This window comes from Gossypium hirsutum, chromosome D03 (assembly GCF_007990345.1).
Source record: "Gossypium hirsutum isolate 1008001.06 chromosome D03, Gossypium_hirsutum_v2.1, whole genome shotgun sequence".
Classification (NCBI taxonomy): Eukaryota; Viridiplantae; Streptophyta; class Magnoliopsida; order Malvales; family Malvaceae; genus Gossypium; species Gossypium hirsutum.
In genome coordinates this window covers 19,995,900-20,067,988 of record NC_053439.1, presented here as the reverse complement: position 1 = coordinate 20,067,988, position 72,089 = coordinate 19,995,900, and the positions used below count along the sequence as shown (strand labels likewise).

At 35.0% G+C, this 72,089-nt stretch overlaps 1 protein-coding gene and 1 non-coding gene across 2 annotated transcripts; both read right to left on the bottom strand.

The window, feature by feature from the left end:
- Nucleotides 1–48,073: 48,073 nt before the first annotated feature.
- LOC121215663 (small nucleolar RNA R71) lies at nt 48,074–48,177 on the bottom strand. Its single transcript, XR_005911639.1, has one exon. It is a non-coding gene; the product is annotated as a small nucleolar RNA R71 (small nucleolar RNA).
- Nucleotides 48,178–60,986: 12,809 nt separating this feature from the next.
- LOC107950646 (phosphatidylinositol 4-phosphate 5-kinase 4) lies at nt 60,987–66,168 on the bottom strand. Its single transcript, XM_016885530.2, has 9 exons — nt 66,083–66,168; nt 64,706–65,983; nt 63,329–63,496; nt 62,918–63,083; nt 62,709–62,825; nt 62,334–62,527; nt 61,973–62,103; nt 61,799–61,859; nt 60,987–61,476 (listed from the first exon to the last, which is right to left on the bottom strand). Exons 2-9 carry the CDS (start codon nt 65,884–65,886, stop codon nt 61,188–61,190), a joined length of 2,307 nt encoding a protein of 768 aa, XP_016741019.1. The 5' UTR covers nt 65,887–65,983; nt 66,083–66,168; the 3' UTR covers nt 60,987–61,187.
- Between the last annotated feature and the right edge of the window lie 5,921 nt (nt 66,169–72,089).

Here is a 72,089-nt window from a genome sequence, read left to right as displayed (position 1 = left end):
GTACAAAAGAAACAATTTAAATACAAACCTGTTTCGAACAATAGCAGTTGGGCAACTTTGAAAAATCACCATAAATGGTGGAAAATGAATTGGAGGTTGAATAATATATGAAATTAAATCTGAGTGAGTATATTTTCATATGAAAGAAACAGAGGAAGTAAAAGAGTTGTATATTTGGGGATATTTGGATTTATTTGAGACAGGGCTGGATTGATTTTGGAATCTCCTGTTCCAACTTTGGAAAATAACCAAACATTGTATAAAAATAATTATGGCTTGAAATTTATATGTATGGATTCCTTAATGAGTCTATTTTTAATATAAATAAACGAGAACATTGTTTGAATTTTTTACAGGGAGTTAAGTAAATTTTAGTAAAGGGAGGTTAGAGCTGTCAGGCAGTGAAACAGGGGAAATTTTAAAGAATAAACTGTACTAATTGGCTAAACCAAAAATTCTGAAAATTTTATGGTAGAAAGGTATATGAGTTTAGTTTCGGGGAAAATTTACAGAATTCAATTTGGAGTCTTGTAGCTCCAGATAAAAATAAATTAGTGACTATGACGCAGAAAAATAGCTTGCTGGAAATTGAACAAACAATGAAATTTATTTGTGATTAAAATTATACTATGGTGTAACCTTGTGAGAAATTTATTTATCTATCATATGTTTACTTACTAAGCTGTATGCTTACTCGTTTTTATTTTCCCCTTGATTATAGTGACATCAATCAAATCGGAACTTGGGCGGAGTCAGATAATCATCTACACTATCATCAACGCTTGGGTATTTTGCAACTCATATTTTGGAAACATGGCATGTATAGACGACTTTATGTATTATGGCGTAAACAAATATATAGTATGTTTCGGTTTAAAATGTTGATGTTTATTATTAGACAAATTGAGTATGATCATACAACTGTTTTTGGTTGGATTATTGGATTTGTTTGAAAGTGTGATTGAAAACTTGCAGGGGGTTGTAGGTAAAAATAAGCAGAAATACTGTCAAAATTTTAAAAAAATAGTAATACCTCATACTCTGTTCCGTTAAGGAATACGGGTAAGGGGTGTTACAGTACATGTAGATGGAACTTGATTAATTTTTGAGCTCATCCACGATTATTGGTTCATATATGTATTTACATGGGTAATATGGTTGGTATATTTGTGCTTAGGCATTTGGCCAAAATGTGTTGGTATTATGCTTTGTTACTTACCTATTACTTGATTAAAAGGTAAGTTAAATTCTAAGTTATACGAATTTACTAAGCTTAAATGCTTACTCTGTGTTATTTTTTCGTGATTTACAGTGGATTGGAAGCTCGTTCGGGTTGGAAGCTTGTCGGAGCTATATACATTATCCATCAACTCTTTTGGTACTTTTGGATGTTTAATTTTTGTTATAATGTCATGTATAGTTATTTTGGGTAATTTTGGCCTATGTGTTTAATTGTTGAAATGGCCATTTGGTTTGGCTTGAGTTGTGGTATTTTGGTGTTCTAATGAACTTAGTTTGGCATGTAAATATTAGCCTTGAAATGGTTGATGATTTGCTTAATATGTTTGAAAGGTGAAATGGTAGTTGAATGTGCATATTGTATATATTTTATAACTTGATGTGAATTGGTACTTTGCTATGGAAAACATATAAGTATATTGAGGCTAGTAAATGAGTAGTATGTTTGGTATCATTTGGTAGTTAATTCAATGGTTTGTATTGAAGCAAATATAGTTGGAAATTAGTTGATCATTTGACCAAAATTAGTTTATGATTGTCCATGTTTTATAAGTTGTCATTTGAAGTGCCTAAGGGCATATTGGTTGGATGTGATTATACCATATGATTGAAGATGGATTGTGCATGATTTTGGTACTTTGTAATGGTTTGTGTATATGTGCATTGGTGTTTGTAGGTACATGTCAATATGGGTGAGAAAAATGGCTTAAAAATAACCTATTTTTTGTCCACACGGGTCGAGAAACGTGCATTTGTCTCACCCGTATGTGACACACGTCCAGGTTACAAGTCAAGCTGTTACATGGCCTAGCATACGACTTCGCACATGGGCGTGTAAGGTTACCTCGAAGGGTACACGGCCTGGCACACGAGCGTGTGGCTTGGCCGTGTGGCCCAAGTCAGTGAGTTACACGGGTACGAACACGAGTTAGGACACGGCTGTGTGTCCCTATTTCGAATACCCACACGGCCTGAGACATAGGCGTGTCTCTTGGCCGTGTGAGTCACATGGCCTGGCTACACAACTGTGTGACCCCTATAGTGTTGAAATTTTTACTATTTTTTGAAAAATTCTATAAGTTTTCAATTTAGTCCCGACTTGTTTCTAGCAAGTATTTAGGGCCTCGAAGGCTCGTTTAATGGGAAATATGTATGATATGACTTGGTTTTAATACTCTTTTTGGTATGTTATGATATGCTTGAATTTTTCTGTCCTTTTGATTTGTCAACTTTGGTAATGCTCTGTAACCCTGTTTTGGTGACGGATACAGGTTAAAGGTGTTACAGTAACGTTCAAGCTTCCAACCCGGAAGCAATTCAAAGTGCATCAGTTTTGTAATCTATTGGTGATGAAATGAAAAGTGTGTTTTTCGGAATGATGAATCAATGGTTCAGTGAGTTTAAATGAGTGAACCCTGTGACTCCACAACCTCCACCCCCTACTGTGCCTCCTCTGGTACCTCCATGTCCTCAAAACCTTGGGTCTACGATAGTCCCTCGCCTTTAGTAGTTAAAATTCAGATGTGTAGAGTGGAAGAATTTAAAGGTAAAGTTGATGATGATCCTGGAAAACCTGAGTTCTGGTTAGTAAATAGAAATAGAGTTTTCTCAAAATTGATGTGTACTCCGGAAGATTATTTAAGATGTGCAGTTTCATTGTTGAAAGATAAGGCATATTCATGGTGGTATACTTTAATTACAATGACATCAGTGATCGTATTAATTGGGACTTCTTTCAAAAAAATTTAGGAAGAAATATATTAGTCGATTGCACCTTGATAAGAAAATGAGAGAGTTTCTTGAGTTGAAATAGGGGAATCGATCTGTAGCTAAGTATGAACGGGAGTTTATACAATTAAGCAAGTATGCCTGCAATATTGTATCTAATGAAGAAAAGATGTGCGTTAGATTTGAAGATGGTTTGAATGATGAAATTCAGATGTCTATCGCATCATTGAAATCACATGAATTTGTAGAACTCTCAGAATGAGCTCAGACGATTGAAGAAATTTGCAAGAGTAAATGGTAATTTGATTTGAGATCTCGATATTTCAACAAATGAGGATCATCTAAATCAGCTCAGACTTTTCCATCAAAGAATTTCAAAAATGATGAAAATCAATCAACTACTCCTTCAAAGTTTACTGGTAGAGATAGACCAAGATAGAGTAACTTAAAATTTTTTAATTCACCAACTGCTAGTGCTGATAGCGTGAGAAATTTTGAGAAGACTATTTGTGAGGAATGTAGAAAAAAGTATTTCGACAAATGTCGATCTAAGTTAGGAACTTGTTTTTAGTGTTGATCTCCTGGTCATTTTCTCATGGACTGTCCAAAGGGTCATGATGATTTGGGAAATCAATCTAGTAATCCTGAAGCTACATCACAGAGAGGAAGTAGGTCGGGAAATGGTAGGAATGTAACTGTTGGTCTAGGAAAAATTGGAGATACAGTTGATCGATCTGAAGCTAGAGCACCTCAGCATACGCAATTGGAGCTCGAGAAGAAGCTTCATCTTAAGATGTTATTGTCGGTACTTTCTCTCTTTTTGATATTGATGTATATGCATTGATTGACCCTGGGTCAACACACTTTTATATATGCACTGCATTAGTAGACAAAAAGAAATTACGTGTTGTGTCAACTGAGTACACTATTAAAGTAACAAATCCACCTGGTCAGTGTGTTTTAGTTAATTAGATTTGCAAATTATGTCCATTAAAAGTTCGGGCTTATAACTTCACTGCTAATTTGATGATATTACCATTTGACGAATTTGATCTTATTTTGGGAATGGATTAGTTTTCTGAACATGATGCGATGGTGAGTCGTCAAAGAAAACAAGTTAGTTTGAAACATCTGAGTGGTAAATTTATTTGTGTTAAGATAGATGGGACCGATTGTGCGAAAACGTGATTTCAACAATTGCTCATAAGTTTATCAGAAAATGGCGTGAAGCATATTTAGCTTATATTTTCGATTCGAAAGTGGAAGAAAACCAAATCGATTAAGTATCAATAGTTAGAGAATATGTTGATGTTTTCCTTGAAGAATTTCTTGGGTTACCACCGCCTCAAGAAGTTGAATTTGTAATTGAACTTGTGTCAGGAACAACTCCAATTTCAATAGCCTTATACAGAATGACCTCTACAGAGTTGAAAGCAAAATTGCAAGAATTATTAGACTATGGATTTATTTGACCGAGTGTATCACCTTGGGGAGCTCCTATTCTATTTGTGAAAAATAAAGATGGGACAATGAAATTATGCATAGATTACCGGCAGTTGAATTGAATCACTATCAAGAGTAAATATTTTTTACATCGTATTGATGATCTGTTCGATTAGTTGAAGGGAGCTACAGTATTTTCAAAGATTGATTTGCAATCTGGATATTACCAGTTGCTAGTTAAGGGGCCTGATGTACTGAAATTCAGAACTCGATATGGTAATTACGAATTTTAAGTGATGCCATTTGGTTTGACTAACACCCTTGCAACTTTCATGGATTTGATGAATCGAGTATTTTAGTCGTATTTAGATCGACTTGTTGTAGTATTAATTGATGATATTATGATTTATTCGCTGAAAAAGTCAGATCATGTTGAGCATTTGAGAATTGTGTTGCAAACTCTGTGTGAAAAAAAACTTTATGCAAAATTTAGCAAATGTGCATTTTGGTTGCAAGAGGTTGAATTTCTAGGTCATGTTATCTCTGCTGATGGTATCCGTGTTGATCTGAATAAAACATCTACGATTGTTGATTGGAAAATTCTAAAGAATGTTTCTGAGGTTCGTAGTTTCTTGGGCTTAGCGGGATATTATTGGCGTTTTGTCAAAAACTTCTCCATTATAGCATCTCCAATGATTAAACTGTTACAAAAAGATGTTAATTATTCGATGACTAAACTGTTACAAAAGATGTTAATTTTCTCTGGACTGATAAATGTCAAAATAGTTTCGAGCAATTGAAGAATATGTTAATTGAAGCTCCAGTTTTGACTCAACCTGAAATCAGAAAAGAATTTATTTTTTATACTGATGCTTACCTTTATGGTTTAGGTTGTGTTCTGATGCAGAGCGGTTAAGTGATTACCTATGCCTCGAAGCAGATGAAACCTCACCCGACACAGGATTTGGAATTGACTGCAGTGGTTTTTGCTTTGAAAATCTGGCCACATTACTTATATGTGAGAAATGTCATATTTTTGCCGACCATAAGAGTTTGAAATATCTGATGACTCAGAAAGAATTGAATTCGCGTCAGCGTAGGTGGCTTGAAGTATTAAAAGATTATGATTTTGTAATTTATTATCACCCTAGGAAAGCTAATATTGTTGCAGATGCACTAAGTCAGAAATCTTTGTTTGCTCTAAGAGCTAGGAATGCAAATTTAACTTTGGAGCATGATGGTTATATATTGGCGGAGTTAATAGTAAAGCCATTGTTTTTATTAAAGATCAAGAACTTCAGAAAGTTGATTTAGAATTATTTTCGAGGCTCAATCTAGTGAAAAGTGGCTAGAAATCTTATTTTTATATCGGGAGTGATGAATGTTTATCTTTTTGAGATAGAATTTTTGTACCAAACAATTTCGAATTAAAGCAAGAATTGTTGAATGAAGCGCAAAGTAGTGTTTATTCGATTCACCTTGGGTTTTTGTTTGAATTTCAATACTGTTTTTCACCCGTAAACAAATGGCAAGTCTTAGTGAATAATACAAATTTTAGAAGATATGTTACGGTGTTGTGTTATTGAGTTTGAAGGCAGCTGGGGAAAGTATTTGTCATTAGTCAAGTTCACGAATAATAACAGTTATCTGTTGAGCATAGTGTATGAGGCTTTATACGGTTATAAATGTAGAAGTCCGTTATATTGGTCTAAATTAAATGAAAGAAAAATGATTGGGTTGGTTTAGTTAAGGAAACTGAGGAAAAAGTTTGAGTTATCCGAGATACTTAGAAAGCTGCATCTGGTAGTCAGAAATCTTATATTTCTTTGGAACGTAAAAGTATAGAATTTTCTGTCGGTGAGAAAGTGTTTCTAAAAGTCTCCCCTAGAAGAAAGTGTTATGTTTTGACAGAAAAGGAAAACTCAGTCCCAAATTTTTCGAACTGTACGAAGTGCTAGAAAGAATCGGATCTGTAGCGTATCGCTTAGCATTACCTTCAGAACTTGATAGAATTCATAATGTTTTTCACATTTCAATGCTTCAAGGTTACCGTTTGGATCCATCACATGTTTTGACTACAGATGAAATTCAGTTACAGCCTGATCTAACTTATGATGAGGAATCGATGAAGATTTTAACTCGGGAAATTAAAGAATTAAGAAATAAATCTGTGTCATTAGTTAAAGTTATTTGGAGATGACATGGAATAGAGAAAACTACGTGGGAGATAGAAGAAATTATGAAAAATCAAAATCCAAACCTTTTCTCTGGTAAGATACTCGAGGATGAAAATTTCTTTAGGAGGAGAGTTGTAATATCTCGTTTTTCAGTGATGTAAAAAATAGTGGTTTCGAGACCACAATTCCGATATGTGAGGTCGTGTTTATTGTTTAATTAATATTTTTGGAGTTACATTTAAGTCATATTAAATTTCTGGAAAAGAAATTTTAACATTTAGTTAGTAAATTGAAAAAAAGGACTAGCATGTAAACGACACAAAAGTTAGTAATTATCGAATTGAATTTATTTAATAGCTTAGTTATTAAAAGAAAAAGGACTTATGATGCGATTAGTCCATTAGAGATGTAAATGGACGGTTAGTAGCCTTTTTAAAATGACATTGTAAGATTATGATTGAAGGCAAATTGGTAATTTAGTAAATGAAAATTTAAGTAAAATAATAAAACAGCATGAATCATCATCTTCCACAAGTGGTTAGCTAAAATTGAAAATGTATAAACACCATTTTATGAAGCATCGGGTTCGGCCAAGCATTTGATGTATGCATGTGAGAAATTTTTATACGGTTTCTTGTAATTTTGATATTTTTATGATCATTACAACTAGGTCCAGCTAACTCGTACATCCGTTTTTGAAACTTTCAAAGATGTTAGATGTTACCATTGATGAGTTCTTGATGTTCATGATGTTAAATAATATATTTGATTTATTAGTTGTTGATTATGAGTATTTTATAAAGTGGTTTTTGTTAGTTTTTGAGTAAAAGGTTAAATTGATTAAATGTTAGAATGATAGGGAATTTTTGTGACTTTAGAATAAATGTGGGCTAAATATGGTAGGGTAAAAATTTGGCTAGCAAGTTATGTTATAATGTTTTTTTAATTTTGGTATTTTGAGGGTAGGGACTAAATTGTGAAGGATGTAAAAGTTTATGAAAAATTATGTAATTAATGAAAAATTGAAGGTCATGTGTATTAAATTAAGCATGAATTGTATATGAAATTAATATAGGATATTTAATTATTATTTTAGATCAAGACTTGACTAAAAAAAGACAATAATTGTGGAAAAGGAAAAATTGTGAAGTAGTCCTTGCTATGAAATCGGGAGTGACTGTAGGTAAGTTCATAGTATTTCAATATGAAAATGTATGTTTCTTGTGATAATTTATCATTTTTTAGTTATTAGTAGGTAACATTATGAATATTCAATAGATAGGGATATATGATTGCAATATACGATTAAATATGTATGGAAATATACGATTGATGGTGGCATTTTGATGATTTCATATTATGAATGTGTTTATAATAGAAATATCATATGTGTAAGAAAAATGATGAAGTGCCTCTGAATTGATATAAAAGAAATGAAACTTTGGTTACTGCCCGGTCAAACATAGTAATCGTGTAGGATACGATTGGCATGCCAATAGGGTTAGTATGCACACTAGTACAGGATTTGCACTTTGGTGCCTCTGTTTGCACCTCGGTGCCTCTGATCGCACATTTGTGCTCCTGCCTACACTTCGATGCTTCTGTTATTGATAAGTCTTGAAAAGATTTATATTTCATACGTTTAGACCTAGTTAATTACTTGTACTTGGGTACACTTAATGGAATTTTAGGATATTTTATTAGTATTTTTATCATTTGCATTTGGAGCTTGTACTATGTGTACATGCTAGACACCTTTAAACATGTGTGGAAGGGGAGTGTTTGGTTGGTTTGGTAGGTGTAGGATATGGAGAAAGAATTAAAGGAGTGAAGGTTTGTAGGTGCAAAAGCTTGGAAAACTTTCCATTTAGTATGCCATGGCAATTCAGGAAGATGATCGAGCCAACACTCATCGTAGAGCAGTTTTAGCCCAATTCTACTTGTACTAGAAAAATCTGCCTAAAAAAAGGAGAAGATATAGTCGGCTATTGGAGCTATTCTAGGAAGAAAAAAACCTATAAAAAGCTGAAGGAGGAAGCCCTAGGGGAGAGGAGATCTAGAGGCAACAATTGAAGGTAGTGACTGAGTAGAGACGAAAAGGGGAGACTGAAGGTAGTCCCTCTTAGCCATCACAGGACACGTGCTGTTGGATTGAGGACTGATTTGGCGATAGCCATCTTCCTAAGTCCTTCCATTATTTCTTATTCTGTTCTCCATGAATTAATTCTATCAAAACGATGTTGGGTGTTATTTCAAACTTGAATCTTAATCATTGACCCAAGAGCTAAATCTCATAGGGTTGGGATTACATGATGAACACTTTTATTTTCTTTAATATTTAAAACATATATTTGATTTAATCTATCATTTCATTCAATTGTTTTATTTCCTAAGTGTATGCATACATTCTCTAGACATAGATGAATGTGCAATATGCCCATAAAACTTAATCTAATTTTGAAAAGTTGAATTAGGTGGACCGTAATTAAGTGATATGAGTAAGTACTCGATAAATACTTGTAGCAGACTCTAAAAGTAGAGTAGCATTTGTATAGAATGAAGACAACACAAAGCAGGGTACCATGCTAAGGCCTATATACATAGGCCAGGTAACTTCTAAGCAGTAGATTTAGTATGATTTTGTTGAGGCATTACTGAAAGTAAGGGTAGATTCTTAGTAATCCCAACCTTCCAATCAACATCGTAGACCTTCAATCCATTGTCGTAACATCTTTTTCACAACATTCTTTGTTATTTATTTATTCGTTCTAATTTTATTCACATAATTACTCTCATAATTGCCACTGCATTTTTACTCTTTCTTTGTGTTAGTATTTTCCAATATTAGTTAGTATATATTTCACACTCACTTATTGTTTTAATTTATCAGTGTGTACTTAACTCAGCTTTGCCATAACATTAATCCTTATCATAACTTGACCATTTCTATACCTAATCTAATCCTTGTGGAGACGATCTCACTTATCACTTTATTACTTGATTCAACGTGTATACTTGCACAATTTGCATAACATATTCATACGTGACAGTTATGCATCTATGATGCCTCTGGTGTGGTGTAGTTACTTGAGCATCTTAGTCAAGTTACTTAGTTCATCGGGGTAAAATTTAATGGAATGTATGGTTAACCTATGAATTACTTGTTTAGATTATGGAATGTATGGTTGACCTATAAAATTTAATGGAATGTATGGTTGATCTATGTCAATGATACGTGGATTATGGAATTGGTAAGTTATTTGTGATAAGGGTTATTATGTTGTTTATTGATATGAGATCATGAGCTAATGTGAATGTGTATTTGGCTATTAGGAAATTGTATGTTATCTATTTATATTTTGATGTCAAATAAGGTTAGTTTAGTTTGATGTTTTAAACTATGAACTTACAAAGATTCTTAAGCTTACTTGTTTCATTTATGTTATTTTGTAGTTGTCTAAGTTGCAGACTAATTGGATGGATTAGAAGAAAGCTCACACTATCCAGCTATTTGGTAGCTTTTATATTTCATTTTGGGATATGGCATGTATATATATAGGTGTTTCGTTACAAACATGTAAATGTTATTCTATAAAAGTTATGAAGTGAAATGTTTCGTTCTTCTCAGTAACACTTCGTAACTCTAATTTGGTAATGGAGACAGGTTAGGGGTGTTACAGGTTTTGGGTGAAGTTGTTCACGGATGGGCAATACTAATTTTTGGTTAATTCCTACCTTGATGACTTCCTGGGGTTGCCAGGCCTAGGGTTTGTTTCACGTTCTTCCTTTCCCAAACAGTTGATCCGTTGAGTAACCCTACAAAATAGTTAATAGATCATACCTCCACTCACTAATCCCTTATAGAAGTATTAGTTCCTCATGGATTTCATAAACAATATGAAGCTGATGTAAAGAGAAAACATGATAAATGTAAAGTTTTAAAAAATGCCTGATTTGTATTAAAGATGGAAAACGAATCCACGGAGTTTGATGATCTCAACAAAATAGATCTCTTGACAAAAAAAAATTGAAAATAAACTCTAAAAGCCTAAGAAAGAAAGAAAACTAAACTAAGTTTAAAAGAGAGAATCTTGGCTAAGTGAATGATGTCTATAACATATGCCAAAGGAGCTTATTTAAAGAGTTCAGGCAGTCATCATCCTCAACCCTAGGAAGTTCTCGAGCTTTAAGTTTGATTGTGTAGACCAAAATGCCCCTATTTTGTACTTGATTTCCACCCCAGAGCCTATGTCACAACACACCATAACATGTGTCATGACATAGCATTCAATGTACTTCTCTTAGGATATATTTAGGGCTATATCGCGACATCCTGAGGCTATGTTATGACATTGAAGGCAGTCTTGAGGTTTCTCCATTCTACTCCCTATGTTGCATCATTAGTCCTCCCATGTTGCGATGTAGTGACCAGTATCAGTTTAATATGCCTTTTAAAGGTAACCTGTACACTTACAAAGTATGTTTAGCTCACTTTATGCCTCATTCGGCCCCTAAGTTAATAAAAGACTAAATTTTGCACATTTTATTTAACTTATTAAAACTTGAGAAAACATAATTAAAATCTACTTAAAATGCTTGTTTTCAAGCTCATAATGTGCGATAATTAGTTTAATTTGCTGCACTGAATTACGGTAGATCAAACTCCCCTAGACTTAAGTTATTGCTTGTCCTTAAGTAACATAAACATAAGTGATAAATAAAAGTGACGACCCTTGAGCAAATAGGATACAAGTATTGACTTCGGAGCACATGTACATGAATTGACAAATTACAGTTTAGTACACCTCGTGTGTACTACCTGCGTATCCAACGATATTCTAAATGGTTCAACGGGCATTGTTCTGTTACGAGATTACATGAGTTCGATACGAACTACCACAAGTATTTACATGAGATATATGAAAATGATTTGTAAATGATATATAGATACATGATTTTAAAATTATATGTACATGGAAATTTGATTATTGTTGAGCTCATACATGCTTCTGGATTTTTATATGAATTATATGGCTAACATGGTTGATGATTATGTGTTAGGCTCTTGGCCAAATTGAGTTGAGATATTCTTTAGTTTACTTACCTTAAATGTGATTAAAATGGTAAGTTAAATTCTCTATTATATGAGCTTACTAAGCTTAAAAGCTTACTCTGTTTTATTTTCCATGTTTTATAGTCATTCGGAAGCTCGTTCGAGTTGAAAGCTTGTCGAAGCTATATCACACAATCCATCGGCTCTTTTGGTACTTTCGATTATTTAATTTTGGTTATAATGACATGTTTAGGTTAATTTGGCCAATGTTGGCATATAAGTGTTTTGTTGAGATTAGCAACTTATATGGCTTGTGTTTGGTATATTTTGATGTGTATATATATGTGGTCTTATCATATTCGATGTGTGTTTGATATGGTAAAATTATGGAAAGTAAAATGTGGTTTGAATATGTATATAAGATATGTTATACACCTTAGAGTGATTTTGTGCTTTGTTATGGAAAACTTTATGTATATTGATGTTACTTAGAATGGTATATTTGGTACCATTTGGAAATATTAGTATGTTTTGGTAAGTAAGTTAAATGACATGAAATGATGCAAAATTATTTACCTTGTGAATTGGTATTTTGGATACCAACTAGGTGAGCTTGATAAGTGACCTACATGATAGGTTTTGGTACAATTATGCATATATGTATTTGGTCACTTAGCTAAATTTGGATACATGGTTGACATGTTTGCATATTGTCATTTGAGGTGCATAAGGGCATATTAGTTGTATGTAATGATTTTACATGTTTAAGGTTTGGTTTTTGCTTGTTTTGGATGCCTAATTATGACTTGTGTATATGCCTATTTTCATCCACACGGCAGAGACACGGGCGTGTGTCTCAACCGTGTGTGACACACGGCCATGTGTCCATTGTATCTTTTAAAAAACACAAGTCAATATGCTCACACGACTTAGCACACAAGGGTATGGCTTAGTCATGTCACACAAGTTAGTGATTTACATGGGCACAGACACTAGCTGGGACATGGCAGTGTGTCCCTATTTTGAATGCCCACATGGCCTAAGACACGGATGTGTCTCTTGGCCATGCGAGTCACATGGCCTGGCGACACAGCCGTGTGACCCTTGCAGTTATGAAAATTTTATAAGTTTTCGAAAAATTCTCTAAATTTTTTATTTAGTCTCAATTTGTTTCTAATGTGTATTTTGGGCCTCGAGGGCTCGTATTAAGGGCAATATGTATGATTGTGATTGGTTTCTGACATGAATGTTATATGTTATGAAATGTTTGAGTTTTTTTATCTATTTAAACTGTAAACTTCAATAATACTCCCTAACCCTGTTCCAGCGACAGATTCGGGTTAGGGCTGTTACATTTATTAGTATCAGAGCTATGGTTTAGGCGATTCTTAGACTGAACGTAGTGTATACGTGTCTAGCTATACATGCCATTATGTAACTTGTGATAGTGTGATATCTTCTGACCGTTTCTAAAACATGTTTTTATATAGCAGTGTCATCCAATTGAGCTGATTCCGATGAAGTAGAGAGTAACGCTCAATCCTCTGTTCATGGAGTAGCTTCGAGTGGTACGGGGCCCATATCTAAGGGATGTGGAGGAGAGGCTAAGGAAGCCTTCTTCCAGATAATGAATGAATGGTTCACCGAGTTTGTATGGATGAACCCAGCTGCTCGACAAACTCTACCCCTCTTGTTCCCCAATCGGTTCCCGTTATTCCTTAAGGTACGAAACCAATCCGAGTTACTAAGCCTCTTGTTCATAAGATTCATAAGTACATGGCTGAAGGATTCTGAGCTATTGCTGAAGGTGATCCTGAGAGAGATAAATTCTGGTTAGAGAATACCATCAAGGTTTTTGACAAGTTATCCTCCTGACCGATTGAATGTGTGAAGTGTGCAGTATCTCTACTAAAAGATTCAGCTTACCATTTGTGGAATACATTGACTTCTGTAGTGCCGAGAGAGAGGATCACTTGGGAATTCTTTCAAACTCAATTCTGCAAGAAATACATTAGTCGGAGGTTTCTCGATCAGAAACGTAAAGAATTTTTAGAGCTCAACCAGGGTCGTATGTCAGCGTCTGAATATGAATGGCAATTTTTTCGATTGAGCAAATATGCTCGAGAGTGTATTCCGACTGTGACTGCAATGTGCAATCGGTTTGAAGATGGATTAAACTAGGATATGAAGCTTTTAGTTAGGATCCTTGAGTTGAAAGAGTTTGTTGTACTAGTTGATCAGGCACATAAAGCTGAAGAGCTGAGCAAAGAGAAAAGACACATTGAATTTGAAGCTAGAGATTCGAGAAAGAGATTGACAAGAAAGTCATATCAGTTAGCATCGAAGAACTCTAAAGAACATCACTACCATTCTACTGCTTCTGTGGGATACTTCAGTAGAGACAGAGGTACCCGATGCTCCAGTCCTAAATCATAGGCTACATCTGCAGCGAGTGTGGGTAGTGATAAAAACACCAGACCTGAGTGCAAGAACTGTAATAGGCCACATTATGGGGAGTGTTGACTTAAGAGAGGAGCGTGTTTCAAATGTGGTTCTTTTGATCACTATCTTAGAGATTGCCTAGAGAAATCCAAGAAAGAGAAAGCTCAAACCACGAGGTCAAGCAATACTACTGCGAGAGGTAGACCACCTTGTAATCTTGGAAATGTAAGTGGTAGTTATGGTGTAACGAAAGACTATGTTGTGAGATCTGAGGCACAAGCACAAGCTAGGGCTTATGCTATTCGCACACGCGAAGATGCTTCTGCGCCAGATGTTATTATCGGTACTTTCTCTCTTTATGATACTAATGTAACTACTTTAATTAATCCCGAATTGACCCATTCATATGTTGGCACGAATTTAGTGTCTAGTAAGAATTTACTTGTTGAGTCCACTGAATTCGTGGTTAAAGTATCAAACCCCCTAGGCTAGTATGTGCTGGTAGATAAGGTTTTCAAGAACTATCTGTTGATGACTCGGGGTTACAGTTTTCTGACTAAGTTGATGTTATTACCGTTCGATGAATTCAATGTGATTTAGGGCATGGATTGGCTAACTCTACATGATGTTGTGGTAAATTGTAGACAAAAGCTTATCAAATTTAAATGTCAGAATGGTGAGATGTTTCGTATTGAATCAGATAATTTAAACGGGTTGCCTATTGTGATATTAGCTACGTCAGCACAAAAATATGTGAGAAAAGGTTGTAATGCTTACCTTGCTTATATATTGGATACTAAAGTGTCTGAGTTGAAGTTTGAATAAGTACCAGTGGTTTGCGAGTATCTCGATACATTTCTAGAGGAGTTACTTGGATTATTGCCGAATAGACAGGTAGAGTTTGCTATAGAACTTGTACCGAGAACATCACTGGCATCGATAACACCTTAGAGAATGGTTCTTATACAGTTAAAAGAGTTGAAAGCACAGTTGCAAGAATTGACAGACAAGGGTTTTGCTCAATGCAGTTTTTCACCTTGGGGTGCACTGGTTCTGTCTATTAAGAAAACGGACGGATTGATGAGATTACGCATTGATTACCCTCAGCTTCTAAATGTTACAATCCAGAACAAATATCCACTGCCTCGAATTTACGATTTGTTTAACCAGCTGAAAGGTGCCACAGTGTTCTCGAAGATTGATCTTTATTCTAGCTATTATCAATTACGAGTGAAAGATTTGGATGTGCCGAAAACTACATTAAGAAACAGGCACGGACACTATGAATTTCTTGTGATCCTGTTTGGATTAACTAATGCACCTCCAGTATTTATGGATTTGATGAACAGAATCTTCAAACCGTATTTAGACAGATTTGTTGTGGTATTTATTGATGATATTTTGATATATTCTTGAGATGAGACTGAACAATGCTCGATTTGGATGTGCTTAAAACTACATTTAGAACCAGATACGGACACTATGAATTTCTTGTGATGCTGTTTCGATTAACTAATGCACCTCCAGTATTTATGGATTTGATGAACAGAATCTTTAGACCGTATTTAGATAGATTTTTTTGTGGTATTTATTGATGATATTTTTATATATTCTTGAGATGAGACTGAACATGCCGAGCATTTGAGAATTGTTCTGCAAACCTTGCCGGATAAACAATTATTAGCTAAATTTAGCAAATATGAATATTGGCTTCGAGAAGTTGGTTTTCTAGGACACATAGTATCTGTTGAACGCATCAGAGTTGATCTGAGTAAAATTTCAGTGGCTCTTGACTAGAAACCACCGTGAAACATATCTGAAGTCAGAAGTTTTCTAGGATTAGCTGGTTATTACCAGAGATTTGTAAAAAGGTTCTCGATGATAGCTACACTGATGACGCAATTATTACTGAAAGATGTGAAGTTTGAATGGTCTGATAAATGTCAACAAAGTTTTAACCAGTTGAAAGCATTGTTGATTGAAGCACAAGTTCTGGTTTAGCCTAAATCACGTAAAGAATTTATGATTTTTAGGGATGCATCATTGAATGGGTTAGATTGCATTTTAATGCAAGAAGGAAAAGCAATAGTTTATGCTTCCAGAAGTTTGAATATGTACTAGTGGTTTGCGAGTATCTCGATACATTTCTAGAGGAGTTACTTGGATTATCGCCGAATAGACAGGTCGAGTTTGCTATAGAACTTGTACCGAGAACATCACTGAGATCGATAACACCTTAGAGAATGGCTCCTATACAGTTAAAAGAGTTGAAAGCACAGTTGCACGAATTGACTCACATGGGTTTTGCTCGACCTAGTTTTTCACCTTGGGGTCCACTGGTTCTGTCTATTAAGAAAATGGACGGATCGATGAGATTATGCATTGATTACCCTCAGCTTCAAAAAGTTACAATCAAGAACAAATATCCACTGCCTCGAATTTACGATTTGTTTGATCAGCTGAAAGGTGCCACTGTTTTCTCGAAGATTGATCTTTATTCTGGCTATTATCAGTTACGAGTGAAAGATTTGGATGTGCCGAAAACAACATTTATAACCAGGTACGGACACTATGAATTTCTTGTGATCCTATTTGGTTTAACTGAAGCACCTCCAGTATTTATGGATTTGATGAACAGAATCTTCAGACCGTATTGAGACAGATTTGTTGTGGTATTTATTGATGATATTTTGATATATTCTTGAGATGAGACTAAACAATGCTCAATTTGGATGTGCTTAAAACAACATTTAGAACCAGGTCCGGACACTATGAATTTCTTGTGATGCTGTTTGGTTTAACTAATGCACCTCCAATATTTATGGATTTGATGAACAGAATCTTCAGACCGTATTTAGATAGATTTTTTGTGGTATTTATTGATGATATTTTTGTATATTCTTGAGATGAGACTGAACATGCCGAGCATTTGAGAATTGTTCTGCAAACCTTGCTGGATAAACAATTATTAGCTAAATTTAGGAAATATGAGTATTGGCTTCGAGAAGTTGGTTTTCTAGGACACATAATATCGGCTGAAGGCATCAGAGTTTATCTGAGTAAAATTTCAGTGGCTGTTGACTAGAAACCATCGTGAAACATATCTGAAGTCAGAAGTTTTCTAGGATTAGCTGGTTATTTCCAGAGAATTGTAAAAAGGTTCTCGATGATAGCTACACTGATGACGCAATTATTACAGAAAGATGTGAAGTTTGAATGGTCTGATAAATGTCAACAAAGTTTTAACCAGTTGAAAGCATTGTTGATTGAAGCACCAGTTCTGGTTTAGCTTGAATCAGGTAAAGAATTTGTGATTTTTAGGGATGCATCATTGAATGGGTTAGATTTTGTTTTAATGCAAGAAGGAAAAGCGATAGCTTATGCTTCCAGAAGTTTGAATAAGTACCAATGGTTTGCGAGTATCTCGATACATTTCTAGAGGAGTTACTTGGATTATCGCCGAATAGACAGGTCGAGTTTGCTATAGAACTTGTACCGAGAACATCACTGACATCGATAACACCTTAGAGAATGGCTCCAATACAGTTAAAAGAGTTGAAAGCACAGTTGCAAGCATTGACAGACATGGGTTTTGCTCGACCTAGTTTTTCACCTTGGGGTGCATTGCTTCTGTCTATTAATAAAACGGACGGACCGATGAGATTATGCATTGATCACCCTCAGCTTGAAAAAGTTACAATCAAGAAAAAATATCCACTGGCTCGAATTTATGATTTGTTTGACCAGCTGAAAGGTGCCACAGTGTTCTCGAAGATTGATCTTTATTCTGGCTATTATCAATTACGAGTGAAAGATTTGGATGTGCTGAAAACTACATTTAGAACCAGGTACGGACACTTTGAAATTCTTGTGATCCTGTTTGGTTTAACTAAAGCACCTCCAGTATTTTATGGATTTGATGAACAAAATCTTCAGACTTTATTTAGACAGATTTGTTGTGGTATTACTGATGATATTTTGATATATTCTTGAGATGAGACTAAACAATGCTTGATTTGGATGTGCTTAAAACTACATTTAGAACCAGGTCCGGACACTATGAATTTCTTGTGATGCTGTTTGGTTTAACTAATGCACCTCTAGTATTTATGGATTTGATGAACAGAATCTTCAGACCGTAGTTAGATAGATTTTTTGTGGTATTTATTGATGATATTTTTATATATTCTTGAGATGAGACTGAACATGCCGAGCATTTGAGAATTGTTCGGCAAACCTTGCCAGATAAACAATTATTAGCTAAATTTAGCAAATATGAGTATTGGCTTCGAGAAGTTGGTTTTCTAGGACACATAATATCGGCTGAAGGCATCAGAGTTGATTTGAGTAAAATTTCAGTGGCAATTGACTAGAAACCACCGTGAAACATATCTGAAGTCAGAAGTTTTCTAGGATTAGCTGGTTATTACCAGATATTTGTAAAGGTTCTCGACGATAGCTACACTGATGACGCAATTATCACAGAAAGATGTGAAGTTTGAATGGTCTGATAAATGTCAACTAAGTTTTAACGAGTTGAAAGCATTGTTGATTGAAGCACTAGTTCTGGTTTAGCCTTAATCAGGTAAAGAATTTGTGATTTTTAGGAATGCATCATTGAATGGGTTAGATTGTGTTTTAATGCAAGAAGGAAAAACGATAACTTATGCTTCACGAGGTTTGAATAAGTACCAGTGGTTTGCGAGTATCTCGATACATTTCTAGAGGAGTTACTTGGATTATCGCCGAATAGACAGGTCGAGTTTGCTATAGAACTTGTACCGAGAACATCACCGAGATCGATAACACCTTGGAGAATGGCTCCTATAGAGTTAAAAGAGTTGAAAGCACAGTTGCAAGAATTGACAGACATGGGTTTTGCTCGACCTAGTTTTTGACCATGGGGTGCACTGGTTCTGTCTATTAACAAAACAGACGGATCGATGAGATTATGCATTGATTACCCTCAGCTTCAAAAAGTTACAATCAAGAATAAATATCCACTGCCTCGAATTTACGATTTGTTTGACCAGTTGAAAGGTGCCACAGTTTTCTCGAAGATTGATCTTTATTCTGGCTGTTATCAGTTACGAGTGAAAGATTTGGATGTGCCGAAAACTACATTTAGAACCAGGTACGGACACTATGAATTTCTTGTGATCCTGTTTGGTTTAACTGAAGCACCTACAGTATTTTATGGATTTGATGAACAGAATCTTCAGACCGTATTTAGACAGATTTGTTGTGGTATTTATTGATGATATTTTGATATATTCTTGAGATGAGACTAAACAATGCTCGATTTGGATGTGCTTAAAACTACATTGAGAACCAGGTCCGGACACTATGAATTTCTTGTGATGCTGTTTGGTTTAACTAATGCACCTCCAGTATTTATGGATTTGATGAACAGAATCTTCAGATCGTATTTAGATAGATTTTTTGTGGTATTTATTGATGATATTTTTATATATTCTTGAGATGAGACTGAACATGCCGAGCATTTGAGAATTGTTCTGCAAACCTTGCCGGATAAACAATTATTAGCTAAATTTAGCAAATATGAGTATTGGCTTCGAGAAGTTGGTTTTCTAGGACACATAATATCGACTGAAGGCATCAGAGTTGATCTGAGTAAAATTTCAGTGGCTGTTGACAAGAAACCACCGTGAAACATATCTGAAGTTAGGCGTTTTCTAGGATTAGCTGGTTATTACCAGATATTTGTAAAAAGGTTCTCGACGATAGCTACACTGATGACGCAAGTATCAGAGAAAGATGTGAAGTTTTAATGGTCTGATAAATGTCAACAAAGTTTTAACCAGTTGAAAGCATTGTTGATTGAAGCACTAGTTCTGGTTTAGCCTTAATCAGGTAAAGAATTTGTGATTTTTAGGAATGCATCATTGAATGGGTTAGATTGTGTTTTAATGCAAGAAGGAAAAATGATAACTTACGCTTCCAGAGGTTTGAATAAGTACCAGTGGTTTGCGAGTATCTCGATACATTTCTAGAGGAGTTACTTGGATTATCACCGAATAGACAGGTCGAGTTTGCTATAGAACTTGTACCGAGAACATCACCGAGATCGATAACACCTTAGAGAATGGCCCATATACAGTTAAAAGAGTTGAAAGCACAGTTGCAAGAATTGACAGACATGGGTTTTGCTCGACCTAGTTTTTCACCACGGGGTGCATTGGTTCTGTCTATTAAGAAAACAGACGGATCGATGAGATTATGCATTGATTACCCTCAGCTTCAAAAAGTTACAATCAAGAACAAATATCCACTGCCTCAAATTTACGATTTGTTTGACCAGTTGAAAGGTGCCACAGTTTTCTCGAAGATTGATCTTTATTCTGGCAATTATCAATTACGAGTGAAAGATTTGGATGTGCCGAAAACTACGTTTAGAACCAGGTACGGACACTATGAATTTCTTGTGATCCTGTTTGGTTTAACTGAAGCACCTCAAGTATTTTATGGATTTGATTAACAGAATCTTCAGACCGTATTTAGACAGATTTGTTGTGGTATTTATTGATGATATTTTGATATATTCTTGAGATGAGACTAAACAATGCTCGATTTGGATTGCTTAAAACTACATTGAGAACCAGGTCCGGACACTATGAATTTCTTGTGATGCTGTTTGGTTTAACTAATGCACCTCCAGTATTTATGGATTTGATGAACAAAATCTTCAGACCGTATTTAGATAGATTTTTTGTGGTATTTATTGATGATATTTTTATATATTCTTGAGATGAAACTGAACATGCCGAGCATTTGAGAATTGTTCTGCAAACCTTGCCGGATAAACAATTATTAGCTAAATTTAGCAAATATGAGTATTGGCTTCGAGAAGTTGGTTTTCTAGGACACATAATATCGGCTGAAGGCATCAGAGTTGATCTGAGTAAAATTTCAGTGGCTGTTGACTAGAAACCACCGTGAAACATATCAGAAGTCAGAAGTTTTCTAGGATTAGCTGGTTATTTCCAGAGAATTGTAAAAAGGTTCTCGATGATAGCTACACTGATGACGCAATTATTACAGAAAGATGTGAAGTTTGAATGGTCTGATAAATGTCAACAAAGTTTTAACCAGTTGAAAGCATTGTTGATTGAAGCACCAGTTTGTTTTAGCATGAATCAGGTAAAGAATTTGTGATTTTGAGGGATGCATCATTGAATGGGTTAGATTTTGTTTTAATGCAAGAAGGAAAAGCGATAGCTTATGCTTCCAGAAGTTTGAATAAGTACCAATGGTTTGCGAGTATCTCGATACATTTCTAGAGGAGTTACTTGGATTATCGCCGAATAGACAGTCGAGTTTGCTATAGAACTTGTACCGAGAACATCACTGACATCGATAACACCTTAGAGAATGGCTCCAATACAGTTAAAAGAGTTGAAAGCACAGTTGCAAGCATTGACAGACATGGGTTTTGCTCGACCTAGTTTTTCACCATGGGGTGCACTGCTTCTGTCTATTAATAAAACGGACGGACCGATGAGATTATGCATTGATCACCCTCAGCTTGAAAAAGCTACAATCAAGAACAAATATCCACTGGCTCGAATTTATGATTTGTTTGACCAGCTGAAAGGTGCCACAATGTTCTCGAAGATTGATCTTTATTCTGGCTATTATCAATTACGAGTGAAAGATTTGGATGTGCCGAAAACTACATTTAGAACCAGGTACGGACACTTTGAAATTCTTGTGATCCTGTTTGGTTTAACTAAAGCACCTCCAGTATTTTATGGATTTGATGAACAAAATCTTCAGACTTTTTTTAGACAGATTTGTTGTGGTATTACTGATGATATTTTGATATATTCTTGAGATGAGACTAAACAATGCTCGATTTGGATGTGCTTAAAACTACATTTAGAACCAGGTCCAGACACTATGAGTTTCTTGTGATGCTGTTTGGTTTAACTAATGCACCTCCAGTATTTATGGATTTGATGAACAGAATCTTCAGACCGTAGTTAGATAGATTTTTTGTGGTATTTATTGATGATATTTTTATATATTCTTGAGATGAGACTGAACATGCCGAGCATTGGAGAATTGTTCTGCAAACCTTGCCAGATAAACAATTATTAGCTAAATTTAGCAAATATGAGTATTGGCTTCGAGAAGTTGGTTTTCTAGGACACATAATATCGGCTGAAGGCATCAGAGTTGATTTGAGTAAAATTTCAGTGGCTGTTGACTAGAAACCACCGTGAAACATATCTGAAGTCAGAAGTTTTCTAGGATTAGCTGGTTATTACCAGATATTTGTAAAAAGGTTCTCGACGATAGCTACACTGATGACGCAATTATCACAGAAAGATGTGAAGTTTGAATGGTCTGATAAATGTCAACAAAGTTTTAACCAGTTGAAAGCATTGTTGATTGAAGCACTAGTTCTAGTTTAGCCTTAATCAGGTAAAGTATTTGTGATTTTTAGGAATGCATCATTGAATGGGTTAGATTGTGTTTTAATGCAAGAAGGAAAAACGATAACTTATGCTTCCAGAGGTTTGAATAAGTACCAGTGGTTTGCGAGTATCTCGATACATTTCTAGAGGAGTTACTTGGATTATCGCCGAATAGACAAGTCGAGTTTGCTATAGAACTTGTACCGAGAACATCACCGAGATCGATAACACCTTAGAGAATGGCTCATATACAGTTAAAAGAGTTGAAAGCACAGTTGCAAGAATTGACAGACATGGGTTTTGCTCGACCTAGTTTTTCACCATGGGGTGCACTGGTTCTGTCTATTAAGAAAACAGATGGATCGATGAGATTATGCATTGATTAGCATCAGCTTCAAAAAGTTACAATCAAGAACAAATATCCACTGTGTAACACCCCAAACCCGAGACCGTCACCGGAGTCGAACACGAGGTGTTAATAGACTTTAAAAAAAAAAAATTTTCCCAGACACTGCCAATCTGCATACTAGTCGCTTTGAAAATCATATCTTGAGTTCAGAAACTCAGAATCCAGTTCCGTAAATTTTCCCTAAAACTAGACTCATATTCCCATCTGCATATTTTTTTCTAGAATTTTTGGTTGCGCCAATTAGTACAGTTTATTAGTCAAATTCTCCCATGTTACAGGGATTGACTACACTGACCTTTGCACATTACGACTTGGATATCTCCCTGTACAGAGCTTCAATACTGATGCCGTTTGTTTCTATAGAAACTAGACTCAGAGAGAAATCTATACATATTTGGCTTGACTCCTAATTGTCTCTGGTTAATTTGTAATGAATTTCCAAAGTCGGAACAGGAAATCCAGAAACCGTTCTGGCCCTGTCTCACAAGAACCTGAATACCTCTTAACATACTGTCCGTATGATTTTTTCGTTACTTTCCTATGAAAATAGATTCATCAAGGTTCGTTTACATAATTTATTCACTATTTAATTCCATTCCTAATATTTTTAGTGATTTTCCAAATCTACATCACTGCTGCTGTCAGCATCTGCCTTTAAGGTAGACTTTACCTATTTCATAGTTTCCATGATTCAACTAGCCCTTTTTGCATAAATAGCACAATTTATGATAGTGATTAACCATTCCCATGGCCAATCCTTGTCAAGCATATCCACACCTCTCAATAACCATATCCCTACCAAATGATTATAACATTATACTCAAACATATATAAGCCATTTTCGCATGGCTATCCAAAATTATACAAGTCCAAAGGGTCCATGACCCACAACAAACGGGTAGTCCTATACATGCCATTTCGAAGTTCAACCAAAATTGTACCAAAAGGGGGGGCTTTGATAGTGTGGGCGACTTCGACTTCAAAATCCCGAGTCCGATAGCTGGAGAACCAAAATCTATAAAACAGAGGATCAAAGAAACGGAGTAAGCAATTTATGCTTAGTAAGTTTTGAGCAAGGAATTCCAGCACAGCAAAAGTATGGCATTCATATAGCTAAACGGATAATTTCATATGCACAAATTTTCTATATCATACTTGCTTCACATTACCAACCCTTATGTACATACACAAAAGATCAACTTAGCCAAAGGCCGGTAGCTCGTTTATCAACTGAGCGAATACTTATTTGTAAGGGCTCAACTAAATTCAAGCACATACGAAACATACCTCAATGTTGGCATGTTTCTAGAGTATTTACTGAAATTTTTACAGCAAGATCATTCATTCCCAAATCACGTACCTTCGGAATTTAACCGGATATAGCTACTCGTTCAAATGCCTTCGGACATAGCCCGGTTATAGTAACTCGCACAATTGCCTTCGGGACTTAACCCGGATTTAGTAACTCGCGCAAATGCCTTCGGGCTTAGCCCGGAATTAGTATCTCGCACAAATGCCTTCGGATCTTAGTCCGGATATGGTCACTTAGCACAAAGCCTTCGGGACTTAGCCCGGACATCATTCAAATAACCATGCACATTTAACAATAAATCATGGCACATTCGTATTTCGTTTTCGTTAGCAAAACTCAAACACAAGACATTTATCATTCTTGCAATTTCGGCTCAATAGCCACACAAAGAGCATGATTTTAATTTGCTTAAAACATGATCTAATCAAATCATAATTTAAGCTCTTTTACTCAAGAACTTACCTCGGGTGTTGTCGAACGATTCCGATAGCTATTCGACCACTTTTTCCTTCCCTTTATCGGATTTAGTTCCCCTTTACTCTTGAGCTTAATTAAACAAATAAATTGATTTAATCATTTGAGCATCGAAAAGAGGAACACAAGGCACTTAGCCCATATTTATACATTAGACATTAAAGTCACATATGTACGAAATCATGAATCAAACTCAACATTTTAGCTAATTTTTCCCCCTTGACCAAATTTTCTAAGCCAAGACAAAAGCATCAATATGCTTGCCTCTAACCGAATACATGCAACACCAATCTCCTTCCTATGGCCGAATATGCATGTCTATGTTGGGGCCGATTTCAACACTTAATACATTCTACAAGTGTGGTCACTTGTATTGACTAAACACCCTTTTGTCTCAAGTTCAAAACTTGGCTAATACACACATATATACACTAGTAAAGCATCCTCTCCCTTTCCATCAATTTAACACATGCATTACTCATTAATATACAAAAATTATATTCGGCCTTAGCACACAACTTGCTAGCCGATTCTTCTCCATCTAGCAACCAATGCACATATGTGCTCACTCAAAAATGCTAAAAAGAAGATTCAAGAATCATCAATCCACCATCACATGCATCATTAACAAGCTTCATATTTAGCATGCAATGGCATTAACACAAAATCTACCTAGGCCGAATATCATCCCCATGAAATAGCAAAGATTTGAACCATGGGCTAATTAGAACTCAAGCTAGCAACTAAAAACATGCATGAATCTCATGGCACAACCTCAAACATACCTTGATCTAGATACAAGTATGGCCATACCTCCTCCTAATCCTCTTCCAAACCAAACATGAAGCAAGAACTCCTTCCTCCTTCCTTAGAATTTTCGGCCAAATGAAGATGAAAAAGGATGAACAAAATTTTCTCTTTTCTTTTCTTTAACTCACGGCAATGGGGGGGGGGAAACAACCACACACTTTTTTTTTTGTTTTCATCATATTCCCTTTCATTATTTTATGCCCATGCTTCTTATTTTATTTTTTTCCACCCATGATGCACCAACACAACATGTCTATGACATGTCTTGCCCATCACACTTGGTCTACCATGCTTGTCATGGCCGGCCACTACTAATTAGGGGGGAATTTGACATGCAAGTCCCCCTTTTTATTTCATGCACTAATAGGTCCTTATGCTTCGACCTATCACATTTCAAAAATGTCGCACATAAGTCCTATTGACTAAATTCACATGCAATCGACTAAATCGAAGCTTGAAATTTTCACATATTCATAATTACATATTCTAGACAATAAATATCACATTCAAACATTTCGGTGACTCGGTTTAGCGGTCCCGAAACCACTTCCCGACTAGGGTCAATTTTGGGCTGTCACAACTCTCCCCCACTTAAGAAATTTTCGTCCCCGAAAATCTTACTGGTAAATAGGTTTGGGTATCATTCTTTCATCGAGCTCTCGGTTTCCCAAGTAGCTTCCTCGATCCCGTGTTTGAGCCATAACACCTTAACTAACGGAACCCTTTTGTTTCGCAACTCTTTTACTTCACGAGCTAGGATACGAATCGGTTCTTCTTCATAACTCAAGTCAGATTGAATTTCAACTTCTGAGGGATTAATCACATGTGACGGATCGGATCTATAACGTCGAAGCATCGAAACATGAAAGACATCGTGAATCTTTTCAAGTTCAGGGGGCAAAATCAATCTATACACAACCGGACCAACTCGTTCGGAGATTTCGTACGGCCCAATGAATCTCGGGCTCAACTTGCCCTTACGGCCAAATCTGAGTACCTTTTTCCAAGGCGAAACTTTAAGAAACACTTTATCTCCCACCTGATATTCAATGTCTTTTCGTTTCAAATCCGCATACGATTTTTGACGATCTGTGGCTGCTTTCAGACTTTCACGGATTACCTTTACTTTCTGTTCGGCATCCTTAATCAAATCAACTCCGAAAATTTTACTTTCACTGAGCTCGGTCCAAAACAATGGTGTACGGCATTTACGACCGTACAAAGCCTCGTAAGGTGCCATCTTAATACTTGATTGAAAACTATTGTTGTAAGCGAATTCAATCAAAGGTAAATACCGTTCCCATGAACTACTGAACTCGAGGATGCAACATCTCAACATATCCTCAAGTATCTGAATTATCCGCTCAGATTGACCATCGGTTTGGGGGTGAAAAGCAGTGCTAAAATGTAGCTTGGTACCCAAAGCTTCTTGCAATTTCCTCCAAAATCGCGAGGTGAATCTCGGATCTCTATCCGACACGATAGAAATAGGTACCCCGTGTAATCTCACAATCTGAGAAACATACAATTCGGCTAGTTTATCCAATGAAAAATCCGTACGCACGGGGATAAAGTGAGCCGAATTAGTCAGTCTATCAACAACAACCCAAATCGCATCCTTCTTACTTGCTGACAATGGCAGTCCGGACACAAAGTCCATTGTGACTCGATCCCATTTCCACTCGGGTATCATGATCGGCTGAAGTAATCCTGAAGGCACTTGATGTTCCGCTTTCACTTGTTGACATATTAAACATCTCGAAACAAAGTCGGAGATGTCTCGTTTCATACCATGCCACCAAAACCAACGTTTCAAATCGTTGTACATTTTCGTACTCCCCGGGTGAATTGACATTCGGCTACAATGGCCTTCGTTCAGAATCATCGAAATGAGTTCCGAATTCCTTGGAACGCACAAACGACTTCTGAACCTCAAACAATCATCATCATTAATTTGAAACTCCGATTCCTTGTTCGGAACACACTCAGCCCGTTTTGCAACCAATTCATCATCAACTTTCTGGGCTTCACGAATTTGATGAATCAATAATGGTTTGGCTTTTAATTCAGCTACTAACACATTGTCGGGTAGAACAGACAAGTGCACATTCATCGCTCGTAAAGCAAACAATGATTTCCGGCTTAAGGCGTCCGCAACCACATTAGCCTTTCCCGGGTGGTAATCAATGACAAGCTTGTAATCTTTCAACAACTCAAGCCAACGTCTTTGTCGCAGATTTAAGTCTCTTTGAGTCATCAAATATTTGAGACTTTTGTGATCCGAAAATACATGGCACTTTTCACCAAATAAGTAATGTCGCCATATTTTTAAAGCAAATACGATGGCAGCTAGTTCAAGGTCATGGGTCGGATAATTTTTCTCATGTGGCTTTAATTGTCTCGACGCATAGGCCACCACTCGACCTTCTTGCATCAATACGCAACACAACCCAAGTAGGGATGCGTCACTATAAATGACAAACTCTTTGCCTGATTCGGGTTGCACTAAAATTGGAGCTTCAGTCAAATAAGTTTTTAGTTGATCGAAACCTTTCTGACATTTCTCCGTCCATTCGAACTTAACATCCTTTTGAAGTAGCTTCGTCATTGGTGTGGCTATCGCCGAGAAACCTTTTACAAATCGTCGGTAATGACCGGCGAGCCCCAGGAAGCTCCGAACTTCGGTAATATTTCTTGGAGGTTTCCAGTTAAGTATGGCTGAAATCTTGTTCGGGTCAACTCGAATACCCGATGCGGATACCACGTGACCCAAGAAGCTAACCTCTATTAACCAGAACTCACACTTACTGAACTTAGCATATAACTGCTTATCCCGCAAAATTTGCAACACTAGTCTCAGGTGCTCAGCATGTTCGGTCTCATCTCTTGAATAGACCAAGATGTCATCAATGAACACAACTACGAACCGATCCAAATATGGTCTGAAGATCCGATTCATCAAATCCATAAATACCGCAGGGGCATTAGTGAGCCCAAATGGCATCACTAAGAATTCGTAGTGACCATATCTCGTTCTGAAGGCAGTTTTGGGTATGTCCGAATCTCGAATTCGCAACTGATAATAGCCCGATCTCAAATCTATTTTTGAGAACACTGAGGCTCCCTTCAGTTGGTCGAACAAATCATTGATACGCGGTAACGGATATTTGTTCTTTATCGTCACTTTATTCAGTTGACGATAGTCAATGCACAACCTCATGGTTCCGTCCTTCTTTTTCACGAACAATACTGGTGCACCCCAAGGTGAGAAGCTTGGTCGAGCGAAACCTCTATCCGTCAATTCTTGCAACTGAGCTTTCAACTCTTTTAACTCGGTTGGTGCCATACGATACGGAGCCATCGAAATCGGCGTAGTCCCAGGTACAAGCTCAATACCAAACTCTATCTCCCGAACAGGTGGTAAACCCGGTAATTTTTCAGGAAAAACATCCGGGTATTCACAAACCACCGGCACAGATTCGGGTTTCTTTTCTAATTCTTTGTCATCAAGTACATACGCAAGGTATGCTTCGCACCCTTTTCTTACATATTTCTGGGCCAACATTGAGGATATTACAGCTGGCAACCCATCCAAGTCCGTAGACTCAACTCGGATTACTTCGTTATTTGCGCACCTCAATTCAATAGTCTTGCTTTTGCAATTCACAACCGCATCATGCACGGTCAACCAATCCAACCCGAGAATAACATCAAATTCATTAAACGGCAAAAGCATCAAGTCCGCCGAAAAACAGGAACCTCGAATTACTAGGGGACATTTCTTACACACTTTGTCGACAAGCACGTAACGACCCAAGGGATTTGACACCCGAATTACGAACTCAGTAGACTCAATAGGTAAAGTCTTACTGGATGCTAAGGTTTCACATATGTAAGAATGAGTAGAACCGGGGTCAATCAAAGCAATTACATTAGTATCAAAGAGAGTAAAAGTACCGGTAATAACATCAGGCGAAGAAAAATCCTCGCGGGCACGTATAGCATAAGCTCTAGCAGGCGCACGAGCCTCGGATTTGGTCGTAGCATCTCTAGATCCTCTCTGACCACCACCAGCATTGCCCGTATTTCCAGATGGTCTACCTCGAGCAGTGGTAGCACCCGGTTTCCCACTCTGATTTACATTCTGTTCAGACAACCTCGGGCAATCTTTAATGAAGTGGTCAACTGATCCGCAGTTGTAACAGGAGCGGTCAGGGAATCTACAACTCCCCGAATGCCATTTACCGCAATATCGACATTTCGTTCTGTCTCGACGTTCATTCTCAACACTGGCGACTGAAGTGCCTCGTGTACCCACAGGGGGTCGATCACGATCTCGTCTAAAAAGGCCCGAAGTGCCTCTCGACCAGCCCACATCATCTCGAAATTTCTTTGATGCTTGTTGAAGAGACTTTCCCGAAGATCTTTTACGAAACTCTCCAGTTCCCACATCAACTTTTTGTTTTTCTTTTCTAAGCTCTTCGGCTTTACAAGCTCGCTCGACAAGTACTACGAACTCTGGTATTTCAAGAACGCCAACGAACATTTTTATATCTTCATTCAGCCCATCCTCGAAGCGTTTACACATGATAGCCTCGGACGAAACACATTCCCGAGCGTATCTACTAAGTCTAACAAATTTTCGCTCGTAATCAGTAACTGACATAGAGCCTTGCTTAAGCTCAAGAAATTCCTTCCGTTTTTGATCAACAAATCTCTGACTGATATACTTTTTCCGAAACTCAGTTTCGAAAAACTCCCAAGTTACTTGCTCTCGGGGCACAACAGAAGTCAGAGTACTCCACCAATAGTAGGCAGAATCGCGTAGCAAGGAGATAGTACACTTTAGGCATTCATCGGGTGTACAAGATAGCTCATCGAGTACCCGGATAGTGTTGTCCAACCAAAATTCAGCTTGCTCGGCATCATCGCTGTCCGTAGCTTTAAATTCAGTAGCCCCATGTTTTCGGATTCTGTCAACTGGGGGCTTATTTGACCTTATTTGGTCAGTTTCTGGAGGTATTGTAGGTGCGGGGGTGGTATTTGTCGGGAATGGAGGTTGTGGAACAGCCGTATTAGTTCGAATGTATTGGTTGAACCAATCATTCATCACGCTATAGAAAGCTTGTCTAGCTTCATCATTCGGGTTACTAGCATTAGGTTGAGAGTCCGCCGGCGCTGTCCCTTGTGCGGGAGCAGGCGCTACACTCTCAAGATCAACTTGCTTCACATTACCAACCCTTATGTACATACACAAAAGATCAACTTAGCCAAAGGCCGGTAGCTCGTTTATCAACTGAGCGAATACTTATTTGTAAGGGCTCAACTAAATTCAAGCACATACGAAACATACCTCAATGTTGGCATGTTTCTAGAGTATTTACTGAAATTTTTACAGCAAGATCATTCATTCCCAAATCACATACCTTCGGAATTTAACCGGATATAGCTACTCGTTCAAATGCCTTCGGGACATAGCCCGGTTATAGTAACTCGCACAATTGCCTTCGGGACTTAACCCGGATTTAGTAACTCGCGCAAATGCCTTCGGGCTTAGCCCGGAATTAGTATCTCGCACAAATGCCTTCGGATCTTAGTCCGGATATGGTCACTTAGCACAAAGCCTTCGGGACTTAGCCCGGACATCATTCAAATAACCATGCACATTTAACAATAAATCATGGCACATTCGTATTTCGTTTTCGTTAGCAAAACTCAAACGCAAGACATTTATCATTCTTGCAATTTCGGCTCAATAGCCACACAAAGAGCATGATTTTAATTTGCTTAAAACATGATCTAATCAAATCATAATTTAAGCTCTTTTACTCAAGAACTTACCTCGGGTGTTGTCGAACGATTCTGATAGCTATTCGACCACTTTTTCCTTCCCTTTATCGGATTTAGTTCCCCTTTACTCTTGAGCTTAATTAAACAAATAAATTGATTTAATCATTTAAGCATCGAAAAGAGGAACACAAGGCACTTAGCCCATATTTATACATTAGACATTAAAGTCACATATGTACGGAATCATGAATCAAACTCAACATTTTAGCTAATTTTTCCCCCTTGACCGAATTTTCTAAGCCAAGACAAAAGCATCAATATGCTTGCCTCTAACCGAATACATGCAACACCAATCTCCTTCCTATGGCCGAATATGCATGTCTATGTTGGGGCCGATTTCAACACTTAATACATTCTACAAGTATGGTCACTTGTATTGACTAAACACCCTTTTGTCTCAAGTTCAAAACTTGGCTAATACACACATATATACACTAGTAAAGCATCCTCTCCCTTTCCATCAATTTAACACATTCATTACTCATTAATATACAAAAATTATATTCGGCCTTAGCACACAACTTGCTAGCCGATTCTTCTCCATCTAGCAACCAATGCACATATGTGCTCACTCAAAAATGCTAAAAAGAAGATTCAAGAATCATCAATCCACCATCACATGCATCATTAACAAGCTTCATATTTAGCATGCAATGGCATTAACACAAAATCTACCTAGGCCGAATATCATCCCCATGACATAGCAAAGATTTGAACCATGGGCTAATTAGAACTCAAGCTAGCAACTAAAAACATGCATGAATCTCATGGCACAACCTCAAACATACCTTGATCTAGATACAAGTATGGCCATACCTCCTCCTAATCCTCTTCCAAACCAAACATGAAGCAAGAACTCCTTCCTCCTTCCTTAGAATTTTCGGCCAAATGAAGATGAAAAAGGATGAACAAAATTTTCTCTTTTCTTTTCTTTAACTCACGGCAATGGGGGGGGAAACAACCACACACTTTTTTTTTGTTTTCATCATATTCCCTTTCATTATTTTATGCCCATGCTCCTTATTTTATTTTTTTCCACCCATGATGCACCAACACAACATGTCTATGACATGTCTTGCCCATCACACTTGGTCTACCATGCTTGTCATGGCCGGCCACTACTAATTAGGGGGAATTTGACATGCAAGTCCCCCCTTTTTATTTCATGCACTAATAGGTCCTTATGCTTCGACCTATCACATTTCAAAAATGTCGCACATAAGTCCTATTGACTAAATTCATATGCAATAGACTAAATCGAAGCTTGAAATTTTCACATATTCATAATTACATATTCTATACAATAAATATCACATTCAAACATTTCGGTGACTCGGTTTAGCGGTCCCGAAACCACTTCCCGACTAGGGTCAATTTTGGGCTGTGACATACTGCCTCGAATTTACGATTTTTTTGACCAGTTGAAAGGTGCCACAGTTTTCTCGAAGATTGATCTTTATTCTGGCTATTATCAATTACGAGTGAAAGATTTGGATGTGCCGAAAACTACATTTAGAACCAGGTCCGGTCACTATGAATTTCTTGTGATGCTGTTTGGTTTAACTAATGCACCTCCAGTATTTATGGATTTGATGAACAGAATCTTCAGATCGTATTTAGATAGATTTTTTGTGGTATTTATTGATGATATTTTGATATATTCTTGAGATGAGACTGAACATGCCGAGCATTTGAGAATTGTTCTGCAAACCTTGTCGGATAAACAATTATTAGCTAAATTTAGCAAATATGAGTAATGGCTTCGAGAAGTTGGATTTCTAGGACACATAATATCGGTTGAAGGCATCAGATTTGATCTGAGTAAAATTTCAGTGGCTGTTGACTAGAAACCACCGTGAAACATATCTGAAGTCAGGAGTTTTCTAGGATTAGCTGGTTATTACCAGATATTTGTAAAAAGGTTCTCGTCGATAGCTACACTGATGACGCAATTATCAGAGAAAGATGTGAAGTTTGAATGGTCTGATAAATGTCAACAAAGTTTTAACCAGTTGAAAGAATTGTTGATTGAAGCACCAGTTCTGGTTTAGCCTTAATCAGGTAAAGAACTTGTGATTTTTAGGGATGCATCATTGAATGGGTTAGATTGTGTTTTAATGCAAGAAGGAAAAACGATAACTTATGCTTCCAGAAGTTTGAATAAGTACCAGTGGTTTGCGAGTATCTCGATACATTTCTAGAGGAGTTACTTGGATTATCGCCGAATAGACAGGTCGAGTTTGCTATAGAACTTGTACCGAGAACATCAACGAGATCGATAACACCTTAGAGAATGGCTCCTATACAGTTAAAAGAGTTGAAAACACAGTTACAAGAATTGACAGACATGGGTTTTGCTCGACCTAGTTTTTCACCATGGGGTGCACTGGTTTTGTCTATTAAGAAAACAGATGGATCGATGAGATTATGCATTGATTACCCTCAGCTTCAAAAAAGTTACAATCAAGAACAAATATCCACTGCCTCGAATTTACGATTTGTTTGACCAGTTGCAAGGTGCCACAGTTTTCTCGAAGATTGATCTTTATTCTGGCTATTATCAATTACGAGTGAAAGATTTGGATATGCCGAAAACTACATTCAGAACCAGGTACGGACACTATGAATTTCTTGTGATCCTATTTGGTTTAACGGAAGCACCTACAGTATTTTATGGATTTGATGAACAGAATCTTCAGACCGTATTTAGATAGATTTGTTGTGGTATTTCTTGATGATATTTTGATATATTCTTGAGATGAGACTAAACAATACTCGATTTGGATGTGCTTAAAACTACATTTAGAACCAGGTCCGGACACTATGAATTTCTTGTGATGCTGTTTGGTTTAACTAACGCACCTCCAATATTTATGGATTTGATGAACAGAATCTTCAGACCGTATTTAGATAGATTTTTTATGGTATTTATTGATGATATTTTTATATATTCTTGAGATGAGACTGAACATGCCGAGCATTTGAGAATTGTTCTGCAAACCTTACCGGATAAAAAATTATTAGCTAAATTTAGCAAATATGAGTATTGGCTTCGAGAAGTTGGTTTTCTAGGACACATAATATCGGCTGAAGGCATCAGAGTTGATCTGAGTAAAATTTCAGTGGTTGTTGACAAGAAACCACCGTGAAACATATCTGAAGTCAGGCGTTTTCTAGGATTAGCTGGTTATTACCAGATATTTGTAAAAAGGTTCTCGTCGATAGCTACACTGATGACGCAATTATCAAAGAAAGATGTGAAGTTTGAATGGTCTGATAAATGTCAACAAAGTTTTAACCAGTTGAAAGCATTGTTGATTGAAGCACCAGTTCTGGTTTAGCCTTAATCAGGTAAAGAATTTGTGATTTTTAGGGATGCATCATTGAATGGGTTAGATTGTGTTTTAATGCAAGAAGGAAAAACGATAACTTATGCTTCTAGAAGTTTGAATAAGTACCAGTGGTTTGCGAGTATCTCGATACATTTCTAGAGGAGTTACTTGGATTATCGCCGAAGAGACAGGTCGAGTTTGCTATAGAACTTGTACCAAGAACATCACCGAGATCAATAACACCTTAGAGAATGGCTCATATACAGGTAAAAGAGTTGAAAGCACAGTTGCAAGAATTGACAGACATGGGTTTTTCTCGACCTAGTTTTTCACCATGGGGTGCACTGGTTCTGTCTATTAAGAAAACAGATGGATCGATGAGATTATGCATTGATTACCCTCAGCTTCAAAAAGTTACAATCAAGAACAAATATCCACTGCCTCGAATTTACGATTTGTTTGACCAGTTGAAAGGTGCCACAGTTTTCTCGAAGATTGATCTTTATTCTGGCAATTATCAATTACGAGTGAAAGATTTGGATGTGCCAAAAACAACATTTAGAACCAGGTACGGACACTATGAATTTCTTGTGATCCTGTTTGGTTTAACTGAAGCACCTACAGTATTTTATGGATTTGATGAACACAATCTTCAGACCGTATTTAGACAGATTTGTTGTGGTATTTATTGATGATATTTTGATATATTCTTGAGATGAGACTAAACAATGCTCGATTTGGATGTGCTTAAAACTACATTGAGAACCAGGTCCGGACACTATGAATTTCTTGTGATGCTGTTTGGTTTAACTAATGCACCTCCAGTATTTATGGATTTGATGAACAGAATCTTCAGACCGTATTTAGATAGATTTTTTGTGGTATTTATTGATGATATTTTTATATATTCTTGAGATGAGACTGAGCATGCCGAGCATTTGAGAATTGTTCTACAAACCTTGCCGGATAAACAATTAGTAGCTAAATTTAGCAAATATGAGTATTGGCTTCGAGAAGTTGGTTTTCTAGGACACATAATAACGGCTGAAGGCATCAGAGTTGATCTGAGTAAAATTTCAGTGGCTGTTGACTAGAAACCACCGTGAAACATATCTGAAGTCAGAAGTTTTCTAGGATTAGCTGGTTATTACCAGAGATTTGTAAAAAGGTTCTCAATGATAGCTACACTGATGACGCAATTATTACAGAAAGATGTGAAGTTTGAATGGTCTGATAAATGTCAACAAAGTTTTAACCAGTTGAAAGCATTGTTGATTGAAGCACCAGTTCTGGTTTAACCTGAATCAGGTAAAGAATTTGTGATTTTTAGGGATGCATCATTGAATGGGTTAGATTGTGTTTTAATGCAAGAAGGAAAAGCAGTAGCTTATGCTTCCAGAAGTTTGAATAAGTACCAATGGTTTGCGAGTATCTCGATACATTTCTAGAGGAGTTACTTGGATTATCGCCAAATAGACAGGTCGAGTTTGCTATAGAAATTGTATCGAGAACATCACTGAGATCGATAACACCTTAGAAATGGCTCCTATACAGTTAAAAGAGTTGAAAGCACAGTTGCACGAATTGACTGACATGGGTTTTGCTCGACCTAGTTTTTCACCTTGGGGTGCACTGGTTCTGTCTATTAAGAAAACGGACGGAACGATGAGATTATGCATTGATTACCCTCAGCTTCAAAAAGTTACAATCATGAACTATTATCCACTGCCTCGAATTTATGATTTTTTTGACCAACTGAAAGGTCCCTCGTATTCTCGAAGATTGATCTTTATTCTGGCTATTATAAATTACGAGTGAAAGATTTGGATGTGCCAAAAACTACATTTAGAACTAGATACGGACACTATGAATTTCTTGGGATCCTGTTTGGTTTAACTAAAGCACCTCCAGTATTTTATGGATTTGATGAACATAATCTTCAGACCGTATTTAGACAGATTTTGTTGTGGTATTTATTTAGGATCTTTTGATATATTCTTGAGATGAGACTGAAGAATGCTCGATTTGGATGTGCTTAAAACTACATTTTGCATCGGTCCGGACACTATGAATTTCTTGTGATGCCGTTTGGTTTAACTAATGCACCTCCAGTATTTATGGATTTGATGAATAGAATCTTCAGACCATATTTAGACATATTTTTTGTGGTATTTATTGATGATATTTTTATATATTCTTGAGATGAGACTGAACATGCCGAGCATTTGAGAATTGTTCTGCAAATCTTGCCGGATAAACAATTATTAGCTAAATTTAGCAAATATGAGTATTTGCTTCGAGAAGTTGGTTTTCTAGGACACATAATATCGGTTGAAGGCATCAGAGTTGATCTGAGTAAAATTTCAGTGGTTGTTGACTAGAAACCACAGTGAAACATATCTGAAGTCAGAAGTTTTCTAGGGTTAGCTGGTTATCACCAGAGATTTGTAAAAAGGTTCTCGTCGATAGCTACACTGATGACGCAATTATCAGAGAAAGATGTGAAGTTTGAATGGTCTGATAAATGTCAACAAAGTTTTAACTAGTTGAAAGAATTGTTGATTGAAGCACCAGTTCTGGTTTAGCCTTAATCAGGTAAAGAATTTGTGATTTTTAGGGATGCATCATTGAGGGTTAGATTGTGTTTTAATGCAAGAAGGAAAAACGATAACTTATGCTTCTAGAAGTTTGAATAAGTACCAGTGGTTTGCGAGTATCTCAATACTTTTCTAGAGGAGTTACTTGGATTATCGCTGAATAGACAGGTCGAGTTTGCTATAGAACTTGTACCGAGAACATCGCCGAGATCGATAACACCTTAGAGAATGGCTCCTATACAGTTAAAAGAGTTGAAAGCACAGTTGCAAGAATTGACAGACATGGGTTTTGCTCGACCTAGTTTTTCACCATGGGGTGCACTGGTTCTGTCTATTAAGAAAACAGACGGATCGATGAGATTATGCATTGATTACCCTCAGCTTCAAAAAGTTACAATCAAGAACAAATATCCACTGCCTCGAATTTACGATTTGTTTGACCAGTTGAAAGGTGCCACAGTTTTCTCGAAGATTGATCTTTATTCTGGCTATTATCAATTACGAGTGAAAGATTTGGATGTGCCGAAAACTACATTTAGAACCAGGTACGGACACTATGAATTTCTTGGGACCCTGTTTGGTTTAACTAAAGCACCTCCAGTATTTTATGGATTTGATGAACAGAATCTTCAGACCGTATTTAGACAGATTTGTTGTGGTATTTATTGATGATATTTTGATATATTCTTGAGATGAGACTAAACAATGCTCGATTTGGATGTGCTTAAAACTACATTTAGCACCAGGTCCAGACACTATGAATTTCTTGTAATGTTGTTTGGTTTAACTAATGCACCTCCAGTATTTATGGATTTGATGAATAGAATCTTCAGACCATATTTAGACATATTTTTTGTGGTATTTATTGATGATATTTTTATATATTCTTGAGATGAGACTGAACATGCCGAGCATTTGAGAATTGTTCAGTAAACCTTGCCGGATAAACAATTATTAGCTAAATTTAGCAAATATGAGTATTGGCTTCGAGAAGTTGGTTTTCTAGGACACATAATATCGGTTGAAGGCATCAGAGTTGATCTGAGTAAAATTTCAGTGGCTGTTGACTAGAAACCACCGTGAAATATATCTGAAGTCAGAAGTTTTCTATGATTAGCTGGTTATTACTAGAGATTTGTAAAAAGGTTCTCGATGATAGCTACACTGATGACGCAATTATTACAGAAAGATGTGAAGTTTGAATGGTCTGATAAATGTCAACAAAGTTTTAACCAGTTGAAAGCATTATTGATTGACGCACCAGTTCTGGTTTAGCCTGAATCAGGTAAAGAATTTGTGATTTTTAGGGATGCAGCATTGAATGGGTTAGATTGTGTTTTAATGCAAGAAGGAAAGCGGTAGCTTATGCTTCCAGAAGTTTGAATAAGTACCAGTGGTTTGCGAGTATCTCGATACATTTCTAGAGGAGTTACTTGGATTATCACCGAATAGACAGGTCGAGTTTGCTATAGAACTTGTACCGAGAACATCACTGACATCGATAACACCTTAGAGAATGGCTCCTATAGAGTTAAAAGAGTTGAAAGCACAGTTGCACCAATTGACTGACATGGGTTTTGCTCGACCTAATTTTTCACCTTGGGGTGCACTAGTTCTGTCTATTAAGAAAACAGACGGATCAATGAGATAATGCATTGATTACCCTCAGCTTCAAAAATTTACAATCAAGAACAAATATCCACTGCCTCGAATTTACGATTTGTTTGACCAGCTGAAAGGTGCCACAGTATTCTCGAAGATTGATCTTTATTCTGGCTATTATCAATTACGAGTGAAAGATTTGGATGTGCCGAAAACTACATTTAGAACCAGGTACAGACACTATGAATTTCTTATGATCCTGTTTGTTTTAACTAATGCACATCCAGTATTTATGGATTTGATGAATAGGATGTTCAGACCGTATTTAGACAGATTTGTTATGGTATTTATTGATGATATTTTGATATATTGTTGAGATGAGACTGAACAATGCTCAATTTCGATGTGCTTAAAACTACATTTAGAACCAGGTACGGACACTATGAATTTCTTGTGATGCTGTTTGGTTTAACTAATGCACCTCCAGTATTTATGGATTTGATGAACAGAATCTTCAGACCATATTTAGACATATCTTTTGTGGTATTTATTGATGATATTTTTATATATTCTTGAGATGAGACTGAACACGCCGAGCATTTGAGAATTGTTCAGCAAACCTTACCGAATAAGCAATTATTAGGTAAATTTAGCAAATATGAGTATTGGCTTCGAGAAGTTGGTTTTGTAGGACACAAAGTATCTGCTGAAGGCATCAGAGTTGATCTGAGTAAAATTTCAGTGGTTGTTGACTAGAAACCACCATGAAACATATCTGAAGTCAGAAGTTTTCTAGGATTAGTTGGTTATTACCAGATATTTGTAAAAAGGTTCTCGATGATTGCTACACTGATGACGCAATTATTATAGAAAGATTTGAAGTTTGAATGGTCTGATAAATGTCAGCAAAGTTTTAACCAGTTGAAAACATTGTTGATTGAAGCACCAGTTCTGGTTTAGCCTGAATCAGGTAAAGAATTTGTGATTTTTAGGGATGCATCATTGAATGGGTTAGATTGTGTTTTAATGCAAGAAGGAAAACCGATAGCTTATGCTTCCAGAAGTTTGAATAAGTACTAGTGGTTTGCGAGTATCTCGATACATTTCTAGAGGAGTTACTTGGATTATCGCCGAATAGACAGGTCGAGTTTGCTATAGAACTTGTACCGAGAACATCACTGACATAGATAACACCTTAGAGAATGGCTCCTATACAGTTAAAAGAGTTGAAAGCACTGTTGCAAGAATTGATAGACATGGGTTTTGCTCGACCCAGATTTTCACCTTGGGGTGCACTGGTTCTGTCTATTAAGAAAACGGACGGATCGATGAGATTATGCATTTATTACCCTCAGCTTCAAAAAGTTACAATCAAGAACAAATATCCACTGCCTTGAATTTACGATTTGTTTGACCAGCTGAAAGGTGCCACAGTGTTCTTGAAGATTGATCTTTATTCTGGCTATTATCAATTACGAGTGAAAGATTTGGATGTGCCAAAAACTACATTTAGAACCAGGTACGGACACTATGAATTTCTTGTGATCCTGTTTGGTTTAACTGAAGCACCTCCAGTATTTTATGGATTTGATGAACAGAATCTTCAGACCGTATTTAGACAGATTTGTTGTGGTATTTATTGATGATATTTTGATATATTCTTGAGATAAGACTAAACAATGCTTGATTTGGATGTGCTTAAAACTACATTTAGAACTAGGTCCGGACACTATGAATTTCTTGTGATGCTGTTTGGTTTAACTAATGCACCTCCAGTATTTATGGATTTGATGAACAGAATCTTCAGACCGTATTTAGATAGATTTTTTGTGGTATTTATTGATGATATTTTTATAGATTCTTGAGATGAGACTGAGCATGCCGAGCATTTGATAATTGTTCTTCAAACCTTGCCAGATAAACAATTATTAGCTAAATTTAGCAAATATGAGTATTGGCTTCGAGAAGTTGGTTTTCTAGGACACATAATATCGGCTGAAGGCATCAGAGTTGATCTGAGTAAAATTTCAGTCGCTGTTGACTAGAAACCACCGTGAAACATATCTGAAGTCAGAAGTTTTCTAGGATTAGCTGGTTATTACCAGATATTTGTAAAAACGTTCTCGACAATAGCTACACTGATGACGCAATTATCAGAGAAAGATGTGAAGTTTGAATGGTCTGATAAATGTCAACAAAGTTTTAACCAGTTGAAAGCATTGTTGATTGAAGCACCAGTTCTGGTTTAGCCTTAATCAGGTAAAGAATTTGTGATTTTTAGGGATGCATCATTGAATGGGTTAGATTGTGTTATAATGCAAGAAGGAAAAACGATAACTTATGCTTCCAGAAGTTTGAATAAGTACCAGTGGTTTGCGAGTATCTCGATACATTTCTAGAGGAGTTGTCGAATAGACAGGTCGAGTTTGCTATAGAACTTGTACCGAGAACATCACTGACATCGATAACACCTTAGAGAATGGCTCCTATACAGTTAAAAGAGTTGAAAGCACAGTTGCAAGAATTGACAGACATGGGTTTTGCTCGACCCAGTTTTTCATCTTGGGGTGCACTAGCTCTGTCTATTAAGAAAATGGACGGATAGATGAGATTATGTATTGATTACCCACAGCTTCAAAAGGTTACAATCAAGAACAAATATCCACTGCCTCAATTTACGATTTGTTTGACCAGCTGAAAGGTGCCACAGTGTTCTCGAAGACTGATCTTTAGAACCAGGTACGGACACTATGAATTTCTTGTGATCCTGTTTGGTTTAACTAATGCACCTCTAGTATTTATGGATTTGATGAATAGAATCTTCAGACCGTATTTAGACAGATTTGTTGTGGTATTTATTGATGATATTTTGATATATTATTGAGATGAGACTAAACAATGCTCGATTTGGATGTGCTTAAAACTACATTTAGAACCAGGTACGGACACTATGAATTTCTTGTGATGCTGTTTGGTTTAACTAATGCACCTCCAGTATTTATGTATTTGATGAATAGAATCTTCAGACCGTATTTAGACAGATTTTTTGTGGTATTTATTGATGATATTTTTATATATTCTTGAGATGAGACTGAACACGCCGAGCATTTGAGAATTGTTTTGCAAACCTTGCTGGATAAACAATTATTAGCTAAATTTAGCATATATGAGTATTGGCTTCAAGTAGTTGGTTTTCTAGGACACATAGTATCTGCTGCAGGCATCAGAGTTGATCTGAGTAAAATTTCAGTGGCTATTGACTAGAAACCACCGTGAAACATATCTGAAGTCAGAAGTTTTCTAGGATTAGCTGGTTATTGCCAGAGATTTGTAAAAAGGTTCTCGATGATAGCTACACTAATGACATAGCTACTATAGAAAGATGTGAAGTTTGAATGGTCTGATAAATGTCAGCGAAGTTTTAACCAGTTGAAAGCATTGTTGATTGAAGCACCAGTTCTGGTTTAGCCTAAATCAGGTAAAGAATTTGTGATTTTTAAGGATGCATCATTGAATGGGTTAGATTGTGTTTTAATGCAAGAAGGAAAAGCGGTAGCTTATGCTTCCAGAAGTTTGAATAAGTACCAGTGGTTTGCGAGTATCTCGATACATTTCTAGAGGAGTTACTTGGATTATCGCCAAATAGACAGGTCGAGTTTGCTATAGAACTTGTACCGAGAACATCACTGACATTGATAACACCTTAGAGAATGGCTCCTATACAGTTAAAAGAGTTGAAAGCACAGTTGGAAGAATTGATAGACATGGGTTTTGCTCGACCCAGTTTTTCACCTTGGGGTGCACTGGTTCTGTCTATTAAGAAAACGGAGGAATCGATGAGATTATGTATTGATTACCCACAGCTTCAAAAAGTTACAATCAAGAACAAATATCCACTGCCTTGAATTTACGATTTGTTTGACCAGCTGAAAGGTGCCATAGTGTTCTCAAAGACTGATCTTTAGAACGAGGTACGGACACTATGAATTTCTTGTGATCCTGTTTGGTTTAACTAATGCAGCTCCAGTATTTATGGATTTGATGAATAGAATCTTCAGATCGTATTTAGACAGATTTGTTGTGGAATTTATTGATGATATTTTGATATATTATTGAGATGAGACTGAATAATGCTCGATTTGGATGTGCTTAAAACTATATTTAGAACCAGGTACGGACACTATGTATTTCTTGTGATGCTGTTTGGTTTAACTAATGCACCTCCAGTATTTATGGATTTGATGAATAGAATCTTTAGACCGTATTTAGAGAGATTTTTTGTGGTATTTATTGATGATATTTTTAAATATTCTTGAGATGAGACTGAACACGCCGAGCATTTGAGAATTGTTCTGCAAACCTTGCCGGATAAACAATTATTAGCTAAATTTAGCAAATATGAGTATTGGCTTCAAGTAGTTGGTTTTCTAGGACACATAGTATCTACTGAAGGCATCAGAGTTGATCTGAGTAAAATTTCAGTGGCTATTGACTAGAAACCACCGTGAAACATATCTGAAGTCAGAAGTTTTCTAGGATTAGCTGGTTATTGCCAGAGATTTGTAAAAAGGTTCTCGATGATAGCTACACTAATGACATAGCTACTATAGAAAGATGTGAAGTTTGAATGGTCTGATAAATGTCAGCAAAGTTTTAACCAGTTGAAAGCATTGTTGATTGAAGCACCAGTTCTGGTTTAGCCTGAATCAGGTAAAGAATTTGTGATTTTTAGGGATGCATCATTGAATGGGTTAGATTGTGTTTTAATGCAAGAAGGAAAAGTGATAGCTTATGCTTCCAGACAGTTAAAGTTGCACGAGAAAAACTATCTGACACATGACTTAGAGTTGGCAGTTATTGTGTTTGTGTTGAGAATTTAGCGACACCATTCATTTAGTGAAAAATGTCACATATTTACTGATCACAAGATTTTAAAGTATTTGCTGCCACAGAAAAATGACGGCGTAGATGGCTCAAACTGTTGAAGGATTATGAGTTAGTTATTGATTATCATCCGGGAAAAGAAAACGTAGTTGCAGATGCACTAAGTAAACAGTCTTTGTATGCTTTGTGAGCGATGAATACTCGATTTTCATTGTCTGATGATGGCTTGATCTTAGCTGAGTTAAAAGCTAAACCGATGTCTTTACAACAAATTTGTAAAGATCAGAAATGTGATAGTAAATTGTTAGACAAGCGGGTACAGCGTGAGTTGACTTCTAATTCAGAATTTAAGATAAGACCCGATGATTGTTTGTTGTTCAGAGGTAGAGTTTGTGTGCCGAAGAATCCATAGATTATATACAAAATTTTGCAGGAAACTCATAGTGGTAGCTTGTCTATTCATCCCGGGAGCAATAAAATGTACAGTGATTTGAGACAGATGTACTGGTGGCCGGGAATGAAATGTGAGATTTCTGACTTTATATCCAGATGTTTGATATGTCAGTTAATTAAAGCCATCATGTACCTTTAGGACTGTTACAGCTAGTGATGATAATGGAGTGGAAATGGGATAGAGTTACTATGGATTTCATATAGAGGTTACCCCTATCTCCAAAAAAGAAAGATGCTATTTGGGTTATTGTTGATCATTTGATGAAGTCTGCACATTTTATTCTGGTACGTACAGATTTCTCACTTGACAGATTAGCTGAATTATATGTTTCTAAGATTGTTAGATTACACGGAGTGCCAATCTCCATTATTTCGAATAGAGATTCGCAGTTTACATCACAATTCTGGAGAAAATAACATAAAGCTCTAGGTACGCAGTTGTATTTTAGCAATGCATTTCAGCCTCAGACTGATGGTTAGTCCGAGAGAGTGATTTAGATTCTCGAAGATATGTTTTGTTGCTATGTTTTAGAGTTCGAAGGCAACTGGGAGAAATATTTACCGTTGGTCGAATTCGCGTATAATAATAGTTTCCAGTCGATAATAAAAATGGCACTGTATGAAGCTCTGTATGGTCATCGAACTCCGTTATACTGGACTGATCTCAGTGAGAAAAAGATACACGGGGTTGACTTGATTCACGAAACTGTGGAAAAAGTGAAAGTGATCCGAGATAGCTTAGGAAAAAGTGAAACTGAGGAAAAAGCAGCTTCAGATCGTTAGAAATCTTATGCAAATCTTAAACTTAAAGATATAGTGTTTCAAGTCGGCGACAGAGTATTTTTGAAAGTTTCGCCTAGAAGAAAATTCTTCGATTAGGTTGTAAAGGAAAACTGAGTCCGCAATTTCTCGGGCCGTATCAGATTATTGAGAGAATCGGACATGTTGCATACCAATTAGCTTTACCATCAGAACTTGAAAATTTCCACAATGTCTTTTACGTGTCTATGTTACGAAGGTACTGATCTAACCCTTCACATGTTATCTCCCCAACGGATGTCGAGATTTAGCCTGATATGACACGCAGTGAAGAACGGATCAGAATTCTAGCACGAGGTAAAAGAGTTGAGAAATAAAAACATAGCTTTAGTAAAAGTTCTCTGGCAATGACACAGAATAAAAGAAACTACTTGCGAACTTGAGGAAGCTATGAGAAACCAATCTTTGAACCTCTTTTTTGGTAAGACATTCGGGGACGAAAATCTCTTTAAGGGGGGAGAGTTGTAACAGTGGAAACACGAAAATATACACACTTTTCCATGCCTTTTTTAACTCAAATTGATGTAATTTCGGTAAAATTCTTGTCGAAAAATATATAATAATTAAATTGCACTCAACTTATGAAAATGTGGAATTTTAATTAATTTTATATCAAATTTTGATTAATTTTGATTATTTTCGACAAATTTTCACAAAGGGCGAAAATTGGCTCGGCAGATACTACTAGAAACATAAAACCGAGAAGCAATTTTGAAGCATCAAGGAAAATTAATTTTTCAGACGAAGATAGTCCAAATTATGTGTATTAATTCATAATATAATTAATTTTAATTTTAAACCAATTTAATTTGGATTAAATAAATTATTATTAATTAATTATAAAAAGTAGCCTAGTTGAGTTGAACCAAGAAACCCAATCCAACTGAGCACTGGGCAGCCCAAAACCGTACCACATGCTTACCGAATTAACTTGTTTGGCTAATTATTTGGCTTGCAAAATGGCCCTTGAAAACTCCTTCAATTTGCATTCAAACCCCTCCACTATTCATGCCTTTTAAGATTTGCCCATACCTAAAAATAGCATATTTGAAATCTTCAAACCTGCCACATGTGTGGCCGGCCATAGGGAGAGTCTTTGGCTGCTAATTTTGGCTATTTTTAGCAGTCTTCTAAACCTATAAATACCCCATTGGCTGCTCACTTCAAACACATCTCAAAACCATTCATTCTTCACTTCTCTCTCACTTTACTCTCTTCATTGTTCTTCACTTTCTTCCCCATTCTCTTGCTGATTTCACCTCTTGAGAAAGAGTCATTCAACAACCATTTGGAGTAGCATTCAAGTGTTTATGGAAGCATCGGTTCCACAAGAACAAGCGGAGAAGGAGAAGCGGAGCAAACTAGTCAAGCCTCCGAGAAACACTAGATTTGATTCTTGTTCCTTATGCTTTTAATTTTATTGTTGTTGTTATGAACATGTTTATGAATATTTTTGATGTTGATATTTTTAATTTAATTAATATGAATTAAATTTAATTCGTATTAGGTTGATTGCATTTCGTCTACTTGAGTTATTAAAATTGTGTTTGTGTTGTTATAGGCCTTAGTAAGATGTTTGATTAAGTAAAACCATGACTAAGTTATTCTTGCATTACAATTGTAAGGTAACTAAAGAATTAATTATTTAAATGGATTGAAATTGTAATTAATTGGCACGTTACTTTATCAGTGCATGTTTAATCATCTAAGGTAGCTAAGGGTTAAATTAGCAACGGTATCTAATGATACATTAGCCTTGCATAACTTGCAATATTATTGTGATTAAACTGTTTCAATGTAGAAATACATTGTTACCTCGCATAATCTTTTATGTGCTTATGAGATTGAATTAATTGTTTGAATTGGCATAGAGATATGTACAAGAGATTATCTTAATTTCATAAGTATGTATGTGCATTAACACATTTGCTTATTAAAATTTGTTTAATCGGTTGAATTGACATAGAGATATAGTCAAGAGATAAATGGATTTTGGTAGGTAAGTATGTTCATAAGTTAGCAAATTACCGAGTTGTCGTGAATTTATTTGTAACAACATAAACATGAGTTTAATAATTCTAAGTTAAGAAATGTAATTAACCTAACACAATTATGTCATCTTGATTAAAATCATCTTTTGAAATCGTGCATTGAAACTTTTATTTTATTTTTATTTATTTTACTTAGTTAAAGTTCTAGTTTTTAATCACCTTCTAAAATCAAAATATTTTTCTTCACCAAAGTGTTTTGAAATTGTATTCATAAATAATTCTTTTCACAGTCACTATGGGTACGATAACTCGACATTTACTTGTCACTTTATTACTTGTCGCGATTGTGTACATTTGCACATTTTCGTCGTTTCAAATTTTTAGCATCATTGTCGGGGACTGTTTTAAAAGACATTATTTATCAAATTGTTAACTTTTCATTTTGGTCTATTTTTTTCTGTTAAATTTTAATTCCATTTTTTTGTTTGTTTGTTTCAAGTGTTTATGAGTATTGATCAAATTATTGACTTACTCCCCGTAGACCCTGAAATTGAAAGAACTTTCTGACAAAAGAAAAGACAAGTGAACCAAAGAAGGACCAAAGATATGAATTTCGAAACTCTAAACCAAAATCCAGAAGGAACATTCACTTATAATACTCACAATCCGATCATTGTTGCCAATGATAGATGTTGTGCCATTCAACAATATGCCATTCCTCTATTCAACATGCTCAATCCGAGTATTAAGATACCCAAAATCGAGACACAATAATTCGAGCTGAAGCCAATCATGTTTCAAATGTTGCAAAATATGGGTCAATTTAGTGGGATTCCTATTGAAGATCCACATCTTCATCTTTGACTATTCATGGAAGTGACTGACTCATTTAAACTAGGCGGGGTGACTGAGGACGCCTTGAGGCTGAGATTATATCCATACTCCTTAAGAGATAGAGCACAAGCGTGGTTGAACTCCCTACCGTCTGGTTCCATAACTACATGGCAAGAGTTGGTTGAACGAATTGAAATCACTTCATTTCGACAACTTGATGAAGAATCTTTATATGAGGCATGAGAGCTATTCAAGGAGTTATTACAAAAATGCCTTCATCGTAGCATTTCTTGTTGCGTTCAAATAGAAACTTTCTATATTGGTCTCAATATTCATACTAGAATGACGGTGGATGATTCGGTAAATGGAGCCAATCTTTCTAATTCTTATAACGATGCTTACGAGATTATTGAAAGAATTTTTCAGAATAACTATCAGTGGTCAACCAACAAAGTAACCTCAGAAAGACGAGCAACAAGAGTACATGAAGCGGACACACTTGCTTCTTTGGCAGCCCAAGTATCCTCTATGTCTTCTATGCTTAAGAACATAATTGTTAATGGTTTCAATGGTAATCTAACGGTTCAGTAATTGAACCAGTTCGAGGACATTTCTTGTGAATATTATGGAGATGGCTATTTCTTTAAAAAATTTCCATCTAATCAATAGTCGAAATATTACATGGGAAATCAAAATTAGAATGGTCCACATTCAAATTCTTACAACTCTTCATGGCATAATCATCCAATTTCTCCATTGAGTAATCAACGGGCAGACCATAGCGACTCTTTTATGTCATTTTGACCAAATTATCTACTAGAATATTCTCAACAAGTGCAACAACCCACACCAAATGAATCTTCAAGTAATCTTGAGAATTTGCTGAAGGAGTACATAGCGAAGAATGATGAACTAATCCAATCCCAAGCAGCAACATTGAAGAATTTAGGAAACCAAGTGAAACACCTAGCCAATGTGCTCAAAAGCAGACCCTAAGGTATTTGGCCGAGTGATACAGAAAATCTGAAAAGCACAAGCAAAGAGTATTGCAAAATTGTCACTTTACAAATTGGGAAGACATGGGAACCCAAAGCTGTCGAGGTTGAAGATAAGCTTATTGTAGCTCAAGGCAAAAAGGAATTTCAAATGAGTGTTGAAACTCTTGTTCCACAAAGGTTAGATACGGTAGTCCCTGATGAGGTAAACTCTAAACCAGTTAGTTCTGATTACCTAACACTCTTGTCAGATACAGAAAAATTTCCACAGAAGAGTTGTCCGGTTAAAACTAAGATTCCACTACTGCCATATCCTCAACGATTCCAAAAATAGCAAAATGATATTCAGTTGAAAGAAATCTTTGATGACGAGGTGACTTTTAATGACTTCGATGCTGCTAAATGCGCAGATATAGTTGAAGACTACTCTGCTATTTCCAAGATGGAATCGCTGGCTTCTATAGGATTGGAGCTCAATTCTTTAGACGATCCGTTAGAACATATTCTACAGGAGGATTCACCAAGTGATGATGAAGACAATGAATGTTTGGCTTGGTTAGAAGCTATTTGAAGGAATTCACTCAAGAAGTTCCACTCGAATCATTAGAGTTATCATTTCAGGAGTATACACAACCAAAGCTGTTGATTGAAGAGCAAGCTAAATTGGAACTGAAGATTTTGTCTCCTCATTTTAAATATGACTATTTGGGTTTGTCTTTGACTTTACCTGTCATTATTTCAGTTGAGTTCACCAAAGATCAAGAAGAAGAGACATTTGTGATTTTGGAAAGGCACAAGAAAGGTACTGGATGGATTATTTCACATATTTGACTCACGGGTTTGAGGATTTGTAGGAATTATAGGAAGTTAAACAAGGCCACCAGGAAAGATCATTACGGGTTTTCTTTCCCTAATAAGATGTTGGACAAATTTGACGGGAAAGAATATGATTACTTTCTGATGGTTATGGTTGGTATGACAAATGGTCATTTGACACCACCATGGTCAATGACGATACTGAATAAAATGGAGGGAGTTCTCTTCACTTTCTCTATCGTTATTTTATATATTTAGTTTTTTTTCTCATTTGAATAAAATGGTAGACTTAGATAAAATTTTCTTTGGTTCATTACATTAATTAAAACCCTGTCTACGAGATTGGGACTTAAGCGCGAACATCTGTGACCCCTCTAGTCTTTCCTGGGAGTTTAATTTAATGTAATTTTTTGAAAAATATTCTTCTTAGTAGGCCAAAGTATTTAAGCATTTTTTTGTTAAATAAAGGGTCAACTTTTAAGCCAAGCACTAATTTCATTGAGTGTTTTTTTATTTACTTTTAGTACAGTAGCTTAGGATCCAAACAGGAGCTGCCATTTGCGTAAGGCACTGCTAGGAAGGGAAATATTCAACCATTTTCCGCACAAACCTATAGCCCTTATCTTGCTCCACCTCTACTCCCAAGTAGCCCAATAGTGCATCTCACTTAACCCCTTAATGTTGCAGCCCTTAACTCCCATAATCACCACCCCAAACACCTTCATTCGAAGTCACCAAATACCGCACCTAAACTATCCTTAAAACTACCACCCTCTTCAACTCTAAACCTTACCCTCAGCTACTCACCCACCTGCTCAAAACTGAAACCACCCTTAACAGATTTCCTAAGTTCGATGCTGAGAGTCCCTTTATCTAACACCATTCCACGAAGTGAACAGTTTGGTATAATGGCTATGCTGCAACACATGTAGTTGCAGGAACAAGATTACTAGAGAGACTAAAAAATATGGGATGACTCAATCAGAGATGCATTTAAAATATATATTCCATAACCCGTTTGTTTTTGTGCCTGAATTTCTAGACTCTATACTCGAACCATGGACTCCAATGTAGAAGAAGGAAAAATATGAGTTAGATTTTGAGGGATCTGCAAATAAATAAAAAGGGGGATCTTTACTTTATTTTATTTTCTTTCCTATGTTATTTAATGTTTTAGGATTAGGTTCTATTAGGATTTTTATTTTTCGCATAATAAAACAAGAGGTGGAAATCATAAATAAAAATGAACAAGCTGCAAAGTACAAAGTGTGGCAATATATATATAAATGTCTAGGATTGGATCCAGAGAGAGCTTGGTACTTAAGCAATCAAATTGACTCACCTCCTCTTTTCTAGAATTCTACCTGGTGTATAGTATCTATTCACTTTTAACAATGAAGACATTGCTCATCTTAAGTAGGGGACCAAAAAATTGAAATTATTTCCTCTCAGAATAAAGTTTTCTTTTAATTATGATTAGGATATATTTTGTTCAAAAAAATTTGAAATTTTGTTAAGTATGCTAAATTTCAGTATAAATAAAGTTTGATTATTTCAATAATTGTTATGTTAGCTTAATAATGACATAAATTTATTTTTAATAAAGCATGCAAATCATACCATAAAATTTTTAGTTCCTTAGGAAAGTTAGGCATGCATGAAAGTTTAAGTCTCTAGAATTGACTTAGTAGTTTCTTGAGACGAAATCCTAGGAAGCATGGAATGTTGAAAATGATTTAGGCAACTTTTGTTTAGACCGTTTGAGCCTTTCAAGCCAACCATGATGAATTTTTATCCCTTCTAACCCAACTTTGAGACTATATGGCCTAATTTTATTTCAACCCTTGCAATATTTAGCCTTCACTTTTCTCTTAATTATCTTTAAATTGTCCCAAACACTAGACTTGGTACTATTCCAAACATTCTTCAAAACTAAGTTTGGGGGAGTTGAAAAGAAGTATCAAATGCTCAAAAAAAATTTGTAGTACATACAACAAAATGCTCATGAAAAAAAAAGAGAGAAGAACATACATACTTGAAAGAAAATAGATGTACAAAAGAGCATGTGAAAGCAAAGTAAGTTGGTCTATTGAAGGTAAATATTTTGAAGGTCCGATTGAAGTTGATTTTAGGATTTTTGGCCTAAATTTATGTATCATTTACCTACTTCTAGCCTAGCCACATTACAACCTTTTTAAAGACCTATTGATTCAAGTTTCTATGCTACCTACATTAGTGGAGAGAAATTGCTATGTTCAACTTATAAGGCATAATTTAAACTTAATGATCGCAGCTTAATCTTGAATAAGGGAATAAAATCAAATTGATAGGGATTTAACATGTCTTTATTAGGAAGCATTTAGTCTATTTTTGCTATCATAAGAATAATTGCGATTAATTTGAATGATATGTATACTTAAGTAGCATAAATCTCAAAATTCTTGTTCTTGAGCATAAGTATACCGAATTCATAATTTTAGGAAGAATGTTGTTCTGAAGAAATTTTTCAAAGGTCTTTCCGAGAAATTCTTTTCAAATTTGTGCATTACTCAAGATGACTAATGAAATAAGTTTGAGGGTGTGGATTACTCAGGACGAGTAATGAAATAATTTTAGGGGTGTGGAAACACGAAAATATACAACTTTTTCACTCACTTTTTAACTCAAATTCATGCAGTTTCAGTAAAATTCTTGTTGAAAAAATATATAAAAATTATAAAATAATTAAATTGCACAAAAATTATGAAAATTTTTAATTTTAATTAATTTTATATCAAATTTTTATTAATTTTAATTATTCTTGACAGGTTTGCAGAAAGGGCGAAAAACGACTCGGCAGACACTGCTAGAAGCGCAAAACTAAGAAGCAATTTTGAAGCATCAAGGCGAATTAATTTTTTAGCCTAAGACAGTGCAAATTATGTATATTAATTCATAATATAATTAATTTTAATTTTAATCCAATTTAATTTGGGTTAAATAAATTGTTATTAATTAATTATGAAAAGTAGCCCAGTTGAGCTGAACCGAGAAAACTGATCCAACCGAGCCCTGGGCAGCCCAAAATCATCCCACATGCTGACCCAATCAGCTTGTTTGGCTGATTATTTGGCTTGCAAAATGTCCCTTTAAGACTCCTTCAATTTGCATTCAAGCCCCTCCACTATTCATGCCTTTCAAGATTTGCCCCTACCTAAAAATAGCATGTTTGAAATATTCAAGCATGCCACATGTGTTGCTGGCCATAGGGGGGAGTCTTTGGCTACTGATTTTGGCTACTTTTAGCAGCCTTCTCAACCTATAAATACCCTATTGGCTGCTCACTTCAAACACATCTCAAAACCATTCATTTTTCACTTCTTTCTCACTTTTTTCTCTTCATTGTTCTTCAATTTCTTCCCATTCCCTTGTCGATTTTACCTATTGAAAAAGAGTCATTAAACCACCATTTGGAGCAGCATTCAAGTGCTCATGGAAGACTCAGTTCAACAAGAACAAGCTAGAAGGAGATGCGAAGCAAACTAGTCAAGCCTCGGAGAAACACTAGATTTGATTCTTGTTCCTTATCCTTTTAATTTTGTTGTTGTTGTTATGAACATGCCTATGAATATTTGTGATGTTTATATGTTTAATTTAATTAATATGGCTTAAATTTAATTCGTGTTAGGGTGATTACAATTTTATTAAAATTGTTTTTGTGTTGTTATAGGTCTCAGTAAGATGTTTGATTAAGGAAAACCATGGCTAAGTTATTTTTGCATTACAATTGTAAGGTAACTAATGAATTAATTATTTAAACGAATAGAAATTGCAATTAATTGACACGATACTTAATCAGCGCATGTTTAATCATCTAAGGTAGCTGAGGGTTAAATTAGCAACTGTATCTAATGATACATTAGCCTTGCATAACTTGCAATATTATTGTGATTAAACTGTTTCAATGTAGAAATACATTGTTACCTTGCCTATTCTTTTATGTGTTTATGAGATTCAATTAATTGTTTGAATTGGCATAGAGATTTATACAAGAGATTATTTTAATTTCATAAGTATGTATGTGCATTAACACATTTGCTTATTAAAATTTGTTTAATCGGTTGAATTGACATAGAGATATAGTCAAAAGATAAATGGATTTCGGTAGGTAAGTATGTTCATAAGTTAGTAAATTACCAAGTTGCCGTGAATTTATTTGTAACAACATAAACATGAGTTTAATAATTCTAAGTTAAGAAATGTAATTAATCTAACACAATTATGACATCTTGATTAAAATCATCTTTTGAAATCGTGCTTTGGAACTTTTATTTTATTTTTATTTATTATACTTAAAATTCTAGTTTTTAATCACCTTCTGAAATCAAAATATTTTTCTTCACCAAAGTGTTTGGAAATTACATTCATAAATAAATCTTCTCACAGTCCATGTGGGTAAGATAACTCGACATTTACTTGTCAGTTTATTACTTGTTGCAATTGTGTACACTTACACATTTCTGTCGTTCGAAACAACCCATTTTTCAGTGGAATCGGAATAGTGGTTTTGGGACCAGAAATCCGAAGTTAGAAAATTTATTGTATTATTATTTTATGATCTATAGCGTGATAGTATTACCGTAGAAAAATTTCGTTAAGAAATTTTACCGTTTACATGTTCAATTTGATAAAAAGGACTAAATCGCGTCAAGTGCAAAAGTTGAGTTCTATTAGATAAAGGTATTAAATAGCTATAGAACTTTAAAGTAGAGCTCCCTATATGGTAATTAGCCCATTAATGAGTTAGTGGTTGATAATGGCTTGGTATTTTGCGTAATTATTAAATGTTTTAAAGGTTAATTTTGGAAATTACTAAATAAAGGTTAATTAAAATAAAACAAAAAGTTTCATCATCTTCCATTATCTATTTTGCAACGAAAAAGTCAAGGGAGGAAGCCATTTTTGAATGCTTCATTCAGCCGTCTCTATTTCTTCATTTAGGTATGAAATTTTAATTTATTTTTAATGATTTTTATGTTTATGGGATCGTTGTACCTTAATCTAGCTAGCTCGGGGACTAATTTGTGAAAATTTTAAAGTATTTGAGTTTTTCCATTGATGAACATGTTAGGGTTTTGAAGTTTAATGGTAGAAAATGAATGGTTGTTGTTAGATAAACAACTTTTGTAAAGGAATTTTTGATGAAATTATCAATTAGGAATTAAATTAAAAAATGTGATAAATTTTGTGGTAAAATTGTGAATTTGTGAAAGATGTGGGCTGTTGTAAACATCTATATAATTCGGCTATGATGGGTTGTAATGAAATTGTGCAAATTTCCATTTTTATGAGATAAGGGCTAAATTGTAAAAAAAATTAAAAGTACAAGGGAAAAATGGTAATTTTGCCAGAATTATTTGTTGGACTAAATTGAATATGAATTATATTGAATAGAGTTAAATTCATTCGTATAGATCCAGTTAGACCTCGTACAGAGTTAGACCGAGGCAAAGAGAAAATCTCAGATTAGTCATCTTCGTATCTACAAACACTCGTCGAGGTAAGTTCATGTAATTAAATTGTGTAATTATATGTTTTATTTGAACTAGATGTATGTTATTTGAATTATCATTATATATGAATATTGATCGCATATCCGACAACGTAGGACGATTACCAAGCCTTGTTTGAACCTTAGGAATCCATAGGATACAAATGACATGTATTAGGGTTACTGATTTCAGCTCTTATGAGCTTACCTTTATTCAGCTCGTATGAGCTTACTATAATTCATCTTGGAGGAGCTTACCGCTATTCAGCTCGTACGAGCTTATCGTTATTCAGCTTAGAGGAGCTTACCATTTACAGCTCGTATGAGCACACATGTACATGAATTGACGGATTATAGTTCAATAAACCTCGTGTGTACTACCCTTGTATCCAATGATATTCTAAATGGTTCAACGGGTATTGTTCTGTTACAAGATTACATGAGTTCGATACGAATTACCATAGGTATTTACATGAGATATATGAAAATGATTTGTACATGATATATAGATACATGATTTGGAAATTATATGTACATGGAAATTTGATTATTGTTGAGCTCATACATGTTTCTGGATTTTTATATGAATTATATGGCTAACATGGTTGATGATTATGTGTTAGGCTCTTGGCCAAACTGAGTTGAGATATGCTTTAGTTTACTTACCTTTAAATGTGATTAAAATGGTAAGTTAAATTCTCTATTATACGAACTTACTAATCTTAAAAGCTTACTCTGTGTTATTTTTTATGTTTTATAGTAATTCGGAAGCCCGTTCGAGTTGGAAGCTTGTCAGAGCTATACCTCACTATCCATCAGCTCTTTTGGTACTTTTGATTATTTAATTTCGGTTATAATGGCATGTATAGGTTAATTTGACCAATGTTGGCATATAAGTGTTTTGTTGAGATTAGCCACCCATATGGCTTGTGTTTGGTATATTTTGATGTGTATATATATGTGGCCTTATCATATTTGATGTGTGTTTGATATGGAAGAATGATGGAAAGTACAATATGGTTTGAATATGCATATAAGATATGTTATATACCTTGGAGTGATTTAGTGCTTTGTTATGGAAAACTTTTAGGTATATTGATGTTACTTAGAATGGTATATTTGGTACCATTTGGAAATATTTACATGTTTTGGTAAGTAAGTTAAGTGATATGAAATGATGCAAAATGATTTAACTTGTGAATCGGTATCTTGGGTACCAAATGGGTGAGCTTGATAAGGAAACTTCATGATAGGTTTTGGTACAATTATGTATATATGTATTTGGTCACTTAGGTAAATTAGGATAAATGGTTCATTTGAGGTGCCTAAGGGCATATTGGTTGTTTGTGATGATTTTACATGTTTAAGGCTTGATTTTGGCTTGTTTTGGATGCCTAATTATGACTTGTGTATATGCAAAATGTTGAGTGTAGATGGATGCCAATTTGGGTGAGAAATGTGGCTTGTAAAATGGCCTATTTTCGTCCACATGGGCAAAGACATAAGTGTGTGTCTCAGCTATGTGTGACACACGGCCAATTGACATGACCGTGTGTCCCCTGTATCTTTTAAAAAGCATAAGTAAGTATGTCCACACGACCTAGCACACGGGCGTGTGGCTTAGCCGTGTGGCACAAGTTAGTGAGTTACACGGGCATGGACATGAGATGGGACATGGCTGTGTGTCCCTATTTCGAATGCCCAGACGTGTCTCTTAACCATGTGAGTCACACGGCCATGTGACCCCTGTACTTTTGAAAATTTTATAAGTTTCCGAAAAAATCTCTCAATTTTTTATTTAGCCCCAATTTGTTTCTAATGTGTATTTTGGGCCTCAAGGGCTCATATTAGGGGAAATATGCATGATTATGGTTGGTTTCTGACATGAATGTTATATGTTATGAAATGTTTGAATTTTCTGTCTATTTAAATTGTAAAATTTGATAATACTTCGTAACCCTATTTTGGCAACAAATTCAGGTTAGGGGTGTTACAGGTGCTACCATGGATTAAATGTGGTCAAAGTGGTGGAAAAAAAAGTGAAAGGTGGTGGCACAAGTGGAAGAGGAGAGGAGAGGAAAATGAAAGAAAAAGTAAAATAATTGTTTCCTTTGGTTACTAAGGACAACAAGGGTAATTCAAAATGAGAGGAAAATGGAAAATAGTGAAACAAGGAAAAGAAAAGGAATGAGAGTGAACATAAGGAGTGAAAAAGGGAGTAAAGAAGGAAGGATAGGGAAGAAATGGGAGGAAAGAATCCCATAAACAAGGCAAGAGTTTTGGACGGTAAAGGGAGTTGACCAAAGGGTTATCAACATTAAAAATAAAATGTAAGAGTGGGGACTTGAACTAGGGTCACTAGGGTAACTTCACTTGTTATTAACCATGAAGCTAACACTCGAACTTGTTCACAAACTAACATAACTAAATAAAAATGGGGCGTGACACTTTGGACTCTTTCGATGTATGTAAATATATTGAATTCAGGTTCTGTTATGTTCCGCTTTATAAGTTCTGCTGGACCTAACGCAATGTGGGGTATATGCGGGACAGTCTGCCATTTAGGTGTCCGTAGGAAATTACAAATGAGATGTTCACCTAACTTTCAGTAATAATTGGGTCCACAGTTTAGCCATCTGCAAACCCATTTCGTAGTTGGAGACCCGTAGGATCTGTCCGCTATATTTTAGTTCATGGTACGATTTGCCATGTATGTATGAATTAGGTGTATGTTATGTGAGCCTCGTGTGGTAACATCTTGTAGCTCAAGTCCGGCGATCAGACCGGGCAAAGGTGTTACATGTTGCTTGCAGGGCAAGTAAATGATTCTGATGCATGAATCTAGGATAAATAAATATGTGCTTGGGATTATGTATTAATAGGTGTTTAATATGTTGAGAATGCTGAATTTGCATTTGTGTTATTGCATATAATGTAATGAGTTGAGCTTTTGGGTCATTTAGACCAAATGCGATAAAAGCTTGGTAGTATTGTAAAAAAAATTGTAAATTTTGAGCAGACTAACCCCCATGGTCATGATTCTCCCCTATTGAGTTTGCGACATCAAGTCCCTGCCATCCAACTCGCAACATTCCCCTACTAAAGTCGCAAAATTAAACTCTCTGCCTTCACTGTTACAACATCGAGCTACTACCCTCAATGTCGCAACATTTATATTTTGATGTCGTAATAACACCCCTATATGAGTTGTTTTTACATTTTAGTCCCTCATTTGTTACCAAAGTTTCATAAGAGCTTTCGTAAGCTTACTTATAACCAAGTTTTGAACAATTAATATTAATAGAAAATATAAAAGCTTAATCATTTGCATGTTTTGTCTTTTAAATATTCAAATGAAATTGTAGTTACTCTGGTAATGAATGTGACATCTCATATCTCAGATTTGGCAGTTGGGTCAGATGTGAGGTTTTACATTTTGTAACTTAAGTTAATCACGTGTGATGTACATGTTTGAATGTTTATGTATATGTGTTGATTTGGTTGATGAATGAACTAGATATAAGATGTGTATGACTAGGTTGTTAGATGGCTTCATTGATGATTAAGCTAGCATGATGGTTTGATTTCTATATTGTTGTGGCTTGTTTATGTCTAGCATTTTGAAAGTGTTTTGGTATGCAATTTAGGTTTTCCGAACTTGGTTTTTATGCCCTATAGGTGTAAATTAACATCAAGCACATGTATGTGTCAAAAGAAGGTAATTACAAGGCTAATTTTCGAATGCAAGGACCCAAGGTCTGATACCTTTTCTCTAGGTATCGCTGCCTAGCTTGCCAGAATGAAAATTTCTATAATAATAGGGCTAGGTACCAAAACCTAAGGCCACGGGTATTGATACTTAGGTCTTTGACAAGGTCCTTGCATTATTTTAGTGCTTTTGAATCCTTTGAGACCCATACTTGGTCCCAAAAACCTTTGGACACTTAGAAATTGATTATAATTAAGTTCAATATAATTTAAAGTCTTAAAAATAAATTTATCTACTTTCTATAATTCTTCAAAAACATTGTAGAACTTAATCCATTTACTTGATTAATGAACGAAGATAGTCTGAGTTGCTTTGACAATGAGTGTGATGGCTTGCATTCGAATCCAACGACCGAGTCGGTTGTGGGATGGCACATTATCAAAGAGCCCTACTTGTGCTGCAACCACAGTGCTTGCCCAATGCCACTGCACTGTTTTGAGTTGTTTTCACTTTTCAAGGTTCGTTCTGGATCTCGAACACCTTCAAACCACTTCAAAATAATTTTAAATTCTTTCTGAAGTCTTTTGATTTTCCCAAAATTGGATCGATGATTTTATAAAAATATTTTTAAGTCTAAATCTTAAATTATTTCAAAAAATTTTGTTTACTCATGCTTTGGTAGCGTCTCTCATCCGCATTAGTTGTTGGATTGAGTGAAGGGTGTTATAACAATCCTAATTTTTATACTAGTGATGTTACAACTAGTTAAGTAAGTTAAACTTAAATCACTTCTTGCACTATTTATTAATTGTCGATTACACTCTAGACAAATACTTCAAAGACATGGGAAATGTTTTCAAATTACATAACCAATTCTTGTGTACATCTTTATCTTTATTTAATTCTTTTTATGTGTCTGATGAGCCTATTAACTTTTTACTTAATACAAATTTTTAGACAAAAAAGTATTGAATAAGACCTACTTACCACTTAATATTGAAAATGTCAAGTTGGTTTTATTTTTAAAAGAATTTATATTTGAAATAGATGATCAATTTTTCATGAAAAGAGTGAAGTATTCAAATTATTATATTTAATTTTTTTATCCAAAATTATAGAAAATAAAATACTATATCAATAAAAATAAGTTTAAGAAATGCATAATTTATAAATAAAATTTATTTTTATAAAACAACATAATTATATTCGATACTTAATTTGATTAATTTATCAAAAAAATTTAATATAAATTTAATATTTTAAATTTTAGTAAAAAAACCAGCACTTAAATTTTTTATTTTTAATTTAATTTTTCATACAACAGCTAACAACAAATACGAAACTCGACGTTTACAATACTGTTGCAAATTAACATAATGCTAAAAGAGTATTAACAAATACTCCCCTAAAATTTTTGAAAATATTTATCATTTCTTATTTTAAGAATTTTAATTGTCCTCCATTCAATTATAAATTGCAATTTAAAGCATGAGTTGTTTATGCATCACATGCATTAATTCTATACTATCAAACTAAATCTATGCTTTGAAAAAATTTTAATTGGTGAATAAAGCAACTATAAGGATGAATTATGGTACTTCATTAGTCAATTCTTTCTTATTGGTCAACTTCTTTTGTTCAAAAAATTAAATCCAAACATGAAATTCACTTTATTAATTGTTAAAAGGATATAAGCTTAAATATATAATTGTTACTTAAATTATATCACTTTTTTATTTAGGTACTAAATTTTTTTTATCAAAAATAGTATCTAAACTATAATTTTATTTCATTTTATCCAAAATTATTATCTCATCCAATAAGAACACAATATGTGTTATGCTTTTATCAGATGTCGTACACTTTTTGAAATTGATAAATGAAATACTAATTTTATCAAAAAAAAATTAAATAATTAAATGAGAAAAAAATATAGTTTGGAGCCAATTTTATAATTAAGCCAAATGTATATAGTACAACAAATATAGATTTATATTTGCAAATTTAAACCTTTTCTTTTTCTACGATATACTCTACAAGTCCACGTAAAAACGTGACATTGTCTTAATTGAATCCAATAAATAAATGAAGGCTGGAAAAATAATTCAAACACCAATAATTGGTGCTAAATTTAGTTACAAGACACGTTGTTGATAACAATGGCTACAACAAAAATTGCGATGATTGGGGCTTCCCATAAATCATTAAATCTAGCTCCATCCACACACTTAGGGAATATATAAATTTTTAAGTATCTTCACAAAAAACTTTAAATATAAAATCTCGAAATCGTTTAGAATACTGCTTCGGATCCACAGCTGATATAGAAGTAGGGTCATATTGAATGGATTTATATGCATGCTCAAGCCTCTTGGTAATATCATAATCTTGTAGTATGTCAATTATGCCAAAAAACATTATGACTTCATAACACTCCCCTGTTTGTTCTCCTACAAGGTGAAATACCGATTTGGGTTTTCTTATAGTTCTTTCTACTTTTGCTGGCATGTTAGCACCCAACTTTATGGTACCCCACCTGCAAGTTCTTTTGGTTCTTAATATACAAATGCAAATTAAATCTTCCTCTCTTCGAATGATACTAAGTACGAAGTAGAAAGTAGTTTCTCTGAAATTCCCCTTTGTTGTTAAATATGTGATGCTTGGAATGATTTCTATTTGTTTTCATAGTAATGAATGATTAATATAATATCTTTATCTTTGGTAAAACTTTTGTTTACTATAATCATGTACATGCTAATGGATAACTTTTTAAAACTAAATTAGCTATGAAGAACTATGGCATGATTCAGACAAGAAAACTGGAATATAAGAGAGAGAGAGAGAGAGATGTTATTTACCTTTTAGGATCTAGAAAATGTTCCTCCATATCTGGTGGAGTTGATTCATTCTCATAATTTCCTACAATAGAGAAATGAAAAATATAAATCAAAAGAAAAAGTTTCGAGTGGAGAAGTATGCACTTAATTAACCTAAAAGGAAAAAAAAATGAGTATTATAAAATAAAAGATAACCAGATGAACTTCGCCTTCCGCAAGGAACGAATTCTCCATTGGCTGATATTTCCTTAAAATGAATGCCCACCAGAAGACTGTAGTCCATGGTCCTCTCCTGTTCAAGAAACTCACAATCCCTATCTATTTGCCTGTTAGTAAAAACAAAAAAAATTTAATGCAGTTGGTGAAGGAGGAAAACTTTAAAGCAATACTAAATTAGTTTTTTATTCATGGATGATAGGAGTATGAAGTAAAATTAAAGAAAAAAAATGATAACAAGAATTAGGTGCCACATAATTACTCAATATGCTTCGTTACTTTAGCCTCGAGCTACTGGAATAAATCAGTTAGAAAACAAAAAGAAGAAATTGTACTTTACCAGCAAAACTCTTCAAACCAAGCTTTTTCGAGTTTGAATATGAAATTCAAATCAAGGTCCTTAAGTATTGTAGTACTGTCGATCTCAGACTCAGACTTATCTGTTATGCGTCCTAGAGAAGATCCTTTTAAATCAAAGCGTCTATGAATTGTATACTCGGAACGTAAAAGGTTTCCCATAATAATGAATCGTACCTGGATTGTCAAGCCTATCAATTGCATCCTTTAAAAGATTGTTATAGTTTATTAAAAATGATTTCTTACAACAGTTACAACATCAATTTATGCAACTTTCTTTACTAAAATAAATTCATTAAAAGTACTTATTTTTTCTTTGTCAATACACTTTAACAAAATAAATTTTAATTGTACTGACCTTTCTTTGAATCGGCCCAGTTAACTTTACGCAGTGCAACCCATAATATTTAATGACCAAAGTGTTTTCAAAGGATCGAACATGATTATAATATGCAAAAAGCATCCTTATAAACACCTATAGAACAAAGCAAGTGTAGTTATTAACTTGGATCGGCAATAATCAACATTACTTTCAAACTATAATAGATGTGAAAGTACATAACTTACTTTCACTTCTGACTTCTTCATTGTTTTTATCATATATCGATCATCCTCTGTCAAGTAAAAAAAGCTCCCACTTTTACCGGGGGAAGATAGTTCTCTTAGTGCACCATTTCCACATATAGATATCATGTAATCTGCAGGGTCCACCTTGAACAACTTCCTCAAAGCCCTTTATACATACGGTGATATGCAGTCATTTAGCACGCATGATCTTAAGGAATTTTAGATGAGAATCTGAAAATCTCCAACTACTATTGACATCAAGAAAGGTACACTAAAAAAGACAAAACTTTGATTTTGGTATTTATTGTAAAAGATCATAATTTATAATAATTTTGTTCACTTCTTTTTAAAAATTACTTGCCAAATATGCATGCATTAAAAAGAATATCAATAATGTATATAACGCCTTACCTAAAAACTACCGGACAATAATCCTTCCATTTAAATTCACAAGATTGATGCGGTGGAGTGTACTTGCTGCCTTCTGCAGGAAATCTTGTCCAAATTTTCTCTTTGGGATCAAAAGCTGCCGCCTTTAGATCAAGAGACGTTGCTGGAGCAGGTCTTCCAACAGAATGCCTGTGTCATCTCTCCCGACAATGTTAATGTGACAAATTCGCATATGATTACTAGATGATCTAATTTTGATATAATTAGGAAAGAAAATATTGATACTAAAGCATAAAGTAATTTCATGTAAAATTAGTAGAAAAGGAGAATAAGGATGTTCTTCATATTGGTTTATCAAGATTTAGGTTAGAAATAGTAAAAAAAAATTTGCCAAAAACAAAAAAGGAATATTTACATATCTAGTAAAAAAATAAATAGATAGATTACAGAGTATAAAATGTTTTCAAATCATTTGTTCTTTAGTATAATTTTTATTATCTGTAATTCTCATTAAAGTAAAGGTATGACACAAAATTATGGAATATATGGTCAATCAAATCATTAGACTTCCAATCTCTGATCCAACTTTTTGAAACAATTGATTCAATAATATTAAATAAAATATGCATGTGAGTAAATCATATGATTTTTTTTTATGTAATAAAAAGAGTAGAGCAATACAAAAGTAGCATTTAGTAAAATGATACTGTTCTAATATATGTGGCACCTATTGGATGTGAAATCTCTTAAGTCAAAAACCTAAATGGACTAACATAGAATAACTAACAGCCCTAAATGCTTTAGTTAACTAAATTATATACACCGGATCATTTTTTAATTTTCATGTTTTCAAAATTTTCACTTTTAATAAGAAACAAGGTTTCCAACAAGGGTGGGTAGAAGAGCCATGGGACTGTCCCTCCAAAATATGGAAAATTATCATTAAATTCTTCAACTGTTTTAAAATTTTATTTAAATCTCTTCAAAAAATTTTGAAATTTTAATTAAACTTTAAAATTTTCAGAAATCCGCAATTCCTCAAAAGTTTTAATTTATTTTTGAAAATTCTCATCAAATAAAATTTGAAGGATCAACTGCTCAAACCCTCCGCACTTTTGCAGAGCAATTTTTAGCATGATTAAGTATTATTGTTTCATTCCATCATACTCAGTTAGAATTCATGTAAATAGTTATTTACAAGTATATGTACCATAAAAGTTGTTCTATAGTCTTCCAGAAGAACTTGAAAGACATACCGATTTACAAGTATATTTTGTTGCCTTGTTATGTACAATTTGGTTAAAGTGGTTAGAAAATTATTTAAACATCTATAATATTGTTGGATACGATAAAAAGATCAAATTTAAAATAGAAAAATATAAATATAGAGAATGGCACCTGATTCCCAATTGTAGATTGAGCATAAGTTCATAGTTCTTGTGCCCTCTAGATATTGTTTCACCTGGTCTTTTTCCCAGTTTTGGCACTTTCAATGGTAATTCGAGGTTAAACTTAGGATTTGTATCATCATGTTGATGTTGAACTTGAACACATAATAACTCAGAATCCAAATCTCTCCTCACTTCCGTTAAATCAGTACTATCATCATCACTCTCCCACATATGCATTTTGTCTGGCCTTTCTATGCCTACGCTTACCCTCCCATCAATCGACAACCTCCTTGGATTATCATCAGTCTTTGCTGAATACCATGCCAATACTTTTTGGGATGGCATAATCGAAACATTTTCGCTTGGGCAAATCTTACAATCAGCCAACTCAATATAGACAGTTTGAGGATCCCATTCAAGATTTGCAGCCTGGGAGGACTCTGAAGGATAGTATGTCCCATTTTGCTCATCCGGATCCTTACTCCAATTACCCACATAAAAGCTTCCATCTGACCAATAATAAGTTCCATTTCCTTTTGGCATACCATCTTCCCACTGACCGTCATATTTATTCTCATTGCTCCATACAAAAGTACCGGTTCCACAAATCATACCATTCTTCCACTCTCCTATATAATGGTTTTCATTTTGCCATTGATATTTCCCAAGCCCTTCTTGCAAACCACGACGCCATTCCCCATCATACCAATCTCCATTCGGATAGAACCTTATGCCATGACCATGCTTAAAGTTCATCACCCATTGCCCCTTATATGTATCGCCGCTAGGTCCAGTATATATACCAATCCCATCAATATATCCACTTTTGAACTCCCCTTCATAAGTAGCACCGGATGGCCAACTAAACCTTCCTTTGCCCATAGTTTTGCCCCTATGCCACTCTCCTAAGTACATGCAACCATCGGTCCATAAATATTTCCCTTGTCCCTCGGGAAAATTATCATACCACTGCCCGGTATAATAATCCCCGTTTGGTAGAATTTTCTCTACTAAGTATGGCTCCCCGGATATATTATCACTTTTATCATTATTATTTTCAAGATCATCATCCGTTGCATTTGCCATAGTTATTGTCCCGAAAATGCTGTTTGCACGTTTTTTGGCAGCATGTGTTTTGCGCACGGTGGCCTCCCATGCCTTCAGAACACCACTTTGCTCTTTGTTCATTGTGTGCAACCGTTTGCATACGTTACAGTCAACAAGATGCTTTTACACTGATAATTTGAGCCTTATTATGATTGTATGCAAGAAAAGCATGACTACCCTGAAAGAAAATTGTCATACCAAAATGGCTTAATGACGCAGAGAACTAACTATAAAAAAAATGATGCAGAGAACAATGTAATAAGCAAATTGTATGAACCTTACAATGTTCTTCCCTTCTTTCTTGTTTCAATGAAGGAATCAAAGAGTGATTGAACCAATGAATTATTTTCTTCTTAATCCCAACAGAATAATTTCCAAATTTTGTGTCAAAATCATTTTCTTTTGAAATTTTTATGGGATAAATTTTGTGGTTAGATTACTGAGAGTCACAAGTAGACCGTACAATCAGCGTAAATGTCTTTTTTAACAAATAATGTGATGATGTGGCAATAGATCTTTGCATTACAATGTTTATAATAGACTACATGTTAAAATCCACGAAATACTCCTGTAAATTGACAACATCTTGACTCTGTATTTTGATATCTTGCCTAAAAAAAAGTCAGAGCGGGAACCATAATTCTCTCCTTTATGATTCAAAGGGTGACTTGTTCGTCCCCTACAACCCCTAAAAGCCCTGACATCTGGAGGGACAAACGACACAAAGATGCAAGTTTTTCTTCTTTTATTTTTTTTTTCTATTTTTGGAGCTACCTTACGTTCATGCAAATCATAGTATATATCTTAAGTTTCTCACTGAGGTCAACAGTCTAACTTTTTAATTTATTGACATATGAAATTTAATCTTTTAACAAAAAAATAATTTTAAATATTGGTAAAGCAATAGATAGAATTTCAAAACCAAACATTTAATCAAAGTTAAATCCTGAGAAAAAAAAAGTAAGTATTAATTTTATGTTATAAACTAAAAGACATAAAGAGAATGGGAGAGCAAAAGAGAGAGTGTATTTTATTGATAAATGAAAATATTTACAAAGTTTCTCCAAAGTCTCTATTTATAGGCATAAGAAGTATAAATGAAGTAGAGATCTACTTCTAATGACCATTAGAATTTAAAGTATATCAAAACTTATCTTGATCTTGATGGACATCCACTTAATAAGATATTCATAACACTCCCCCTTGGATATCCATTAGTAGATAATATGTCTCGGTAAAACTTACTAAGATAAAAACCCTGTGGGAAAAAAATTCCTAATGAAAGAAAAATAGTACACATATCTATAATACGCATAATATGTTGCCTCATTAAAACCTTACAAAAAAAAACTCAATGGAACAAAACCTCGGTTAAAGGAAAAAGAGTACAGTGCGTATTTACTCTCCCTCATGAAAACATCACATAATATCTCATATTCTATGTATTCAATCTTGAATACTAGCATTTCAAATGACCATTTGAATGTATTTGCTAAGCATTTATATCAACATTTTTTTGAAAGTCATGAGTGAGGGAAAATTTTGAGGGAAATATATTTTGATATCTTCAAGAGTTTCAATAATAATAATCATAACAAACATTAATCATGATCCCACTATAAAAATACAAATAGGAATTTTCGATCATTTTATAATCATCTTTCGACTAATATTGACTACGTTAAATTTACAACATATGTTCAATTATTTCAATTCATATAAATGAAGATTTTCTCGATAATTTTAATACGCTTTTGGCATTCTAAATCCTTCAAGGATTTTAATATAAACTTTACTATATAGTGATTCATAAAAGGTTGTAACAACAATCATTAGACGCAAGTTAAATCTTCTGTAAATTTTTAGTTTAATAATATATCTAAAGGTTATTGCATCCACCACAAAAGAATATTATACCTTTTCATAATTATTGTCAGGACTTAGCAAAAATTTAATATTTTATTTAGCAAAAATTTAATATTTTATTCTGCTTTGCAAAACTACTTCATTTGCACCCTTACTGGCTTTATACATTTAGATATTTGGACTACTAGTCCAAAAACTCCACAAATTTAATTGTAATTGAGTTGCGTCTTTCTATTTTGACCAATTTATTCCATATCTATATGTCTCAATAGATATATTGAAGACCATCATTTTATTTCATTATTTGAACAATAATATTGTATGCAAAACCATTGCCGACCACTTTTATTATTGGTTCGACATTTTCTTAAATTGACATAACTTATCAATATATCTTATTTTCACTATTTTAATCTTCAGTTTCAGGTACCTGAATCCTTCTGGAATTTTACTTATTAGTTATGTCTTGGGTCTCTTTTAGGGCACCTGCCTTCAATATATGACCATCTAGATTTATTATTTTCTTTTATGAGAATTTTCATATTTGGAACTTGTAATGAGTTATTGTCGCGTATGAATATGATATGAGAATTGTGCAAGAATAAACGTCGAATCAAGTAATAAAGTGATAAGTGAGATCATCTCCACAAGGGTCGAGTTAGGTATAGAAATGGTCAAGTTATGATAATGATAAATGTTATGGCAAAACCGAGTTAAGTATGCAATGATAAATTGAAATAATAAGGATAAGTTCAAAATGTATACTGACTAATATTGGAAAATGCTAAGGCAAATCAAGAATAAAAATGCAATGGCAATTACAAGAATAATCAAGCGAACAAATAAATAACTAAGAATGCTATGGCAAAGATGCTGCGACAATGAGTTGAAGGTCTACGATGTTGATTTGGAAGGTTGGGACTACTAAGAATCTATCCTTACTTTCAGTAATGCCTCAGCATAATTGTACTTAATCTACTGCTTAGAAGAAACCTAAAGTGATATGCTTTTTTCGAGAGCAAGGTCTCAAGTTACCTGGTATATGTCTACAGTCTTATTACGGTACCCTGCATTGTTTTGTCTTCATTCTATACAAACGCTACTCTCTGTCTAAAGTCTGCTGTGAGTATTCGGTCGAATACTCACTTGTATCATTCAATTTTGGTCCAATTAATCTAAATTTTTTAGAATTTGATTTAGTTTATGAGCACACTACAAATTCATCTATGTCTAGATAATATACGCATACATTTAGAAAATAAAAACAATTCAATGAAACAGTAGATTAAATAAAATATATGCTTCAACCATTATAGAAAAAAAAAGTTTCATCATGTAATCCCAACCCTATGAAATTTAGCTCATGGATTGGTGATTAAAATTCAAGTTTGAAATAACATCCAACACCGGTTTGATCAAATTAATTCATAAAAGAACAGATTAAGAAATACAGTAAGAACTTAAGAAGGTGGTTGTCGCCAAATCAATCTGCTATCTAGCAGCACAGTGTTCTGTGGTGGTTGAGAAAGACTGTATTCGGGTTCCTCTTTCCTGCCTCTACTCAACCAATACCCTCTATTGTTGCCTTTGGCTCTCTCTCTCCTTCCCTTAGGGCTTCCTCCTTTAGCTTTTTATAAGCATTTCATCCTAAGGCAACTCCAGCAGCACACAACACCCTCTCCTTTTTTTAGGCAAATTTTTCTGGTACAAGTAGAGTTGGGCTGAGATTGATATGCGTTGAATGTTGACTCGGTCATCCTCTTGAATTGCCACAGCATTCAAGGTGACAAACTGTCAAACCTTTTTCCCCGACAAACCTTTACTCCTTTATTTCTTTCTCCTTAGTTTGCACTTGCCAAACCACCAAACACAACCCTTTTACATGCAATGAAAAGTATCTAACATGTAAACACAATCCAAGTTCCTAGTGCAAATGATAAAAGTACTAATAAAATGTCCTAAAATATAACTCTTTTCAAGAGTTATCACACCCTAAAACCTAAGTTATTTCTTGTCCTCAAGCAAAATGTGCATAAATGCGTGTATGTAATAGTATTGCCAGTGTATGTACCTATCTTGTACTTTTAATCTATTCGAAGACCAATGTATACATCAGTTCTCAGCCATCTTCTCTCACTAAAAACCTGTTCGAGTTTCAAAGGTTTGATTTAATAAAAGTAGTGTAGAAAATTGCTCCCTAAAAATAAGATTTTCTAAGTTTCATATATGTTCTGGCCATTGCAAATATCTCCTAACTTACTCAGTTCATTTGTTACCCAAACTCAGGTCACTTCTGCTCTAAGCATACTTGTACAAGCTTACTTTTTTTAAATAAAATATATGTATATTAGGGGATTTAGCATGTCACAAAATTCTTTAACTTGATAATCACAATGGAGCATACACCAAATTACCTAGTACTCATTCATGTTACAATTTAGAAAGAAATCACTCTTGAAGTTAAGGCTTTTGACTTAAAAGATAGATGGAGCAAACAACTACCTCCTTAGCTACTCAGCCCATTTTTATAGCGGAGTGCCCCTAATTTATTTACTTTCTATTACACACTTTCACTTAAACTGACCTTTCTAATCAACAACATGATGGAGCAAACAAAGTGGTGCTGACCTATTCTGCAATTCTAAGCATTGGAGTGCCTACTATCCTTTAGTTAATAATGTCAAGGTAAAATGGTTGAATTTGGTTTCAAAAGACCTTAAGTTTATTAGAAGATACTCACTATAACCCGAAAAAAACTGAGTATAGAACATCTCAGTTTTAGGAATTAATTTTCCAAGAAACCAATCGTAAGCTAAATTCACCTAATCCACTATCACTTGTTCAAGGTGTATTGAACAATCTAAGTTCATCATTAAGCATCATAAGTACAAAATTGTACTCCTCATAGACAAATAATACATAATAGTTACATTGTTGTGGCAAAACAGATTCAATTGAACTAAAACGATTGTACTAAAGTGGTTATACATACTAAATATAAAATGCAACCTAAATGCACAACACACCCCCAAACCTAAGGGATGCATTGCCCTCAATGTATGACAAAATATATAAAAGAACAACTAAAAAGAGAAATGTATGCAACAAATGCCATGACACAAGAAAATGAGATGCAAGATGCATGAAAGAGAGAAAAAACTTAGCTGGCTTAGACTAGCATGTAGATACCTCATTCTGCCAGACGAGTGAATTTTAGGGTACTGACCTTGTACCGCTGTTTCCTATTTTTAGGGGTCATTTCTTTCTCCTCATTGTCAATCTCCATTAATTCATCGATCAGACAATCAATGTCACAGTCCTATGCAGATACGAGATCTGGTGACGAAGGTGGAACAAGGTCTTTCCCTTTGGTGGTGGCACTGGTGGCAGTATCATCCTTTTCTCATTCTTTCTCCTTTTCAACATTTAGAGATGCCGTCTTTTTGGGCTCTTAAGTAGCAGTTTGAGTATGTGCCTCGGTAGCAAGTTGAGTGAGTGCTTTAGTAGCAACTTGAGTGGGCTCCTTAGCAACATTAGTAAATAGGAGCAAGGTGACTGGGAAGAGAGGAAATTTTGGCATTGGCTTCATAAAGTTATTTTGAAGAGATTTCCTTAGATCCAAATCCCTACTCTTCAAATAAGCCCAATATTCATTGTTCAAGAGAGCTACAAGAAACTGAAGGTACTATCGTGGGAGTATACACAATAGAGGAGGTGGTGGCATGGCTATGCTGAGTTGCCCTGGTAGCATATGTGCCTTGGATCTTGGCAAAAATGGTCCTAGTCAGCCCACCTTTGTTAGGGGTAATATCCTCCTCATTGAGATGGACTTGGGCAATTCGACATAGGGCAGTAATAAGTGAGGGAAAATTTAAGCTACCCGCGTTCTTCTCAGCACACCTATGTTCTTCTTGAAAAATGATCCACCCGACATTAATCTTTCTCCCTTTTATAATGGAGTGCAGCAAAAGCATTCGCTCTTTCAAAACAGTGGTATTGTGTGTAGACGGCATAAGTCAACTTCTCAAAAAATGATACCAAATCTTTCCAATGGGCTTCAACAAAGCCCTCTGGACAATATAACATTCCTAGCTGGAAACAGTCCATCATGTGCCCTCAATACATAAATCCTCTAATATATGGTTTAACCCCTCAATAGTAATACTTTCAGAAAATGATGTGTGCTCATCCTGTATACTTGCAATACCAAACTGTGCATTAATATGTTCATCAAAAGGAACAGACGTACATCTTACATAGATAAAAGGGGAATCTAAAGAGTTATCATAGGCTTAAAACTCTCAAACAATTTTTCCTAAAACATCTTCAAGGTGCAACCAAAAAAAATTCAACCCATGTTTTTCTACTATTGAAGATACAAATTCATCGTATCTCATGTATGGTTCATCTTTAAACAA

Excerpts from the sequence above, each read along its gene's own strand:
- LOC107950646 (XM_016885530.2), bottom strand. The coding sequence starts at position 65,886 with ATGAACAAAGAGCAAAGTGGTGTTCTGAAGGCATGGGAGGCCACCGTG. Across the intron at positions 63,084-63,328 it reads TATTGTCCGGTAGTTTTTAG|GGCTTTGAGGAAGTTGTTCA; the intron begins GTAAGGCGTTAT and ends GTATGTATAAAG. Across the intron at positions 62,104-62,333 it reads TGGTTTGAAGAGTTTTGCTG|GCAAATAGATAGGGATTGTG; the intron begins GTAAAGTACAAT and ends TTTTACTAACAG.